Source organism: Bos indicus x Bos taurus, chromosome 8, assembly GCF_003369695.1.
Source record: "Bos indicus x Bos taurus breed Angus x Brahman F1 hybrid chromosome 8, Bos_hybrid_MaternalHap_v2.0, whole genome shotgun sequence".
Classification (NCBI taxonomy): domain Eukaryota; kingdom Metazoa; phylum Chordata; class Mammalia; order Artiodactyla; family Bovidae; genus Bos; species Bos indicus x Bos taurus.
The window spans coordinates 101,271,744-101,343,832 of NC_040083.1; the positions used below are offsets into that span (position 1 = coordinate 101,271,744).

The 72,089-nt window shown below is 39.7% G+C and overlaps 1 protein-coding gene across 1 annotated transcript; it reads left to right on the plus strand.

Annotated features, from left to right (window-relative positions):
* The first annotated feature begins 13,010 nt into the window (after positions 1 to 13,010).
* On the plus strand, positions 13,011 to 52,185 carry UGCG (UDP-glucose ceramide glucosyltransferase). The gene is made up of 9 exons (XM_027550508.1): positions 13,011 to 13,229; positions 30,757 to 30,898; positions 39,607 to 39,709; positions 40,409 to 40,510; positions 42,041 to 42,153; positions 45,509 to 45,687; positions 48,056 to 48,142; positions 48,634 to 48,823; positions 49,629 to 52,185. Exons 1-9 carry the CDS (start codon positions 13,132 to 13,134, stop codon positions 49,797 to 49,799), a joined length of 1,185 nt encoding a protein of 394 aa, XP_027406309.1. The 5' UTR covers positions 13,011 to 13,131; the 3' UTR covers positions 49,800 to 52,185.
* Positions 52,186 to 72,089: the final 19,904 nt, after the last annotated feature.

Genomic DNA, 72,089 nt, shown 5'->3' on the forward strand with positions numbered 1-72,089 from the left:
GGACAGCCAGAGAAATCCCTATAGGATCTATTTTATAAGAGCACTAACTGCATTTATGAGAGCTCCACCCTCACAACCAATTCACCTCTCAATGAGCCCCACTTAATAATATCACACACTTTTAGGAGTTAGGATTTCAACATATGAGGTTTGGCAAGTTATATTCATACCATGGCAACATTATTAGCCATTAAGAAAATACTATCAAAACCATAATGAAATACCCTTCACACAGACTAAGATGCTGGAACATCCTAGTTACGGTGAGGGAGTGGTGAAATGGGAACCCACATTGAGTGCTGGTGGGATTGTACATTGATGCAGCCACTTCAGAAAACATTTCGCTGGTTCCTCAAAAGATTAAAGTTCCCATTTAGCTCAGTACTTGTAGACTTAGAGCCAAGAGAAATAAAAATATAAGGAGATGTGGGGTTTGATCTCTGGGTCGGGAAGATCCCTTGGAGAAGGAAATAGCAACCCACTCCAGTATTCTTGCCTGGGAAATCCCATGGACAGAGGAGCCTGCTGGGCTATATAGTCCATGGGGCTGCAAAGAGTTGAACATGACTTAGCAACTAAACAACAATAAACACAAAAGTCTGTACCTGGCTATTCATGACAGCATAATTCATAATAATCCAAGAATGAAACCAACCTAAGTCCAACTCAGCTGATGAACAGGTAAACGAAATGCAGTATATTCATACGATGGAACATCATCCAGCTATAAAAAAGTGATGAGGTACTGATACATGCTATGACAGGAAGGAACTTTGAAAACATTACACTGTGAAAGAAGGTAGTAACCAAAGGCTACATATTGTATAATTCCATTTTTATTAAATGTCAGTGTAGGCAAATCTATAGACAGAAATTCCCTGAGTGGTTGCAATGAGCTAGAGGGAAGGGGAGCTGGGGAATGACTGCTAATGGGTATGAGGTTTATTTCTGCAGTGATGAAAATGTTCTGAAGTTAGGTTGGTGATGGTTGTACAACTTTGTGAATATACATCAAGTCACTGAATTGAATACTTTAAAAGAGTGAATTTTACTAAGGGACTTTTCCTCTGGTGGTCCAGTGGCTAAGACTCTGCACTCCCAATGCAGGGAGCCTGGGTTTGATCCGGGAACTAGATCCCATGTGCTGCAACTAGGAGTTCACATGCCACATGTAAGAGTTTGCATGCCAAAACTAAGACTCAGTGCAGCCAAATAAATAAATAAAAATTTTAAAAGCTGTTATTAAAAACAAAAAACTGAAAGAGTTTAACTAGGATCTTTCATATTTAAAACGTCCTAGAAGTTTCTCATTATTTTGTGAAAACTCAGTTACTTCTTAGTTCTACTTTTCCCCATCCATTACATAGCTGCCACGCAGTCTGAGTGTGACTATCATTACTACCAGCTTCAGTTCAGTTCAGTTCATTCAGTCGCTCAGTCATGTCCAACTCTTTGCAACCCCATGAATCGCAGCACGCCAGGCCTCCCTGTCTATCACCAACTCCTGGAGTTCACTCAGACTCACGTCCATTGAATCAGTGATGCCATCCAGCCATCTCATCCTTTGTCGTCCCCTTCTCCCCCTGCCCCCAATCCCTCCCAGCATCAGAGTCTTTTCCAATGAGTCAACTCTTCGCAGGAGGTGGCCAAAGTACTGGAGTTTCAGCTTCAGTATCATTCCTTCCAAAGAAATCCCAGGGCTGATCTCCTTCAGAATGGACTGGTTGGATCTCCTTGCAGTCCAAGGGACTCTCAAGAGTCTTCTCCAACACCACAGTTCAAAAGCATCAATTCTTTGGCGCTCAGCCTTCTTCACAGTCCAACTCTCACATCCATACATGACCACAGGAAAAACCATAGCCTTGACTAGACGGACCTTTGTTGGCAAAGTAGTGTCTCTGCTTTTCAATATGCTATCTAGGTTGGTCATAACTTTCCTTCCAAGGAGTAAGCGTCTTTTAATTTCATGGCTGCAGTCACCATCTGCAGTGATTTTGGAGCCCAGAAAAATAAAGTCTGACACTGTTTCCCCATCTATTTCCCATGAAGTGATGGGACCGGGTGCCATGATCTTCGTTTTTTGAATGTTGAGCTGTAAGCCAGCTTTTTCACTCTCCTCTTTCACTTTCATCAAGAGGCTTTTGAGTTCCTCTTCACTTTCTGCCATAAGGGTGGTGTCATCTGCATATCTGAGGTTATTGATATTTCTCCCAGCAATCTTGATTCCAGCTCGTGTTTCTTCCAGTCCAGTGTTTCTCATGATGTACTCTGCATATAAGTTAAATAAGCAGGGTGACAATATACAGCCTTGACGTACTCCGTTTCCTATTTGGAACCAGTCTGTTCCATGTCCAGTTCTAACTGTTGCTTCCTGACCTGCATACATATTTCTCAAGAGGCAGGTCAGGTGGTCTGGTATTCCCATCTCTTTCAGAATTTCCCACAGTTTATTATGATCCACACAGTCAAAGGCTTTGGCATAGTCAATAAAGCAGAAATAGATGTTTTTCTGGAACTCTCTTGCTTTTTCCATGATCCAGCAGATGTTGGCAATTTGATCTCTGGTTCCTCTGCCTTTTCTAAAACCAGCTTGACACATAGTAACGCATTTAAATGGAATTTAGAAAGATGGTAACAATAACCCTGTATACGAGACAGCAAAAGAGACACTGATGTATAGAACGGTCTTTTGGACTCTGTGGGAGAGAGAGAGGGTGGGATGATTTGGGAGAATGGCATTGAAACATGTATAATATCATATATGAAACGAGTCGCCAGTCCAGGTTTGATGCACGATACTGGATGCTTGGGGCTGGTGCACTGGGACGACCCAGAGGGATGGTATGGGGAGGGAGGAGGGAGGAGGGTTCAGGATGGGAACACGTGTATACCTGTGGAGGATTCATTTTGATATATGGCAAAACCAATACAATATTGTAAAGTCAAAAAAAAAAAACAAAACCAGCTCGAACATCAGGAAGGTCACGGTTCACATATTGCTGAAGCCTGGCTTGGAGAATTTTGAGCATTACTTTACTAGCATGCAATTGTGCGGTAGTTTGAGCTTTCTTTCGCATTGCCTTTCTTTGGGATCCGAATGAAAACTAAAAGCACTAAAGCGCGGGCGGCTGCGACCGGCGCACTAAAGCGCGGCCGAGAGGAGCTACCCAACGTCCGAGGTCATGGGCAGAAACCGGGAGGACCCCATGCCCGAAGGGCGGCGGCGAAGAGGAGCTGCCCCGCGTCCGAGGTCAGGGGCAGCGGCCGAGAGTGCCAGGCTGCGACGGCGCAGGAACGGCCGAGAAGAGCTACCGAAGTCCGAAGTCCGAAGTCAGGGGCGGCGGCCGAGAGGAGCTACTACCAGCTTCAGTGGGTCCTAATTTAACCATTCTGGTCTTCCTTGCCATAATATAGGCCAATATGCAAGTGGCGTCAAGGGTATTTCAATTGTGGGGAGGTTGGGGCGAGGGGAGGCCAGATTTTTTTTAGGTAGGTTGTGAATAACTAACACATTTTCTCTTTTCCTGCCTGTGAAGGAAAAACCATGGGGTACAGGTTAGCAGCCATCTTCCAACCATGAGAGAAGTCAGCTTGAAGACCGAAGTGACACATAAAGGAGGAGAGCCAAGAGTATCTCAAAAGAGAAAAAAACAAAAACAAAAAACCCAGCAACAGTGGAGTCAGAGCCCCGACTGAGCCTTGCTGGACCTTCAGTGTGACCAGATGGCCAGTGTGCCTGAGACAGCCTCAGTTTACACCAGCTTTTCTAGCTTGATAGTTTTCTTCCTCCAAAGTGTCCCGGTGTGGACAATCACTTCTATGGTCACCCTCAATATAAATGGATTTTCAATCACATATCAATTAACTTAGCAGTTAACCAAGGTGAACTGTTTTTCGAGCTGTGTTCATCTGGACTGTTTTCTAACTGCCTCCCAGCATCCTCCCAGAGGCTGTTCAGTTGTCTAGATTTTAAAAAAGTAACCACATGAGACATTCTGCTTTCTTCTTACTCTTCCTTCAGGATCCAGGACCTCTCCATGCAATCTTGCTAGACTTTTCTAAATAAAAGTAATTATTCCCAACTCCCACACAATTCTCCTTGTCCCTCTTCATCCACACTTGTAACATTGCATTACCATGAGCTGTTCTTGTGTTTATCTTCCATAACCAACTGTGAAAGTCCCCTCAAAAAAGGATTTTATCATTTTTAACTTTGTATCCAAAGCATGAGAACAAGGTACTCAGTGGAACATAGTTTCTTTTGATATTTGCTGCTGAATAAATGGACAGAGAAGGCAATGGCACCCCACTCCAGTACTCTTGCCTGGAAAATCCCATGGACGGAGGAGCCTGGTGGGCTGCAGTCCATGGGGTCACACGGAGTTGGACACGACTGAAGCGACTTAGCAGCAGCAGCAGCAGCTGAATAAATGGAAGGAAAGCCATTCATTTGTTTGACATTTTTAACAGTCTGTTCAAATAATTTTGCTCAATATTTTACATTGTATAGCAAATAACCATTAACAATGTCTCCCAAGCCCAAATGATCTCAAAATAATTAAACTTGGGTAATTGAATTTAGGGATGAGCTTAATATAATAGGACCCCCAGAAGTTGTTTCTGTTTCTTTGAATTGCACAATGAACTGTTTCATGCTTCTCGTATTTGAGATAATACCTCAAATATATCCACAATGAAATGAAACCTTAAAAATAATATGATATGATTTCTGAACAATTAAATTACCAAAATGAGTGGAGGGCTCATCTTCTTCACAAATTCATTGGTCTCATTCATACAGAATATTACTTTAAAAAAAAATTTAGAGCTTAAAAAAAATTGTCATGTAAACTAGACTCTGAAAACTGCTTTCTGTTAATCCTGATATCCTGACGCATTTTATTCTATTTTAAAGATATTTATTAGTGAAAATAATATTAATGCTTATTCAGTATCATTTCATACATGTTAGAAGACCCCATGTGTATCTAGTGAAAAGTGAAGTCGCTCAGTCGTGTCCGACTCTTTGTGACCCCATGGACTGTAGCCTCCCAGGGTCCTCTGTCCATGGGATTTTCCAGGCAAGAATACTGGAGTGGGTTGCCATTTCCTTCTCCAGGGGATCTTCCCAACCCAGGGATCAAACCCGGGTCTCCCTCATTGCAGGCAGACGCTTTACCATCTGAGCCACCAGGGAAACCCCCATGTGTATCTAAATACCTTTTAAATCTTATTCTTTGCTTGTAAGAATATTTCAAGGCCTGAAATTGATTTTTCTCATGGGATAAAAGTACCTTTGTTTGCTCTCTACTATGTAATATTATTCCTATTCTATACAATTATCTATTTACATTTGTTTCTGACTAAGTCATTTATGTTAGGGAAAAGATGAGATCTCTAGAACATCCTGGTTTGTGTAATAAACAAAACTTGGGGGTTGTTGAATGCTTCTGCTTACAGAGAGACCAATTTGCTTCAAAAAGAAAATCCTTTTTAAGTGTTGTTAATTTTATTTTTCATGGGTAAAAACAGTAAAGGAAGAAATTGAGAAAATAAAAAATTAGTGATCTAGATGAAATTAGAATGAATGAATGTTTTCTATTAAGGAATAATAATAAAACTTCCATGAAATGTACATGCACCTGCGACCATTCTGAATATTTTATATATGTTAATTTCATCCCTCACAACTCAGGTCATGTAGCTGGTAAATGGTAGAATTGGAATTTAAACCCAGCCAATTTGACAACATACGTATGTATGTGCTTAACCAATAGTCTTCACTGTATCCTCAAACAAAGCATTTTGTAGAGATTCTGAACTCAAAAGATATAGGTTATCTTGACAGCCTTTGTTCATTAGTAACAGTTAAACTCACACTTAAGTTATATTCCCATTAATACTATGAAATAATAAAACAAGAAACAGGTTTTATTGGCCTTTTCCTGATCTTTTAAATTTATCTACTTGTTGTTTACTCTCTTAGATGAATTTTCTGAAATGACAATGTATTTCATGAAATTCCTCTTAACCGAAGAAAAAGATGTGGTTAAAGAGTAAGATGTTTAAATTGTCAGTGCAATTTAGCATGAAATATATGATCTATTCTTAATACACTTTCCCAGGTCTCAGATGTTGAAAGTGACATCTACAGAATATTGGTTAGCAAACTAAATAATGCTAAACCAAAATCTATCAATACTTTGCTATCTAAACTTGAGGACTGATCATCTACTATACTTTGTTTAAATTAACTTAATTTTGTACTTTTTTTTTTAAATATAAAGAGCATTGGCTTTGAAGTCTGACAGACCTGGGTCCAAACTCCAGCTCCCTCACTTATCAGATGTGTCACTCAGTAGTTACCTTTATCTTTATGGCTTCCAATTTCGTGACATTTGTGAAAATTAAGTTAATATTTTCAAATTTGCCTGGCACATAACTTATGTTTTTGTGTTCAATAAATATAGTTGCCTTCCATACCCATAGGTTCTGAATTCATGGATTCAACCAACGGGAATTCAAACCTAGAATAGAAGATAATTGGGAAAAAATTCCAGAAAGTTTCAAAAAGCAAAATGAATTTGCTGTATGTCTTGGCAACTGTTTACAGAGCATTTTATATTGCATTAGGTAGTATAAGTAATAGATAATTTAAAGTATACAGGAGTATGCTGCTGCTACTCCGTCGCTTTAGTCGTGTCCGACTCTTTGCAACCCTATGGAGTGTAACCTGCCAGGCTCCTCCGTCCACGGGATTCTCCAGGCAAGAATACAGGAGTGGGTTGCATGTCCTCCTCCAGGGGATCTTCCTGATCAGAGGGTTGAACCTCTGGTCAATGAATCTCTTGCACTGCAGGTGGATTCTTTACCAACTGAGCCACCTGGGAAGCCCATACAAAAGTATATGCTTATATAATACATACCTGTAGTGCTTTGGTTATATACAAACATTATGTCATTTTATATAAGGGACTTGAGCATTTGTGGATTTTGGTGTCTGGGGGGTCCTAGAAATAATCACCCACTGATACCAAGGGAGGAGTAGATTTCAGTCTTAGTGTCTGTCTCTCTCTCATTCTCCAATAAATCTACCAAGTTGATTTACACACACACACACAGATGCACACACATGAAGCCTAGGTGAAGGTTTTTGACATTGTACATTTAAATAAATAATTGAATGGAGTCATGAATCTCTATCTTAAAAAAGCAAATTTAAAAACATTTTGAAAAAATAATTGATATTTACATAGGATACATTTGGAAATCTTTAGAATTTAGCTTCCTTTAGGAATGAACATTGGTGCTTCAACCTAGCTCACTATCGATTAAAACAAAATCAAGTATGACATTTTAAAGGAAATGAGTATAATTAACATTTTAATTAGTCATTTGGGTACCAGTTAGCAGAACAGATGAGAATGAAATGAACTCTAGTAAACTCTTGGCTCTACCCTGGACCACACCTGTAACATACAAACACACTATACCAGTGGTTTATCAAGATGAGGCCCTGAACTGACAATCTGCCCAGAACCTTTGTACATTTGAAGTCTATTCATAGTGATACAGTATCTTAGGATGTGAAGGCCTTTACAAAGTTACCATTTAATGGGTAACAAAATGACTGTAGATTAAGCACCTGAGCTGATAAGTAGATAAGGCATTTTTTCTACTAATTTCAAACAGGCTTAGGGGAGGGGGGGAAGGCCAAGAATTAAATTGTTTCTTTGGGCATTAGCACCACAAATTTGTAGAATCAATTGGTTCTAACTTTGTTTTTGAAACTTCAAATTTACCCAATTTTTGGAGGATCACTTTTTACTTTTTAAAGAAGTTTTTTTTTTTTTTAAATAGGGCTGAAGATTTACAGTAAACCTATCTTTTAAAAATAACACATTAACCACATTCAAACAACATCAGATCATGTAGCACTATAGTAGTATTTACTGAAAAAAGAAATCTGTGTCTAAGTGGACCCCTGTTGTTCAATATTGAATGTCCAATATTGACATAAAAATGATGCTGTTGACTCTGCCAAGTAGAGCATGGGCTTTGGGGCAGATCTTCAGATTGCGATTAGGTGAACTAATATGTAGTTACTCTCACCCTAACTCTGTGGTCAAACTTTGTAATCTGAAGGAAGAGCATGGGTAGGTAATGTGTATTTCTTTTCCACAAAGAGGAAAAAAAAAAAAAAAAACACGTTTAAAGCATTTGCAAACACAGGAGAAAGTTGAGCAACATTTCTAGTGATTTCTCTCAATGCAGATCCCTTTAAATAAACTAATTCACTTGTTCAACAAATATTTGACTGCCTAGAAGATGGGAAGCCCTGGGATGTGATGACTAACTAGTTTATTTCATGAATTCAGACACTTGGAATGTTTCCAATACTTTTGTGTGTGTGTGTGTGTAGCATTCACTAATTTTTTTTAATAGACTTTATTTTTTAAAGCAGTTTTAGGTACACAGTAAAACTGAGCAGAAAATACAGAGTTCCCTTATACTTCCTGCCCAACACATACACAGTTCCCCACTGACAACACCTTGCCCCAGATTGGTATATTTGTTGTAGCTGATGAACCTGTATTGACGCATCACAGTCACCCAAAGTCCATAGTTTACATTAGGGTTCACTCTTGGTGTTGCACATTCTATGGTTTTTTGACAAATGTGTAATACATGTATCCACCATTATACAGAATAGTTTCACTGCCGTAAAAATCCTCTGTGACTTGCCTCTGTTGCAGGAAGGGGGAACCCCCCCGACTCACTCCCTTCTGGCAATCACTGACATTTTTACTGTCTCCATAATTTTGCTTTTTCCAGAATGTTATATAGTTGTAATTCTACAGTATGTAGCCTTTTCAGACTGGCTTATTTTATTATACTTAATAAAATGCATTTAAATTTCTCCATGTCTTTTCATGACTTGATAATTAATTTCTTCTTAGCACTTAAAAATATTCCACTGTATGGATGGACCAGACAATAGATTTATACATTCATCTACAGATAGACATCTTGGTTGTTTCCAACTTTTGGCTTGCATGCATTTGTGCTAAGTCATCTCAGTCATGTCCAGCTCTTTGCAACCCTATGGACTATAGCCTACCAGGCTCCTCTGTCAATGGGATTCTCTAGGCAAGAATACTCGAGTGGGTTGCCATGCTCTCCTCCATGGGATTTTCCCAACCCAGAGATCAAACCCACATCTCTTATGTCTCCTGCATTGGCAGGTGGGTTCTTTACCTGAGAAGTTTTGGCAATTAGGAATAAAGCTGCTATGAACATCTGAGTGCAGGTTTTTGTATGAGTATGTTTTCAGTTCATTTGACTAAACAACAAGGAGTGTGACTGCTGGATTGTATGGTTAAGAGTATGTTTAGTTTTGTAAGTAAATGTCAAACTGTATTCCAAAGTGATTGTATCACTCATAATTTTTATTTTAAAAATTTTCAAATTTTATGTGATGTTTTTCACCATTGATTAACTCATTTATAAAATAGAAAATGGTCATTTTTCTCTGTGGAAATAATAATGCTCAATATAGAAAGTCAACAACATAAAAAGGTAGATTTTTAAAAGTCAACACATTTCATTTCTCAAAGACAAGTAGTTATAACTGATTGCTTGATGTACTATCTTTTAGTCTTTTTTCTGTAGGCATAGCTTTTGTGTCACATTTTAAACATGATTTTTTTTTAGAAATTTCACTAAATATGATTTTTTTCTTAGACACAATCCAAATTAAGAATCCTGATTATTGAAAATATTACAACTTTTAAAAATGTAAATGCACTTTTAAATATAGGCATTTGGGGCACAGTGTAACAATCAACTTGCCAAAGTTTGTTTCATTGCTCTAACTTAAGTACCTATGTTCTCCCAGCCTCTGTTCTTGTCTTTTCTGGGACATAGAACTAGAACTAATATAATTCCATTTCAGTTGGAATCAGCTACAGTTATTTTGGTCTGGATTTGGTTCAAACAAAATGTGTTCCAACTACGTGGTTGAACTAGACATTTTAAATCCTTTTCTTGTTAAGGTTTTAAAACTAAACTATCCATGGCCATTAAATGACAGTCAAATTTGGGTTTTGTTTATCTCTAAAAACACTGCTCCTTAAAAATGTATGTATTTAAATCACTAGTGCTACTAAATTGCCACTGAAAAAAACCAGAGGCCCTGAACTTGGTGGAATTGGTGTTCAAAGAGACAGGAGAGCCCTTTAGACAAGCGACCAAAACAGTGTAAACCACCAAAAGTAAGATCAGCGGGCAGGGTTTTACTAAACTTCTATGCTGCTATGCTACATGGAAGAAATGTCCACTTTTACCATATCTAAAGAATGTTGAAAGTGAAATAAAAGTCTTAGTCACTCCGTTGTGTCCAACTCTTTGTGACCCCATTGACTGTAGCCAGCCAGGTTCCTCTGTCCCTGGAATTCTCAAGGCAAGAATACTGGAGTGGGTTGCCATGCCCTTCTCCAGGGGGTCTTCCCCACTCTGGGACTGAACCTGGGTCTCATGTCTCCTGCGTTGGCAGGCGGGTTCTTTACCACTAGCGCCACCTAGGAAGCCTATATAACCTTAAGATTACACATTCTAACGCTACTCCTTTAAAATCATCAACCAGGCTTGGACAGACTAAGTTTAAATAGGCTAAAGTACAACACAGCAAATCTTCTATCTACTAGTTATACCCAATTAGAGGAGTTCTGTTAACTCTTAAGAATATTTGATTCTTTCACTTTTCTTTGGCTTCATTTTCCATGTCATTGATTATAAAATCCTTCGTTGTAAGGTTCCAAAAACAATTTGGATAAATGCAGAATAACACAAAATGCTTAAACTGACCAATTGATATAGTTCATCATATCTTAACAGTACATTAATGGTAAGATGCAGCATTATTTTACATACAACTAAGAAAAAAACACCAATTAATTGTAAGATGCCATTGACTGTGAGATCCATTTCCATTTCAGAAATGTTAAAATGTATTCAAATGTTTCTTTTTAAGTCAGACTTGATTAACTAAAATAGTGACATTTTAGAATTTCACTTGTAGTGTTATTTCCATGCTAGTACACTATCGGGCTATAACTTTATCAACCAGTAACTCTCAACAATGAAGTCTGGTTTCTAAGCCTTGTTCTTTCTTACTGACTTTACCCAGGTTAAACAAAGGATACAGCAAATCCAGGATTGGTTCTCAACATAGACGTTAATTCAAACTCTTTTCTAAAGGTGTGTGTACACTCAGTTGCTAAGTCGTATACAAGTCTTCTCTATCCCATGGATTGTAGCCTGCCAAAATCCTCTGTCCATGAGGTTTTCCAGGTAAGAATACTGGAGTAGATTGCCATTTCCTTCTCCAGGGGATCTTTCTGACACAGGGTAACCCCTGTGTTCTGCATGCAGGTGGATTCTTTATAACTGAGCCACCTGGGAAGCCCCTTTCTGATTGTAGTTTATCATTTAATTGTAGATTGAGGTAGTTCATTCGATCAATATCAACTATGTAAATAACAATGATAAACAACTTCTTTCCAAAATTGAATTCTATTCTGAAATCTCTCTAGGGAGTCACGGATTATGTAAAAAGAAATCATTTGAAATAATAAACATAAACAAAGAAGAAACTATATAAACTCATCTAGGCTAAAGAAACAAACAGAAACATTTAGTACTAGATTAAAACATCTCCTGGACTGATTTAAAATTAAGATAAACACTAGGTTACCTTACTATCCAAAATGCTACATCTTTCCATTTTAGAGTGCTATCCTCCTGGGTAACTTAAAATCTTCTAATAGCTAGCAGAATTTAAAAAACAACAGCAAAGACAGTGAAACAATTTTAATAAATTAACTCAATGTATAAAAAATATTCTTAGAATTTGTAGTCAATATGAAAGTAATGATATCAAGTGTATCACTTCATATCAGGGGTATGAATTATATTCGTAACACAACTCTCTCAGTTCCTACTATCCACATTTCAAGCGCGCAATAGCCCCCTATGGCTATCATATTGGGCAGGAGTCTTAGAGGACTTCAGAATCATCTAATCCTTAAACATCCTGAGTTTGAGAATTTCTTGTATGTTACATGCTGCTTCTAAGGTGCTTAGAGATCTGTGAAGCAGATTTCACTTTCGGTACTTTGTGATCCAAGGCTCGACAGTATCGAAAGTAGCAAGGGAGAAAGGCAATGGGACATACCCGGACGCCCAGGAACATGCCTTGGAAGATTTGGGCCGCTCCGGGCAATGCCCGGCGCAGAGACTGCGGACACAGCTTTGGAAGTTGCACTGGGAGACAACTCGGGGCTGCCTGGAACTGCGGGTCTTTTCCTATGACGCCCTGGCACACCAGAGCCGGACAAAGGGAAAGTGTCCTCCAAGCTGGACACAGGGTCGCGCTCCGCCGACAGAGGCGGGCCCAGGGGTGCAGAGCTGGCTGCCCGGGTCGCATTCGCCGGTCACCGAGAGGTGGGCGGCGGCCGGAGCCTCGAGAGGAACACCCAGATTAACCCTCCCAGGGGCGCGCTCACGACAGTGACGCCACCAGCGCGAGGGCGGCAGGGTGGGCGGAGAGGAGCGGCGCGCACCGCCCCTCGGAGGGCGGGACCGCGGTTTCGGAGGGCCGGGGCGGGGCGGGGTGCGCCGGGGAGTCGGGGCGCCAGGTGGTGGTTTCGATTAGTGCGCGGAGCTGCGGCGGCAGAGCAGGGCGCGGAGCTGCGCTGCCCGGAGCCCGGCGCCGAGGCTGCGGGAAGGCGGCGGGGCGGCGACGGAGACGGCGGCGCAGGCGCGCGGGGTCCGGCAGGCGGCCGCGAGGGGGTGGAGAGGCGAGCGGGAGCGCGGGGCCACGGCCGACCTGACCACTGAGTCCGGCCACTGCAGCGCCTGCATCAGCGAGCGCGCCCGGGCCAGCGCGCGAGGGAGCGCGCGCGGGCGGGGGCGCGCAGGCCCTGCCCGCCCCTTCCGCCCCCACCCCCTCCGCCCCTTCCTCTCCCCACCTTTCTCTCCTCTTCTGCGCCCCCGCGCCGGGCGCCCACCCAGTCCTCCTCCTGCGGGAGCGCTGTCCGCTGCGGCGGCCGGAGCGGGCCGGGCCGGGGGATGGCGCTGCTGGACCTGGCCCTGGAGGGAATGGCGGTCTTCGGGTTCGTCCTCTTCTTGGTGCTGTGGCTGATGCATTTCATGGCCATCATCTACACGTGAGTGAGGGGCAGCTGGAGGAGCCCGTGGAGGGGTCCAGGCCTCGGGGACAGGCGAGGGTAGGAGGAATTTCGCTTTGGAGGAGATTGGGCTTGGATGGGGGTGGAGACAGCCAATTTTCAGACTCTTCCTCCCAGTCTCTCTAGCCTTGGATCAGCTGGGCCGGGGGGCTCATTGGAAGAGAGAAGTGACCAGTGAGGGGGTGGCTGGGCGGCAGGCGACTTCACAGCCAGGGGAAAGAGACTGTACTCTTTTTATGTGTAGGGCGGAAGGTTGCTTGCTTGGTTTGATTGTGCTATGGATTCGTGTGGTTTTTCATCTGGGCCAAGATGTATGGTGTATTGTGGGTTTTTTTTCCCTCTCTCGACGGGGGCCACATTTCTATTATGATGATCGTTTCCACTCTTCTGGGAGCTGCACGCTGCCACCTGGAGACCTCCCTGTGGATTTTCTTCTTCCTGGATGAGCTTTCTGCCCTTAGATAGATGTGAAGCACCTGTCCATCTTGAAAAACGTCCACCAAACCTCTGAACTGGTGTTGTAACCTTAAGTCATGTCAGCTTGTACATTTCAGTGTGGCTCCCCCCACCCCCCAATTCCTTATATTTTGTCTTGTTTAGATTGGGTCCCCCGCCCCCAGGCACATACCGTTTCATTAGATACCATTCACTGAAAACACAGTAGTAAGCACGACAGAATTCCTGTCCTCATAGAGCTTACATTCCAGAAGGGAGAGACATAATTAAAATCCGAATAAGGTTATATCAGATAGTGATAAAGACTATGAAATAAAATAAAATCGGGTAATGGGATGAGTATGACATAGGGTGTGTAGCTACTTTTGATATTTCAATTATTCGAATGTCTTTAAAATGGAAAAAGTCTTTGTAAGGAAATGAAAGAATTGACACAGCCCATTACTCTTGGATTCACTAGACTTTTAGCTGGAAGAAAAAAAAAGATTGTGCATAGTGATCTTTACCACCATTTAGAATAGGGTATATGTTAGTAGAGAGGGGAGGACTTTAAGAAATTAATTGCTTTCAGTTTTTCTTTCCCTTTTCACTGCGGAAAAAGTGTACTTCTTCCTTTTAGAAATGCCGCATTTTATTAGTGTGGTGTGGCATTTCCTGGTAGTGGAGAAAGATGCTACTGATACATTGTAAAGGCATGCTGGTATTTCTTTGAAGATGAACGAAAAATGCTTCTTGAAGACTGTTGATTTTAGGTTTTGGAGTTTGTGAGCTGTAGGCAGTGAACATTCTGGACTTCATTTCAAATATATGAGTTCTTAAAAAGCAATTTTGTTACTTTATCTGGTCATAGAAATAAAACAGGCTTACTGTATAGGGAATTAGACTACAGAGAAGAAAGAACAAAGTTAAACAGACACACCAAAACTCCATTGCCTGTCAACCTTTTGTACTATCCTTCCAGTTATATTTCTGTAGGGGGAGGGAAAGGAAGAGAGGGAGGTCCGGAAGGAACGAGGAAGGGACCATACCATGATTGTTCTGTAACCAGCTTTAAAATTCATCTATTTAATAAATACTTTCTAGGAAGCTCTTTTGTACAAGGCACTGTTCTAGGTGCTGGAAATAAGATTGAGGAACAATATCTCCAAGGCCCCTGCTCTCATGGAGCTTCCATGTAAAATGTCATGAGTAATTTTTTCGTCAGTAAATGTATGATCTCTCCATCGTTTTTAATAGATGCATGACATTTTTATTTATGAGGCACTAATCTGTGTTCATTATTATTATTGGTAGGCATTTAGGCTACTTTCAGTTTGTCACGATTACAAAGAACACTGTGATGAATGGCTTCCATCTTTAAGAGATGATTGGCAACCCACTCCAGTGTTCCTGCCTGGAGAATCCCAGGGACGGGGGAGCCTGGTGGGCTGCCGTCTATGGGGTCGCACAGAGTCGGACACGACTGAAGCGACTTAGCAGCAGCAGCAGCAGCTGCTTAGTTTACATTTTGAAAGAGGAATTATTGGACCAGAAGTGGTGCAGGTTTTAAACTTGGATACATATTGCCCTACGGAAATGTTGTATCTATTCATAGTCCTGGTAACATTGTAGGATGGTCCCCATTTCCCCTTACTAAGTATTAGGGTTTTTACTGTTCTCTGTTTTTTGTTTTCATTCCTTTAATTACTGGTTTCATCAAATGTTTTTCATCTATTTAATGCCAGTTACAGCTAGTTGTAAATTTCATATTAATAAATCTTTTGCTTGTGCAATCTATTGCTGTGCTAATCTTTTTCATAGGAAGATTGTTCTGTGATATGCTGCAGTTTTTGCCCAACTTGTTTTTTGTCTTTCAACTTTGTACATATATTTCACATGTAGAAAAGTGTGTGTGCCTGTGTGTTTTAGGTAGTCTTGTCTTTCCCCCCGCCGCCCCCCACTGGCCCCTGCCCCAACTGGTAAAATTTTTTATCTTTTCCATTTCCCCTAACTATTACATAATATCTCTTTTAGTATTTTGAGTTTTCTTTTTTTTTTTTTTAACACTTTACCCCTTATAAAGTGTACCAGTATCCACTGTTTTAGTGAAATATTATTACCTTAATTACAGTGTAATTTAGAGGCTGGCCCCTCCTTATTCTTTTGTAAATTTTTATGACTTTTTATACATTTTTACTTGAACTTTAGAACCTTTTCCCCTCCAGACTCTAAGTAATCTTGTATTTAAATTGGAATTGTTAAATTCATAGCCCAATTAGAAGAAAGTTGCCTTCTTTCAACATAGAGCTATGATGGAACACCTTCCTTCTGTGATGTGTGTGTGTATTTGTGCATGCTCAGTCCTGTCCGACTGTTTGTGACAGTTATGGACTGTAGCCCACCAGGCTCCTCTGTCCATGGAATTTTCCAGATGAGAATACTGGAGTGGGTTGCCAGTTCCTACTCGAGGGGAACCGCCTGACCCAGGGATCAAACCCGTGTGTCTTGCGTCTCCTGCATTGACAGGCGGATTCTTTACCACTGCACCATCTAAAAGTCACACATTTAACACTAGTAAAGTAGCTTAATACTTCAAGTAACCATCTGAGAGTGTTTATACTCTTAGACTCTGACAACTCCAGAATTATTTTAAGTTATTTTGTATTTAATAATAAACTGAAAAAAAATTTTAAATACCTTTTTGTTTAAAACACTTTCAGTTTTTGAGAATAGCACAAACTTTAGTTACGATACGGTAGAGTCTTTGTATTTCTTTTTTAATGCTCCTCAAAGTTACCTTTTATATTGACAGTAGCAGGATCCAGAAAAGTCAAATGAAAATAGAACAAAGAAAATGCAATTAGTTTATAACAGATTGGTAGGAATCTTCAGAATATTTTTCTGAAATAGGTAAAAGAACATGAAGTAAACAATCAACAGCTTAATTCATGTATAAATTATATGCTGCCTTTTAGTTCCTTTCATCTTATCCCACCTTCAAAATTATTTACTGTTTGATTTGATTCCTTTCTTACTGAAGTGAAGATGCTTCCCAGTTTGAGTTGTTTTCAAGCAGAGCACTAAGGGTTTGTCCTCTCCTCTTTCTACTGTGTTTAGTAAATTAGCAGGTTTGATAATCTCAACATTTTGATATTCTTAACTTTTTGACAAGCAAGGCTAAAGAATATTGGCAGTGATATTTTGGTTAAAATTTTATGCTAAGCATTCTATATTTTATTGAAGAATATATTTCCTGAACATGTGTCTGTATCCTCTCAAATTCCTTTTTGAATATGGTAAAGTATAAATAAATTAAAATAGCCAGATTTAATCAATGCCCCTCCTAAAACCTTGTGCCTGAAACTGGTGGAAATGGAGCCTATTATCAAACCTTATATGGTTCCATATCTGGTTGTCAGATTAAGGAGCGTAATCTGTGAGCTACTAATGTTTAAAAATATTTAAGTAATACAAACATTGCAGTGAAATTGCTAAAAAACAATAGAACATTAAAAAAAAAGCCCATGGTTATTTTTTTACAATTAAATACAGTGTATAATGGTATCTAGTTAATTTGGATCCAATGTTCTATTGTACTGTAGCTTATTAAAATGAGATTAAAAAGCTAAGTATTGGCCTGTATTTTTAAAATGGAGCAGAATATAATTAATACAGTGAACAATTGTTCAATGACATTTTTTGCTCTGATTTCATAAATATCTTATAAATTGTATAAGCTTACAGTTTTAAAAATTGAAGTGGTTTATAACTAGAGAACCATTATTTTCAATATTTTGAAACGTTCTCTGCTCACTGGTATCTTTAGCTACTGCTTTGCTCTTTTCCAGAATTAATATTGACTGATGCCTCATCATTTCACAACATATTTTAGATGGCAGACATTTGCGGAATTTTGCCTAAAATGTCTCTGCACACACTCCCACTCCCCCCGCCCACCCCCCCAACACACACATAACTTGTGGGATCCTAGTTTCCTGCCTAGGGATTGAACCCCAGGCCCATAACAGTAAAGGCTCTGGACCACCAGTGAATTCCCCTTAAAAGTTTAAAGAAAACATTTAGATTAGAGCATCTGAAATTCAAGAATTCAAAATTCTTATTTTGAAGATTGTTTCCTTTTTTTTAAAAAAAAAAGAAACTAATGATTATATCCTCTGTAGGCATAGTTAAGTGATTTTTTATGGAATTTTTTGTCTTTTGTGGAGAGCTCGTGTGGTTTGATAACTGGAGGACAGTGGCTAATTCATACAAAAGTCTGGAACCAATGTTTTTTCTTCCCTCTTTAGCTATTAGGAACCATTCTGCTAGATAAGAGTTTCTAAGCAAGATACCTTGCTTTTTTCTCCTCTCATCTCCCCATCCTTCTTGCTCCTTGGACTTAATCATTTTTTCCCCTTTATGTGTGGTATCCTAATGTTTAGTTTAATTGACTGGAGGTGCCGTGGTACCGTGGCAATACTGCTTGTATCCATCCAATATTAACTGCCCTCTACTAAACGTTCTTTTCTTGAAGATTCTTTTTTCTCAAGTTAATTCTGCCTTTCCTAATTTTTCTAGTATAACAACTTTTAAACCTGCTGCACAATTTTTGAGAAGAGTTTAAGTACTCACTGTATCAGGATAACTGTGCTAAACTGCCTGTCAGAAAGTAATTATGTTTTTAATGTAAATTTTAGCATTTCAGATATTATTGTTAGATAATATGATTTTTTTTTCAAAATTTGGACTTAAATGTATGGTGTTCTGAGCCTTAGTAGAGTGTAAATCGAGGGGAGCTTATTTTCTGGGTTTAGTCCGGAGGGTGCAGTTGGACTTTGAACAGATTTTGCTCAGTCAGGGCCATTGTTGCCCAAACCACTTTTGGGTGCATGAATCAAGTAGTTCAGGCCCTTGAACCTGAGCCTTGGGGAGATATGGAATTGGATGATATTGTGATAGCTTTAAAAAGCAAAATGGACATTAAAAAAAAAGCAAAATGGAAATTTACTATTTAGTGGCGGTTCTCTTAATTCATCATTCCTCCCTTTTCCTACCTACATCATTAGTTCAGTATATATTATCTCTACCCTAGATTATTGAACTATCTCTACTTGCTGGTATTTTTACCTAATGCTCTGCTTTTTATCGGAGAAGGCAATGGCACCCCACTCCAGTACTCTTGCCTGGAAAACCCCATGGATGGAGGAGCCTGGTGGGCTGCAGTCCATGGGGTCGCAAAGAGTCGGACACGACTGAGCGACTTCCCTTTAACTTTTCACTTTCACGCATTGGAGAAAGAAATGGCAACCCACTCCAGTGTTCTTGCCTGGAGAATCCCGGGGACAGGGGAGCCTGGTGGGCTGCCGTCTCTGGGGTCTCACAGAGTAGGACACGACCGAAGCAACTTAGCAGCAGCAGTAGCTGCTGCTCTTTATCTACTTTGTATTTCTTATTGTAGCCTAATCTTTCTGGAGCAGCAATCTTGGATCATGTGCTTAAAATCTTACCAAGGTTCCCCACTGCCTTCAGGTTAAAATTCAAACTCCTTAACAAGACGTAATTCTTGGGGAGGTGAGCCATCTCCTGTGCCTGTTTCTCCAGCCACATTGAATTACTGGCATTTCTCTGAATGGGCAATGTAATTTTTTTAGAATTCTCTTTCTTTCCTTTTTTCCGTTTCTCTCCCTTCTTCCTTCCCTCCCTTCCTTTTTGTTTTACTAACTCCTCCTCGTTCAGCTTTAGCTCCTTACTGGGTTAGGCACCCCCTCTTATGTCCTTCCATAGTATCTTGAATTTACCTGTCTAAAAAACTGTGTGTTCTGTTGTCTCTTTCCCCACTTAAGATTATAAACTTTGGGGAGTGGGGAGATGTCTTATTTACTATTGTATCTTCAGTGCTACTTGGCAGCTGATCATTGCATGTCGAATGAATAATCTTTGATTTTTTTCCCCAGTAGTAATGGTGGGATTTTTGATCACTCAGTAACTTAGTGTTATTTGGCTGTTGTGATTTCAGGTAGATGGACAGAACTTGGGATGGATTCAGTGGTGGTGGCTTTTCATGAAATGAGTTGGACCAAATGGAATCTTTGTCTCACTATTTCCGATTGTGGGTTAAAATAGAAACAGTGCCTTATCAGTCACATGATCCTGATTGTGCTTAGTCGTATCCAACTCTTTGGGACCCCATGGACTGTAGCGCATCAGTCCTCTCTGTCCATGGGATTCCCCAGGCAAGAAAAACAGAGTGGGTTGTCATTCCCTTCTCCAGGAGATCCTCTCAACCCAGGGATCAAACCCAGGTCTCTTGCATTACAGGCTGATTCTTTACCATCTGAGTCACCAGGGAAGCCCAATCACATGTTCACCTACAAATTACTTGTTAGATCTGAATATCCCCCCAGGGTTTTCCAAAGGGAATACCTGTCATGCCTTCAATAATCTGTACACTGGGATCTACCCTTCGGGAAATGCAAAGCTACTTGTTTCTGTTAGCAAAATACGTTGCTGGGTTAGTGGGTTGTTTTGGGCGGGAGGGAGAGGGAACAAAATTAACAAAGGTCTCCTCGTTTTTTCCAGTGAGGGAATATTTTGTGTTCTGTAGTGTACAAGTCTGTTGTCCAATGGAAATAGTTTGTGTTTTCCTGTAAAGGTAACTCACTGACGGGTTGTTCTGTGTTCTCTGGGGGATCTTCTGTCTGCAGAATTAATGTTGAACCAGAAGGTGTGTTTTGTGATGTGGTGTGCTTTGCTAATGAAGCCCATTTTGCTGCAGTACCATTTTTGAAGATAAATGCTATATGGAGGTAACATTAATCATGACACTTACTGATCATAGACATGGTAACAACCTTCTAGAGCACATTCATAGCTAAAAACAGCAACAAAAGAAGCCTTTTATCATTTGGAATTGCTGGGATGGACTATATGAAGTATAGGATCTGCTGATCAAGCAATCACCTTAATTTTACATGATATATTAACAAGCTTGATGGCATGGAGCAAAGGAGAAAATTCCCAGTGTCAGATAAATCGCTTCAACTGATTCGCACAGCAGAGCTATAAAAACAGCACAGTCTGGGGCTGTTAAGCAAGGTGAACTTTGCCCTCAAGGAATCTATCTTCCCCTTAGAAGCTTTGAGGGAAATTCTTGTGCCTCACGTCTGCTGTAGCGCTGTCTTAAGGTTGCTGCACAGGAGACGCAGGTTCTATCCCTGGGTGGGGAAGATCCCCTGGAGGAGGAAATGGCAACCCACTCCAGTATTCTTGCCTGGGAAATCCCATGGGCAGCAGCAGCCAGGGGCTGATAATAGGGGATGAGCACAGCCCAGCCTTTCTCCCAGAAGTCTCCCTTCATCCCAGGTCCCTCTCCTGCTCAAAACTCAATTTGAATACAAAATCGTAAAATAAATTATTTTTAAATGATACCAACCATTAAACAAACTGTTGAGGAGGGGCCGAAAGGGGACTAAAAGATTCAAAGGATAAAACAGTAAGCTAAAATGATGGAAAGGACAGTAACAATTTTAGAGACTGAGATGTTAGGGAATGAAAATCAACGAGGAAAAGCACGGCCATCCCATCAGTTCACAAGTCTTGTGCAGAGAGGCGATTAAGATTCATCAAGCCAAAGCATCCATAAAGTCCGGAAGAATGTTCCCGAATACTCCTTACCATCTGTTGGAGTTCTTTGAAGTGTTCTCTGAAGAGATGTCCTTTTAGCTCACAATAGAAAGCAAGACCCTGCGGGCCTCTCTCTGCCTGTGATTCATCTCCCCTGACCTTTTAGACTGAAGTAACTGGTACTCTGAGAGGCACCCCAGATGGTACCTGCCCTTCTGTTCCCTGGCCTTGCAGCTGCTGCTCTGCAGCAGCTTGCTGTGAGTACCCCACTCCCTGACCTTGACAGTGACAGGCCCTAATTACATGAATTCAATTTTTTTTTTTTCTTTTTGACAGAGGAGTGACTCCAGCTCTCAATTTAAAATGTCACTTAGAAATAAAGCCTTGGGAAAATGACACGTGTTGAAAATTTACCATACTTTCCTGTCTTCCCCCGTGGCTCCCTTAGTTTTGAGATTATTTTGTTCTTCAAAAAGAAGCCATTCAAACCATTGACTAGCATATTCATGGTCTATCCCTTTCTCTTTCTTAATGTGTTCCTGAAAATGTAATAAAATCAGATGTCTAACAATTAAATGGACAGGTGTTAGGAGGGGAGTTAGGAGGGGTGTTAGGAGAGAGTTTCTCTTGAAACTCTCTCTGTTTCAAGAGAACTTAAGACTAGTATTAAAATTCCAGATTCTGGATCTGGTGCCTAGGATCTGCTGCCACTGATGAGAACTTTCCAGGTATTAGAAGCTGTGGGGAGGGGCATTTTCTCCCCAGGAGGAAGGCTGCATTGTCATCTTTGTTTTGGGGACTGTGTTAGGTGTAGAGATTGACTGGCCAGCCAAACAGAATAGACTCCTTTGGAATGCCTCAAAATATCTCCATGATAGAAGGTGGTATTGATTGGATTATATCGGAGAAGGCAATGGCACCCCACTCCAGTACTCTTGCCTGGAAAATCCTTGGACGGAGGAGCCTGGTAGGCTGCAGTCCATGGGGTCACTAAGAGTCGGACACAACTGAGCGACTTCACTTTCACTTTTCACTTTCATGCATTGGAGAAGGAAATGGTAACCCACTCCAGTGTTCTTGCTTGGAGAATCCCAGGGATGGGGGAGCCTGGTGGGCTGCCGTCTATGGGGTCGCACAGAGTCGGACACGACTGAAGCAACTTAGCAGCAGCAGCAGCAGCAGCAGCAGTCACTTTGTGCCTTGTACCTGCTGCACTGTGGAAAAATTATCATGCCTCCGCCTCTCAGTTCTGAGGGTGACAGTCTCTTCATCCAGCAGAGCCAAGGGAAGGGGGATTCTTGTGACTGTAGAATCCAAATTCTGAGCCAGGCTCTGAGTGCAGAGAAATTTCGAGAAGCCAGCACCTCTGCCCAGCTGAGAACCCTTTTAATAGTCTTAAAGGGGAGCTCGGCTAAGAAAACAGTAACAGGTAATTTTTAGGCAATAATAATACGTGTCACGTAAAGTCTCTCAATCTCACACTTGCATTGTTTCTACACTTTTGGATTATACCCATAGAACTTTAAATTCGTTCCTAAATTTTGAGTGTAATTTTAACCTTGAATATAATTTTAACTTAAATATGGTATATATTAATACTTTGCACTAAATGTTTTATCCCATGTTTTGATTTATTCTGTTTTAACCATGATTTGAGACTTTTAATGATTCCCTTTCCCCCTTTTAGTGATTCCCTGGTGGCTCAGATGGTAAAGCTTCTGCCTGCTGTGTGGGAGACCTGGGTTCAATCCCTGGGTTGGGAAGATCCCCTGGAGAAGGAAATGGCAACCCACTCCAGTACTCTTGCTTGGAAAATTCCGTGGACTGAGGAGCCTGGTAGGCTACAGTCCATGAGGTCGCAAAGAGTTGGACATGACTAAGCGACTTCACTTTCCCCCTTTAGTCTTTTTTTTTTTTTTTTTTTTTTGCATTTTAAAAAATATTTTTACACTTAAAAAAAATCATTAATTTATTTTTAGCTGTGCCAGGTCTTCATTCCTACACAGGGTTTTCTCTAGTTGTCACAAGTGGGGGCTGCCCTCCAGTCACGGTCTGGGCTTCTTCTTGTGGTGGTCTCTCTTGTTGCAGAGCATGGGCTCTAGAGCGCTCGGGCTTCAGTAGTTGTGGCTCCTGGACTCTAGTTGCAGCTTCCAGGCTCTAAGCGTAGGCTCCATAGTTGTGGTGCGTGCATGGACTTAGTTGCTCTGTAGCCCGTGGGATCTTCCCAAATTAGGGATCAAACCCGTGTCTCCTACATCGGCAGGTGGATTTTTTACCACTGAGGTGCCAGGGAAGCCCCCGCCCCCTACCTTTTAATTTTCCTTGGTACGTAAGAGTTGACTTTATCTCTAAAAAGAAAAATCAACATAATGGATTACTCCTTAAACATATATGAAATAACTTTTAAGTCTATGAATTTCCAGTCCTTCCTCTTTGGTTATATACATTGCATCAATGTTTGATCTCTCAAAATCTCTAATCAGAACTATGAAATTTCAGAGGAGTTACATTTAGTGGAAAAATGTTCTTTTTGAAAAGTTGCTAGTAATAGCTATCACTGAATGTTTACTTTGTGGCTTTATCTCATCTATTTCTCATAACTGCTTTGTGAAATAAGTGAGTACTCTTACCCACACTTTAAAAAACAAGAGCAACTTGAGATAAAGAAATGCCTTGCCCAGGGATACACAGTTAGTTAGCTGTGAAGCTGGTACAGAAATCGAGACAGCCTCCCTCCAGCCACGGCTCTTAAACTTCACTGTGACCTGCCTAGTGGACTCAGTGGTAAAGAATCTGCCTGCCAGTGCAGGAGATGCGGGTTTGATCTGTGGGTCAGGGGAAGATCCCCTGGAGAAGGGAATGGCCACCACTCCAGTATTCTTGCCTGGAAAATTCCATGGAGGGAGGAGCCTAGTGGGCTACAGTCCACAGGGTCGAAAAGAGTCAGACAGGATTAAGTACACATGCACTCACTACTTAAACCAATATGCTGTATATACTGCGGGTGGTAACCTAAAAAGTAACCCCGGAAGTAATCCATTGGGATAGAATGTCTGTATGGAAATTTCTCCAGTTGCTCTGAATCTTAAGTTTTTGATAACTAGCAACATTTAGATCACTATGGAGACAGCCCCATTCTTTCTCTCTTTTCCAGCCCTTCTCCAACTTGTACGGCTCCTTGGAGCCTTCTTGTTTTTCACTGTCCTGTAATAGCTGATCTTTCTGAGAGTTTCCATCTCTGCCATCTTCTGTTCTTACAGTAATCAGACTTCCTAGGCCCATGGGTCTCAACTTTGCACATTGGAGTCACTGGGGAAGATTTAAAAAAACAAAACAAAAAACACATGCTGCTGCCTGGGCCTCAACTCAAGCTTACATACACACACACACCCCCCCCAGGTGATTTTCTTCTACAGTCAAGGCTGAGAACAGTTGCCCTAGGCTGTTCACCCTTGTGCTACTTGGCTTCACTGAATTCTCCACTCCAATTCACTTCCTCATCTTGCCCTTGCCTTCCCTTGGATCAGTCTGCCCAGTTATCCCGAATCTATCTCAATTTATAGCTTCTCCATTTTCAGAATCCTGAAAATGGATATAAGCATGCAGTCAAATGGACTGAACTACTACACATTCATGGGCTCAGATCTCACCCTGGAGCCGGTGCTGGCATCTGACAATACTTTGTTTCCATTTTTAGCTCTGACACCGGTGACTGGCAGCACCTCTTCTAAATCTTCACCATCTTACCCTCATCCTTGCTACATTACCTTGACTCCTGCTTCACACTGTGGATCTTCTCAGGCCATTCCTTAGTTTTTATTTCCTCTCTGTTTACCTTTTGACTAGCTCTTTCCGCTAACCGTTTATACTCAAGTTTTAAAAATTAAAAATAAGTAAAAATTAAACTGAAAAACTCTCCTCCACCTGGTTGCTAACTTTGGCCTTTTTTCACTGTCAGATTTCAGGAGAAACTAGTGTTTATTCACTGTTATCACCACTCACCTCTCATTCATTTGCTTCTCAGCCGTTTTTATTGATCTGCCCCTTGCCCAGAGGACTCTGAGGTCACCAGTGTTCACACATTCTAGTGACATTTCAGTTCGTACCTTGTCCTCTCTGCAGCGTTCAATGTTATTCTTTCTTGAACCCATTCAAAAAGAAAACAGCCTAGCCTAACAAACCCTTCTGTGGCTTCACTTTCTTCTTGGCTCTTTCCACTCTTGGTCTTCTTCAGGCATTACCAGTTATGTAAATATTAATTATATTGATATGCAACCAACTGCTAATGGCATGCCCCACCTAGGAGAGCATACTAAACCGTGGATGGCTCGCATGTTTTTCTCTCTAGACTAACTATTTCTTCCAACTGTATTTAGCCAGTCACTTTTCACTCTTGATTTATTTAACTTAAAAAAATGCATAGAATGTCAATTTGTCTATAACTGAGTCACTTTGCTATAAAGCAGAGATTGGTACAACATTGTAAATCAACTATACTTCAATTAAAACATAAAATTGAAAAATTTTGAGAACACACTATGTATCATTGTTTTGTTGGATCCTGGAGACTTAACAGCCTACTATAGTGTCTTCAGGTGCCAGATTCAGAAGAGTGCATCCTACGGGACTCCATTTAGATAGATTTTGAAGCCAGCAAAATTAGTCTCTGGTACTTGAAGTCAGAATAGTGGTTACCTTGAGGAGAGGGTAGTTAGTAGAAGGGGACATGCACAGGTTTCTGGGGTTCTGGTAAGACTCTGTTTCTTGATCTGGCTACTGTTTCCATGGGTGTTTCACTTTGAGAAAATTCAGTGAGCTGTGTACTTTTATGTAACTTTATGTGTTATGTAGCAAAAAAAATAGTACTCCCTGCCTCCCCTACAAAAGCATCAAGGTTGCAAGCCAAATGCATGAGGGGAAGGTAGAAGTGGATTCCCAGGATGACAGCTGAAACTGAAAAAGGATCCCAGGATCCTGGAAGGAAGCAAATCACTTGATCAGGCTAAGGGTGGAAACCCGCACCCACAGGAAATCTTGTGCAGGGTATGGGGGCTGTAAGCTCACGTTCATGCCGTCTAGGTAACGCAGAAACCCTGGCCTGAGATCCTTAAAAACTGCTTTGAAACCAGGAAACCTTGCAGGGCTCTGTCAAAGCCACTTGTGAAACTGGCCCCCTTGGGGGATTCCACCATTCAGGCCACTTTTGAGACTCCAGGTAAATGGGCTGTTGTTTATAATTTGAAAAGCACAGGTTGGCTTCCAACACACCGGCCATGGCCAAGGCTAAGGTACCCATCAGCATCATTTCTGTGAGTAGAAGAGGCTTCTGTATGTGGGCACCTCCCCCATTAAATCCCAGTTCCTTGACAGTATGGAGTGTGCCTTAGGCTTTCCTGGTGGATCAGAGGGTTAAGAATCTGCCTGCAGTGCAGGATACCTGGGTTTGATCCCTGGGTCAGGAAGATCCCCTGGAGAAGGGAATGGCTACCCACTCCAGTGTTCTTGCCTGGAGAATTCCGTGGACAGAGGAGCCTGGTGGGCTACAGTCCATGGGGTCTCAAAGAGTCGGACACAACTCAGCGACTAACACTTCTTTTCTCATCATGTTATATCACCAGTGCATAGGATAATGCCTGGAGTCAAAAGAGATTATTCAGTAAGGGAATGCTTAGTAGTCACAGAGCACCACTGTGCGCACAGCAGAGCTATGTGATTGCATGTGTGTGTTGAATTACCTAAGTCAAAACAGTGCTCTCCAGAGTAGTAGTCTGGTATCCTAGCTGGCATACTGCAAGATGATCCCTTAGGGTGGGGAAAGAAAATTGTGAGGAGGGGAGAAGGGAGGGAGAGGGCTAGATACATACATAGATATTGGGAGGAGGCACAAATTAGAATTTTTTAAAGGCCCTGTAATATAGTTGGACTTATAATAATCTTGAGTAGAAATTTCAGACATGGTACTTATCAGCAATTCACTTCACCATAAACCTAGAGAAAGCTTCATGGTGGTTTGGCAGGTCAGTCTATCTTTGATAAAATGCAGCATTCTTGATATGAAAGGATAGGAGGTATATCTATATTAGCATTATGTAAATATATTAGCATTAGGAAGATGTCTTAATGAAGACAAAGAGGAAAAAGGGAAAAATAGAGTCAACACTAGACTATTTAGCAGTTTAAATTATTGTTGTTTTTAATCTAAAGCCTCCCCAAATGCAGTGTGTTAGTGGGCTAGGTTTCTCTGTAATTTGCCATCACATTATATGGAGGTTTTGTTAGTTTAATAGCACTTAGTGATCATACTTTCCTGGTGGCTCGGATGGTAAAGCGTCTACCTATAATGCGAGAGACCCAGGTTCAATCCCTGGGTTGGGAAGATCCTCTGGAGAAGGAAATGGCAACCCACTCCAGTACTCTTGCCTGGAAAATCCCATGGACAGGAGCGTGGTGGGCTACAGTTCATGGGGTCGCAAAGAGTCAGCACGACTGAGTGACTTCACTTTCACTTTCAATGATCATACAGTATAATGAATAGATAGCAGCTACTGGGATTTTAGACTTCTTACTCTATCATCCATGTCTCAGACCCTTTCATGATTTCATTTTCTTGGCCTCTTATTCTCTCTGTGTGGTAATCTGGATAATGTCTTCAAATCTGATTCCAGTTCTCCAGTTGCTTTTTGAACTGTGTATGTGCAACTTCTACATGACCTATCTATCGAGTTTTTGGTGTCAGTGACCACCATTTTCATTTCTAGACGTTATGTGGTTCTTTTCATGTATTCATGGTCACATATGATGGTCTCTCATTCCATCTCTTGGGTTTTGTTCAAGCAACACCTGCAGTTTGTGTTCTGGGTTCTGGGTCCCAAGATCCACATAGTTAGGTGTTTTCCAGAAAGACTTTTTGTTTTTATTCCATTTTATTTTGGACTGAATCCAATGTAGGCAGCATCCCTATCTTTCCTCTGTGGGCCAGGGTTTTCTACTTTGCCTTTCAAAGATTCCATATTTCTACAAGATTCTTGGAACAGATTTCAGTCATTCCTGTTTCAGGCTTGTCATCGTCTCTAGGTAACTAGAGACCAGCAGATGGTCCCAGCACTCATTTACTCAGAGGTTTCTCTTCATTTCTGACCTGAGACGTTTTCCTTTTTATCATAACAGGATATCTAAAAACATGCTTTTGCATGTGTGCTAAGTCATGCTAAGTTGCTTCAGCCGTGCCTGACTCTCTGCGACGCTATGGACCATACGTAGCCTGACATGGGGTTTTCCAGGCAAGAATACTGGAGTGGGTTGCCATGCCCTCCTCCAGGGGATCTTCCTGACCCAGGGATCTAACTGGCGTCTCTTACATCTCCTGCATTGGCAGGGGACTTCTTTACCACTAGCACCACCTGGGAAGCCCCTAAAACATGCTTTTAGGGTTCTTATTTTAAGAAAGCATAGAGAAAATTATAAATACTATATAAGATTTTCATCTGTGTATATTTTGGCTTAGTATGCATTTTTGAAAAATCTCTGAGAAGATAAGAAACTAATAATGCTGTGGAGGTAGTGATGAGAACAAGACTGATGGGGAACAGAGATGACAGGGAGACTTCTTTATATGAATGTCTTAATGTTTTTAGTGATTTGAACCATGTGGATATATTACTGTTTCAACCAATTAAACATAAACTTTTCCCCCTGGCCATCTAGATATTCTCTACAGGGTGGGTTTCTCCAGACATCTAGTCTACTATTTTGTTAGCAACGGAATAGTGATCATATTTGTGGTTATATAAATTTTAGATCATCCAGCCCTCTGGCTGAACTCTATAGATCAATATTTGCCAAACTGGTCTGTGGCAAAGGATCAGTTCTTTTCAAGTTTTCCAATCTGTCATGGACTGAAACTTTGGTAAACTACAGTAAAAATAAATGACTGATCATAGGCTTGGATGGCATGGCAATGTCAAACTGCTAGAAAAGTTTCTAAATACTTTCTCTCCATTTCATCACCAGCCAGTATAAAGCAACTTGTGGACTGCTGCCATGCAGAGCATCACTGCTGTGGATGGTTCTTGTTACTTTCTGGCATTCGGCGTTGTGGATCAGAAACCAAGACCACGCTGCTCTTTAAAATTTTTTGTGTTGCTTTATTTTCCATTGTAGGTAGTAGCCTGCTTTTCTTTCCACAAAGATACATTATGGTCTTATCTGAAACGTGAGATATTTGCTGCAGCACATCTCTGCCTTAATTGGGGGAGTGAGCCTGTGACTCACTGCTATAGACTGTTGGTACTAGTGAACGTCCAGAAATCACCCATAGATGAATAGTATATTTCATCTAACCTGAGATGCATTGATATGGGCATCTTCTTGATCTTCCAGAAGGGATGGTTTCCATGCTGCTAAGTCTGGGCTGCCATCTGGCTGCCAGCGATTGTAAGATGCCGTTGATTTCAGAGATGTTAAAATGTGGAAGAATGTGTCTTAAAATACCCTGCAGATGGCCCTGTGATTGTTCCAGTGTCTAATTACTGTTGAGTGCTTGGAGACTTGCATAGGAGAAGGAGGGCAGACACCTTTGGTGACTTCCTTTAGAAACTTCCAACACTCTGCTGAAACACTCTTCATTGTGACACACACCTGACCTGAACTGGGACACAGTCTCTCTTCCCTAATTAGCAAAGCTTCCCTCTTAGGAGTGCTGTGCTACGCCACCCTTTGGGCTGGAGCAGCTCTGAGAACCTTGGTCAGCTTATCTGGGAATCAGTGGCACTGGTTTATCTTTCAGTGTCTTAACAGACATTTCCCTCATCATTGAGGTTTCCCCCCGCCTTACCTTCAGCTTCCCTCCATTCCATCACTGCCGTTCTGAGCTTGTGAACATTGGGGGTTCTGCTAGGTATCCCATCTCCTTGTTTCCCATGCACGCTGGCTTGGTAGTTCTTTCAGTTAGTTGTCGTGTGGGCTGTTACAGAAATTTCTCAAATTTTTCTGGTTACACTTCCATGTTTTTCTGGTGAAGATAGGGATTTTTCCTTCTGCTCTTTTTATAGTTCTTTGGCCACCTTGATGGTGATTTGGGAGGAAAGGCAGTTAATGTGTGGGCTAATAACACCGTCATTCATTCCTTCACTGAGTATTTACTGAGTGCTTGCTCCAGGGCTGGCATAGTTCTGGCATCTGAGAATACAGCAAAAAGCAGCAGTCTTAAGTTCTAGCCTTCATTGGGACATTTACTCTGCTTCCTTCAGGTTTTCCTCACTGGAACCTTACCTTGTTCTATTGATACTTTCTTTCATTTCCAGAGACCCCTTTAAAAAGCTGCCAGTGAATTTTTTTTTTAATTTAGAATTCAGTAATTTATTGGTAGCTTGATACATATTTTATATAGATTTGGCACTAAGATATTCTCTAGAAATGTATGTTAATATATGTATCATTTGCTTTTTAGCCGATTACACCTCAACAAGAAGGCGACAGACAAACAGCCATATAGCAAGCTGCCAGGGGTGTCTCTTCTGAAACCGCTGAAAGGGGTAGATCCTAACCTCATCAACAACTTGGAAACATTCTTTGAATTGGATTATCCCAAGGTAAGTACAGTGTTGTACTCACAGGAATGGACTGAACCATACCTTTTTTTTTTTTAACGTATAGTAAACACAGAGGAATTTTGACATGGTATCAGGTGGAGTTATTAAAAATTTATAAGGTATTGGCTTCATCAAATTTATGCTTTAGCAGTATTAATAGTAGTGGTAATAGTAATAAAAGTAGTAGTTGTCACAGGACAGAAATGGGATTGAGGAAGGGGTATTAATTCCTTTTCTAACTACCCATATGTCGATCTGAATTGAAAGTGAAAGTGTTAGTTGCTCAATCTTGTCCGACTCTTTGCGGCCCCATGGGCTGTAGCCCACCAGGCTCCTCTGTCCATGGAATTCTCCAGGCAAGAATGCTGGGGTGGGTTGCTATTCCCTTCTCCAGGAGACCTTCCCAACCCAAGGATCAAACCTGAGTCTCCTGCATTGCAGGCAGAGTCTTTACCATCTGAGCCACAGGGAATCCCCCTGATCTGAAGAATTAGAAATCCCTGAGTAAAGCTCCTGGAACTCAGGCATTGTTAAGTGCCTAGTAGTTTGAGTGTAAAAATCTTACTTCATGAGAGTTGCAGTGAAAATGAAAAAGGATATGCATTTATCCTTGTGGAACGTAATCTCACATTTCAATTTTTTAACTGTCATCCAACCCTTTCCCCTTTCTGTATTCAACCACTCTTGAAACTTAGTTACGAAATTTTTATGTTGCCACTCTTGTAAGATAATAGTCATGACATTTAAATAGTTTCCGAAGTTAGCTGTGGGTTTAAAGAGTTTCTTAGAATAACCCCAGGAACATATGTATCCATTAATTATGAACATGTGGGATGAATCAATAATCAATTTATTCTTCTGAATGAGGTTTTTGGTTTTTTTTAGATACAATTTGGAGTTATCTCCAGAGCTCGAGTTTTTCACTTTTCCACTTAGTTATGTCATTAAGGCATTTATGTGGTTAAGGAGAAAATTGTTTGGACACATTACAAAAATGCATAATATTATATGCAAGAGATTGTTTTTATTCTTTTTTGGTTCACAATTTATTTTCTAACTATAAAAGAATTGTTGTGTAAGTAGAACATTTAGAAAACAGAGCAAAAGTGCAGAGTACCTGCACTCTAAAGGAAAATGTTGATCTCACAGCATTTTATTTGCTTTTAAAAGACCAAGCGCAGTGGCAAATATTCTACAAGAGACAAATTAAACCACTGAAATTGCACAAATCTGAGTGTGAAGCATGAGTTGTTTGTGTCATCAAGGAGGCATATAGTCATGAAATGAACATTTGTGTAACTGCCAAGCCCAGCAGACTTTAATATTCTCTATTTGTCAAATGTAAACATTGTTTTCCAAAAGTACAGAAATATTTTTGTTCTAGATATGACTCTTTTTCTCTGTTAGTTTGATGTGGAACCTTCTAGGCCGTTTGGAAATATATGTGTGGCTTCCCAGGTGGCACTAGTGATAAAAACCCACTTGCCAATGCAGGAGAGGCAAGAAATGCAGGTTCGATTCCTGGGTGGGGAAGATCCCCTGGAGGAGGGCATGGCAACCCAGTCTAGTATTCTTGCCTGGAGAATCCCATGGACAGAAGAGCCTGGTGGGCTACAGTCCATGGGGTCACAAAGAGTTGGACACGACTGAAGCCACTGAGCACACACGCACACACACACACACACACACACACACACACACACACAAGCTTATATATAAAACATGAAATTCTAAAATTTTGTTTAGTTTTAGACATATGCAAAAAGGTTAATTACTGATACTTGTTCTGAATTTCTAGGTTTAAAGTTTGGTGAGACTGTTATTATACTAAGTGTCCTAAAAGATATCTGTGCTTTAAATATCTTATAACTCCACCTTATATTGATATTTATTCCTTGGGAAAATTTTTCTTAGAAAAATATAATAATAAATAATAAATAAAACTCATTTTTCACAAAATCGATTACTTATTTGGCATCAGTATAAAAGAAGGCATTTAGAGAGAAGTTCGGCCATATCAGGAAGATGCAATAATCTGCATCTCAAGTGGCCTCATGGCTTTATTTTAGTAAATTCTGGCCATATGAAGAATTTTAAAATTAATGATCAGAGTTATTAACAGATTGAGGTTATGGTAATTGTGATTTTCATTTCTTTTTTGCAAATAGGAGATGGGTTTACAGTGTTGAAAGTCTGGTGCCATACTTGGATTCTTTATTGTCAATGATGACAATAAAAAATTTTAAAAGATTGAGAATAGGTTCAATTATTGAAAGATCAGCATAATATGTGTGATAAAACTATTAAATCTGAATTTATTTTACCAGATAAATTTGAAAAATTGTATAAACTATATAGTCTTTGAAAGTAAGTAAGTTGTAATAATAACTTGTCAAAACTTTGAATTCAGAGCAATTTACTTACAAGGAATCTTCCCTTCACTCAAAGGAAGCATCTATCTTTCACTCAAAACTTACCCTAGGACAAATGTTTTAACAAATAGTTCATTATTTATTCAGTGGCAGAGACTGTTCTAGACATTTGTGGTCTAAGTCCATCCTGTAACAGAACTTATATTCTGCTGTAATCTAAGTATCATCATAACATTTTTCTTTAAGCATGTGTAGTTATTTATAAATGGTTCAAGATATTCCTACTTGATATGCAATATAATTGATTAATATGTGTTAAAATATTTTTCTACTTTAAGAAAATATTTTATGTGGTTTACTACAGTACAGAGTTTTTAGTCCTAATATCTACAGGACTGACTCAATGAGGAGACTTTTCTAATATTCATTTATGTATCTAAATTGAGTATCATTTATACATCTAAATTTATTCATGGGGGTAACATTTATGATTATTGCAGTTTCAGATATTTCATTCTTAAATACCAAAGGACCAAATTGCAGTTTACAGATTGTCTATACCTCTTTTGGACTTAACCTTTCAGTCATTTCACTGTTTGAAAAGCAAAAGGGAAATTTAGTTTTGCTATTTGTATAGAAAGCGTACTAAGATGAGGCCAACCTCATCTACAATATTCTGGGAATATTTCTAGATTTTACATATTTATTACTGTGCCCATTTATAGTGGAATTTACTATACCTTGTATTTCTTTCAGATTTATAAAATAAATGTTTTCTTAAAATATTTTTAAATATTTTAAATATTTATAATTTATAAATGTAAAATAATATAAAATATTATTATATATTATATTATATTATATTTAAATATTTAATTTATATATATTTATATATATATTATATATATATATTATATATATATATTTTTTAAATATTTATAATTTATAAATATAAAATAATATAAAATATTATATATTATATTATATTATATTTAAATATTTAATTTATATATATTTATATATTTTAAATATTTATCATTTATAAATATAAAATAATATAAAATATTATTTATATTATATTATATTATATTTAAATATTTAATATATATATAATATATATATAATATATATATTATATTATATTATATTATATTTAAATATTTAATATATATATATATATTATATATATATTATATATAAATATTTTAAATATTTATAATTTATAAATATAAAATAATATAAAATATTATTATATATATATTATTATATATAATATATTAATAATAATAGTATAATATATTATATTATATTATATTTAAATATTTAATTTATATATATTATATATATATTATATATATATATTATATTATTATATTATATTTAAATATTTAATTTATATATATTATATATAATATATATTTATATATATATTATATATATATTATATATATTATATATAAATATTTTAAATATTTATAATTTATAAATATAAAATAATATAAAATATTATTATATATTATTATATTATATTTAAATATTTAATTTATATATATATAATATATATATTATATATTATATATAATTAATATATAATTAAATATTTAAATATTTTAAATATTTATAATTTATAAATATAAAATAATATAAAATATTATTATATATTATATTATATTATATATTATATTATTATATATTATAATAATATTATATATTATAATATATAATAAAAAATATAAAAATAAATAATATTTTCAATAAAAGCTTTATTTTTGACCATGCGTTTATGTTCTTTTGATAGTATAAACATATCTGAAAAATTATTCTTGTGTCAGTTAAGAAAACTTTTAACCAACTTACTATCTTGTGTTTACCAGTTGCAGTGTAGTTGGCATGATTTAACTATTCAAATACAGAGATTCCTAGCAAATTACATGTTTGGGCTGTGTCAAACCCAGAGCTCAAACACAGAGCTGAAAATGAAAGTTCCTGGTTAAAATCTAACACTTCAGAGAAAACTTGAAATACTACCTCCAATTTGGTTTAAGTTTCGATATCAGAAACAACAAAGCAAAAGTTATTTAATAAGAGTCTGAACATTTTTTAGATGATGTAAATTGAATTTCATTTTTTGGCTAATAAGGTGGTATTTATTTTTCATTTGAAGTTAAGTTTAAAATGTATAATCAATAAAAACAAAAATTCTAAATCTTGCATTTGAATTCGGGAAGATTCCCTGGAGAAGGAAGTAGCTACTCACTCCAGTATTCTTGCCTGGAGAATTCCAAGGACAGAGGAGCCTAGTGGGCTGCAGTCCATAGGGTAACAAAGAGTTGGACCTGCCTAAATGGCTGATAGACACACACACCTCCCTTACTTATACTAACACTATATACTTCTGAAAAAGTTTTGCTGCAACCTAGTATAGCTCTTATCTTTCCATCAAGTAGATATCTGGTGCTATATTACAGGGTTTTCTTTTGCTGGGGAAATAGCTGAGAGTAGATTTTTAATAATATTTTATGGAATTGTATTACTTGTAAACATTTTCTTTCACTATATTCACTTAAACCTGTAAAACAGCATAAACTCTAAAAGCATAAAACTATGCAATGTTTGAAAAAACAATGAGCTCTTTAGAGCAAGTGTGACTGAGAGGCTCACTGTATTAGGAAAGCGAATCGTTATTTACACCCTTTGAAAAGTCACTTGCGTGTGTGCATGTGTGTTCAGTTGTGTCCAATTCTTTGTGCCCTTTTGAACTGTAACCCGCCAGGCTCCTCTGTCCATGGGATTTCCCAGGCAAGAAAACTGGAGTAGGTTGCCATTTTCTCCTCTGAGGGATCTTCCTGACCCAGGGATCAAACTCGCATCTCCTTTGTCTCCTGCATTGCAGGTGGATTCTTTACCTTCTGAGCCATCAGGGAAGCCACTTAACCTTTCTAATCTTCATCATTAAGGTCACTGCCTCTTGGTGGTTCAAGCAAAAATTTTGGTTGGGAAGATGGCTGACGTATTATGGGACTTAGAGTCAACCTTTGAAGAAATTTTAGGGTGTGGCAGGAATGGTGCTCATCCTGTTCTCAGATTTTTATCTGATTTCTGGAGACCAGTGGCTGTAAAATTGCTTAGTTATTTCAGTACCTCTCAGATGGTAATTTTGGTCAGTCATCATGAAGGTAGAAATTGGATGGAATGTGTAGTAACTATAGATAGAAAGTATGAGGAAAGTGTACATTGCTTTCCCCTCTACTTAAATTATTAAGAAAACTTTTTTTTTTCACTTGAAAAAAAATCTTACCTCGTTAGCTAAACTTTCATTTACCTTCGTCCTGGTCCTTAAGTGCTCAACTATTAAATTCTACGCTGCCACTTTTTGCTGAGATAATGTATATTAGGCGAATAGTAATTAATTATTGCACTCAAGTGCCGGGGTCCAGCCCCAGCTGATCCAGGGTATTCGAAGGGGAGATGGCGTCGGCGACTTAATTTAAATATTCATCAAAGATATAAAGAGTAATAGAATGAGGATAGCTCAGTAGGAAAATTCAGTGGAGAAAAGAGGCTGAGTAGCTTGGTTTACGCGGAAAATCAATATAACCTGTGACACCAGGTTAGCTCTGACCACGGAGGCTGCAGGCGCCCTCTCCAATAGCGGAAGGTGCCCCACCTTAGACACCTTCTCAAGTGGGTCTTAGAAGCCCAGGCAAATAAATGGTCGCAGAGGACCTCTGTGCTCCAGATGGAGACTCAGCTGAAAATTGAAAAAAAGAATGACATGGGGAGACCAAGCTTTGGTGAGCAAGGCCCGTAGCTTTATTTTCAACAGGGGCTTTTACACCCTAAGTTACACATAGAGGATAATAGGGGATGCAAAGTCAGCAGTCTTTGATCCTTATCAAAAACTAGGGTTTCTTTCCTGCAAATTTATCATATACAAATGGTTTAGGTGATTTACATAATCTTCTGGCCAGAAGGCCTATTAACATTTTATGACTCTTGACAAAGGTTTGTCAACCATAAGGCTTATTTTCTCTAAGAGTAATTATTTTAAGGTTTGGCGCCATCTTCCAAAGGTGTTAGATAAAATTGCATTCCTATAGGGCAGAGGTGCAGTGGGTTTACAACAAAGGAAAGAATTTATTACCTTAAGGGTCTAAAGTTGCTAACACCAAGGCCACTACTTATTTTTTCTACATACCAACTATATTAATTAATACACATTCAAGGATACAATACAGGGGATGTGGAAACTTGGCAGCAAGTATTGGCTCATCAATGAAATCTTTTACTAGTTTTATTCTGACAGTTTCTAACTCTCTGAGAGGCTCTAAGCTATTTGACTATCTTAAGCTTCCCGTGCCTCTCGAGGGTGGGAGACTGTAAACAATCGTATGTATAGCTGTAGGAGTCCGGGTAAACTTGTCAGGCGAGTTAGAGAGCTATCTGAGGGGTTTGGATTTAAACACTCCTAATGCCCAGGAACTTTATTAATTGGAGCTGTAAGTTAACTCTTTATCAGAGAGAGCAAGATGAGGTGGGGGACAGCCCCCAGTAAAGTCAGAGGTGAGAGCACAAAGCAATAAAGTAGGAAGACTCTGGTTTTTTGGGGATAGATGCTCGAGAATATCCGGGGGGACTGCTGAGGCTCGATCCTGCCTTTGTGTATGCCGAGCCTCCTTTCTCATGATCTTTGCCATGAGTGGAGTGCCTCTCGCCGGCTCCCAGCACTCAAGGCACTGTATGCATTTTTTCCACACTTTTTGCTTGTGTATGCTCATCAGTGGAACTAAAGCAAACAAGCCTCCCCATTACCTTCTTCCTTGTATGTTGCTGTTTGTCTAGTCATTCAGTCGTGTCCGACTCTTTGTGACCCCACGGACTGTAGCCTACCAGGCTCCCCTGTCCATGGGATTTCCCAGGCAAGAATAGCGGAGTGGGTTACCATTTCCTTCTCTAGGGATCTCACCCACCCAGGGGCTGAACCTGCATCTCCTGCATTGCAAATGGATTCTTTACCACTGAGCCACCTTTGTATTTTTTAGATCATATAACTTTGTTATCTTTTTTTCGTGGACATAATTAACTTTCCTCCTCTGCTTAAAAATGTTCAATCTATCTTAGAAAGAGAGTTTGCTAGGAAATTTGCTTTCGAGTCAGCAAATTTCAAGTCAGTAGTGAATTTATCACCACTTTTGAAAAAACTTACTGCTTAGAGTACATAGCCCACACACTAATACAGGAACATCTTTATGTGTGAAAGCAAACACTTTTGAAAAAATTTAGTAGTTTACAAAATCGTAACTTAGAGCTCAGGATTTTATAAACCTGGTTATGTGTCAGAATCACCTCAGAGATTCTGATTCAAAAGTTTAAGGATGGGGCCCAGTATTCTCTTTTTGGAAAAAAACTGTCCCAGGATGATTTTGACACAGCCAGCCAAGTGCTAAGGAATGACTTCCGTAATTTACTGTCAGAGTAAACATAGCTCTGAGCAAAATTAAATCCTGGGTGTTTTCATAGTTAAAAGGCTAAGCATGCTCTTTAGGAGGATATGTGCATACTTGTGTGTGTGTGTGCACACGTGTGCGCTTTCAGTCGCTTCCAACTCTGCAAACCCCCCAGGCTCCTCTGTTTTGGGGATTTCCCAGGCAAGAATCCTGGAGTGGGTCACCATTTCCTCCTCCAGAGGATCTTCCCGAATCAGGGATGGAACTTGTGTCCCCTGTGTCTCTTGCTTTGGAAGGTAGATTCTTTACCACTGAGCCACCTGGGAATCCCTGCATTTTTAATCAAGTCAGATTCTCTTTTACTTCAAAAAATTATTATTCAACAGAAAATCTAATCTCACTTTGTCTTGAGAGAGTTTGGGAAAGCCCTTTAAATGTATCGTAATGGTCTTTGATGTATAATTTTTAGCACCTTGATGAAATAATAGTAAGTTCAGAGACAAGGCTTCTAGACAACAAAGGGTGTGTTCATTTCTCTGGCTTTCTGTGTTGCTTTTGCACTGCTGGCCACCCTGTGAGCATTTGGTAAATTTTCAGTGATGAAGGCATGGAGAAGCTGGGAATCCAGCCACGCTTCAGCTGTGGGCCCTGCCAATCTCTTCATTCTCTCTTTGGCTGGCAAACAGGCCCTTCTGGAGAAGTTGCTCTCAGTTAAAGCAACACTTGATAATCCCTTAAGTGTTTGCATCCATTATGAATACTCTCTTAACTTCTAAACTTTGTGTGTACAATTGCTTTTCTTAATGCTTTTTGATCCACCAGTAAATGCTAATAATAAGTGATTATCTTTGTAAGAGGTTAATTTACATAAAATATGTTCTTTGACTAGTATGAAGTACTCCTCTGTGTCCAAGACCATGATGATCCAGCCATTGATGTGTGTAAGAAGCTTCTTGGGAAATATCCAAATGTTGATGCAAGATTGTTTATAGGTAAGTAACAAATTTTACAATAACCTTTTTGCTTTAATATATTAAGTATCAGTAATCTTCTTTGCATTAAACTATAGATTAGGGTCCTAGGCACCATTGAAGTTATTAACATGTTTGCTTTATGCATATTTGTTAGATATAGTGAAAGGTGTTTCTATCCTTTAGAGAAGACAAGTTATAAATACAGATTCTGTTTTTCATATCAGGGATTAACAAAATTATTCCAGATTATGTTTTACTCATCAGCCACACATGAGAATCAGTTATTTTTTTCTTTAATAATTTCAATCTATGGCTTTTTCTATATCTCATTGATTATAATTGAGATTGAGTGGTAGAATTCATTTTTGTAATATTGCAAAAAGAATATTTTCCCCAAAACCTACAGACTTATTCTAAACACTCGTTAGAGATATACTTGCTATTTAATGTTTATTAATGTTTACCATTAATACAAGCTCTTAATTAGAAAACTGAAACTAATGAATTTTCAAAGATAAATGATGTATTTTTCTTTTTAAGAATGAATAACTTTTTTCTAAATATGTTATTATGAATAATAAGCATGATGTTAAAGTATATTTGTTTTAATTATTAAATATGCAAGTACTTTTCACTTCGCTATACTAAGTATATGTATAATAGAAAATATTTTCAATATGGCATGAATTGTTCACTGCTATACTTTTAAAATTTTAGGTGGCAAAAAGGTTGGCATTAATCCTAAGATTAATAATTTAATGCCGGGATATGAAGTTGCAAAGTATGATCTTATATGGATTTGTGATAGTGGAATAAGAGGTAAGGTTTTTTCTTACTTATTTTATAAAATTATTCATTCAGTAATAAAATTCCAAGAGCAACCTGAAAATACATTTATCAATCATATTTGTTTACCTAATAAAGTAAGTTATTTTATCATTATTTCATGGTAGTATGTCGTTATACTTACTAAAATTTTGAAGTTTTTTTATGCTAAACTAGAATGTTACACATATGCAAATGCTTTCATTTTGAAGAGAAAATTCCAACCATTAAAAAAAAAAACAGTTGTGGTACATTATGCCACAACTGTGGTGTAATGAGCTTTCTCATAGGTCTAAGTTTCCCTGATTCAAGTGATATTTATCTTTTACTTTAATCTGTTTGTGGCATGTGCAATATACTATCTCATGCAAAGGGACAGAAGTTAATTGATACATATTTTACTGAAATTACATGCATTTTTAGAACACATTCATGGCTTTTTACTTAGCAGATTTTTGCAGGACACCTTTTCTATATTGAAATTATAATTTGTATTTTTGCATTTTTAAAACATTTATACTTATAATTTCAGTGTACCGTATGATTCCATTATATTCTAATACCTCAGTTTTCTCAACCTCAGCACCTCGGGGCTGGGTACGTCTCTGTAGTCAGGACCATCCTGCAGATGTTTAGCAGCATCCCTGGCCCCTGCCAGGAGCACATCTCTGTTGGTTGTGACGATCAGAACTGTCCCTGGACACGCCACCTGTCACCTGCAGGGCAGCAGTTGAGAAGCACTTCCCAGACAACATGTATAAATAAGGCCCAAATGCACTTTTATACAGTAAATTGAGTTCTTAAACACTTGAAGGAAATAAAAATGAAGTCATGTAAAATCATATGAGATTTTTGCTCTTTAAAAATGGGACAATGATTTGAATTTTATCAGCTTAAAATTTGAAAATTAGTAGTAAATGTGGCACTTCGACTTAATTAGATCATTACAGGACTAACAGTTCTTGGTCAGAGATTAGGTTCATTTTTCACATTTGCTGTCTTAAATTGTTTACTGTCATATATTTGTTATGTTTTCAGTGTACGAACCTCCATCAGGTATATTCTCATTCAGTTCTAATTAGCAGTTTTAAGAGAAAGAACATGTCCTGCTCTCAGAAAGAGGAGGCTCGTTTCCTATGAATGCGATGCAGGAGCCAGGATGAACACTAGGTCCTTGGACTTTTGCTCCTGTCCCTTTTCCACTAGGACACATTGTCCCTTACTCCAGTCTGGAGGTTCAGAAACAGGGACTGCTAACATTTCCAAGATACATCCCACCTCTGGTACATATTAGGCATTTAACAGCCTGCAAAGGTCCAGAATAAATTCCCTACCATATATTACCCTTTTTGAAATTTTCTATTCTACTCGGAAAAGTGATTGAGATTCATTTTATTAGACCTATATTCAAAGAAAACATTTATTAAGAATTTAGTAACACACAGAATATATTACATTCATGGGCATTTTACTAAAAGAAAAGTTTTTCCCCTCTCCCTCTGTACCTTTTCTTTTGCATCATAGTGATTCCAGACACACTCACGGACATGGTTAACCAAATGACGGAAAAAGTAGGGCTGGTTCACGGGCTGCCATATGTAGCAGACAGACAGGGCTTTGCTGCTACGTTAGAACAGGTAAGTACAATGCTTATAGATAATACGCTTGTTATCAGATCCCTAATCTCCCAGAAGCTTGAGGCTATGCTGAGAGCTGGGCTGAGGTGCCTGAAGTTAACTGTATTGTCTGCTTTAACCTGCTGAGTGAGCGCCTCAGGTGGCGCTGGTGGTAAAGAACCCGCCTGCCAGTGCAGGAGCCGTAAGAGATGCAGGTTCAATCCCTGGGTTGGAAAGATCCCCTGGAGAAGGGCATGGCCACCCGCTCCAGTATTCTTGCTTGGGGAATCCCATGAACAGAGGAGCCTGGCGGGTTACAGTCTATAGGGTTGCAGCGAGTTGGACACGACGGAAGTGACTTAGCACACACACAACCTGCTGAGTACTAGCAGCCTCAAGTTGAGAGTAGCTGTTTTCATTAGTGAAGAAATGCTCGGGGCCCCGGAATCCCTCCCGGCTGAACCTCCTGTGCTCTGGCAGGAGCAGATGTGCCCAGGAAACACCTCGTGGTCTTATTACCAGCTTAGCACAGTATATTCTTTTTCCTTGTGGTCCTTACTTTCAATTCTTGAGTTCAGTAACAGATTACTGACTTACATAAAAGTATGTGTTATATAGTTCTTTCAAAGATCCGGTCTGCAAAGAATGCATCTTAAGTATCATGAAGTATTTCAATATATACAAAAAAAGGAAAATTGCTCATGTGAATCATTGTAAAATCCACTTGATTTCCTTCTACAACAGATTTCTAAAAATTATCTGAACAACTCATGTTTTCCATTTTTACTCCACACCTTTTAACAATGTACAGACTTAACGTGTAGGAAACTGTAAGTTAGGAGGAAGTATAATGAGCAGAATAAATCAAAACGCAAACCACTCCCAGAACCCGACCAGTTAGAGGAAGTTTCTATTTTTAAAAATTAGTTTATTTTAGCATTAAGACTTTTTTTCTCTGTGTACTTTCTAAAAAGCAAAGTTGAGATTATACGAAAAATAATTTGTATCTTATTTTAGTTACTTCATAAACTGTTCCCCATATCATTAATATTATTTTATAAAAGTAATTTTTATTGGCTTGATCATAGTTTGTTATGTAAGTGTATCCTATACTTCACCATTCCTGTACTGTTAAACATTAGGAGAAAAGACTTGTCTTAATGTTATAACAGAAGGGTATACAGTTTCAAGCTCCAAATATACCAACTTGAAGCATATCTGTATTTATATTCTTTTGAATTGCAGTCATCTGAGGGTAAAGGGTACAGTGTAGAAACTCACATTCAGCCTTCGGCAGTGTGAATCATACATGTATGCACACTCAGTTGCTTCCATTCTGTCCCATTCTTTTGTGACTCCGTGGACTATAGCCTGCTAGGCTCCTCTGTCCATGGGATTTTCCCGGCAAGAATACTGGAATGGGTTACTTACCACGCCCTCCTCCCAGGGATCTTCCTGACCCAGGGATCCAACCGAGTCTCCTGCATCTCCTGCACTGCAAACAGAGCTTACCACTGAGCCACTGGGGAAGCCCAGATACCACAATTTTTGTTGGGTAAAGAAACTCTAGGTAGTTACTTTAAAATTAGATCCTTTTTATTCTTATGCTCCATGTTATATTTTTGTTTTGGAAATATCCAACTTTATATGTATGTCAATAATAGATATCTCCAGATATACTCGCTCCCTTAGTTTAGGTTTAATCCCTAAAAGTCACCATTACTTAAAGTGAATGGAGGTAGGCCTGAGGAATTAGTCCAGTCTGTAAAGAAATCATGGGAGCCTTCATCACAGTGCCTGGTCCCACCTCATTCCTAAAACCTCACTTAGTAACTGCTTCAGGAATTAAGATAGGTGCTTTTAGTTTTAGAAGTTTGGTTCAGTTCTATCCCACAAATATTAGGGCTTCATTCCAGTCTGGGCATAGGTTAGGTAGGAAGAATCGCATTCTTAATCATCTGTGATGATTAGCTTATTCTGTGCCGTGTATCAGAGAAGGCAGTGGCACCCCACTCCAGTACTCTTGCCTGGAAAATCCCATGGACAGAGGAGCCTGGTAGGCTGCGTTCCATGGGGTCGCTAAGAGTCGGACCCGACTGAGCGACATCACTTTCACTTTTCACTTTCATGCATTGGAGAAGGAAATCGCAACCCACTCCAGTGTTCTTGCCTGGAGAATCCCAGGGACAGAGGAGCCTGGTGGGCTGCCGTCTATGGGGTTGCAGAGTCGGACACGACTGAAGTGACTTGCAGCAGTAGCAGCATGTCATGTATGTGATTTCTGCCATTAAGAAAGATCACTTCTCTCCATTTCAAGGTGCTATTGCCCTTCACATCTGTGAGTTCTACATCTGTGGCTTCAACCAATTATAGCCTCAAAGTATTTGAAAAAAAAGTTACAAAAGCAAAATGTGAATTTGCCTTGAGCCAGCAACTATTTACATAGCATTTACATTGTATTAGGTATGGTAAGTAATCTGACAGGTGTAGATAATACACAAAAAGTATTGGTGGATTTTTGGTCCAGGACTTCTAGAACTAATCACCCTAGGATACAGAGGTGACTAAGTAGAAAAGGCAACATATTTAAGATATAAATAATAAATAGGTTTTATATCTGGTAAGTTGGGTAAGTTTGGATGACCATTTTATTCTACCATTAGTTTAGCAGTTTGCATTTGTGATGACTCCAAAGCACAGTATCAAAGGCGCAGTAAAATGGGAGACAGACTATTAGTGTCCACGCTGTTTATGAAAAATACACTGAAAATGGGGAATTTGAGCTTAGTGACTTGGGCAGGAAACAGCTAACTACAAAAATATACAGGAAGAGGAATTAAGAAATAGGATTGTTCTTTTGGTTGATGGACCTGTGAGTGTTGGGTGTGTATTGCCACATGCATACATATACACATACACAGATGTACATGTACCTATGTATGTAGATGTGTGTATATTTATGTGAACAGTATGAAAAGAGGACACATTAAACATTAATATCGTGTATCAGTAAGTGATATTTTCACCTCTCTTATTTAAATCCAAATTGTTTGACTTAAATAAATCTTTAAATCTTGGAGTTTTAGGAAAGACAGTATTTATTTGAGAATAAAGTATACTTTTCCCTCCAAGAAGTACATACTACTTCTTTGTAAAAGTGATAATAACAAGAGTAGTCAATCAAATTAGAAATTACTGACTGCTTGCTATATGTAAACATTATTTTGTACCACTGTTTATTCAGGTAGTTTATGTAAGAATAATAGACTGCCCACCCAATCATTCTTAAGTTCATTAGGAAAAGGAATTTATAAACATCATACTTCTAACATAAACTTCTAATTGTACACGTATATTTTTGGTTTTGTCTTGGCAGGTGTATTTTGGAACCTCTCATCCAAGGTCCTATATCTCTGCCAATGTCACTGGTTTCAAATGTGTGACAGGAATGTCTTGTTTAATGAGAAAGGATGTGTTAGATCAAGCAGGAGGGCTTATAGCTTTTGCTCAGTATATTGCTGAAGATTACTTTATGGCCAAAGCAATAGCTGACCGGTAAGAAAACTAAATTAAATTAGGTTGTTGTATTTTTTATTTCCAAACTTCTGTTGGCTTTTTCTGTTTGTTAAACCCATGGATTAAGCGCTATTTTATTTTCTGCTAGTAAGTACAAAATAGTTTAATACTTTGTATTCCTACTAATGTAATATAATTCCTACTAATTATTCAGGTACACACTAATGAAGCAAATAAATGTTCTAATTTCTCTACATTCTTCAAATTAATCTGGTTTCAAAACAGTATGGAATTTACTTAAAAAACTAAAAATAGAGTTATTATATGATCCTGCAGTCTCACTCCTGGGTATATTTCTGAAGAAAAGTCTTAATCTGAAATAGATTCACCCCAGTGTTCATAGCAGCAGTATTTGCAATAGTCAAGACATGGAAGCAACTCACATGCCTATCGACAGATGAATGGATGAAGATGTGATCTGAATATATAATGGAATATTACTCAGTCATAAAAAAGAATGAAATACTGTCTTTTGCAGCAACATGGACGGACCTAAAGGTTATCATATTGAGTGAAGTAAGTCAGACAGAGAAAGACAAATATCAAACTCACAGACATAGAAAACAAACTTAATGTTTACCAAAGGGGATAGTGGAGGACAGGAGGAGGAGATAAATTAGGAGTTTGGGGTTAACATATATACACTACTGTATATAAAATAAGGGACTTCCTGGTGGCTCAGTGGTAAAGAATCTGCCTGCAATGCAGATATGATCCCTGGTAGGAAAGATCCACTGGAGAAGGAAATGGCAACCCATTCCAATATTCTTCCCTGGGAAATCCCATGGACAGAGAACACTGGTGGGCTACAGTCCATGGAGCCACATGAATCGAACAAGACCTGGTGACTAAACCACCACCATCATTTATAAAACAAGTAAACAAAGACCTACTGTATAGCACAATATATATAGTAAGATTTTATGGGAAAACCAACCCAGCAAATACTGAATCACTTTGCTGTACACTTGAAAACTACAATTGTAAATTAACTGTACTTCAATTTAAAAAATAAATACATTTAAACTCTTAAAAAATTTATGTGATGTGAAGTGGTTAAATTGAAGCTTCTCTGTAACTGTAAATTTTCATTATTATGAATGTAAATGTTTATGTGTTTTAGAAGAATTAAAAGTATCAGTGCAGTCATAAAGCCAATAGGTGAAAATTTAAAGAATGAGATTTCAAATTTTGAAATTTCTCAGTAGATTATTTGATACTTTGCTAAGACGCTACCTAATGATTTACGATTGGCTTAATCACACTTTTCTATCACAAAATGACCCTCATTTGCTTTTTTTAAGGGGGTTGTTTCCTTGTGTGATAATTTACTGAAGGTATGATCTTAAAAGTTGAAGTATGTTTTCGACCTTATCTTCTGGTGGTGTTAGTATGGTCCGTGGTTTCGTATTGTTTCTCATGAGATATGAAATGCCACTCTTGGTTCATATTTCTTCTTGAATATTCACATACATATCCCCCACTACTCCTTTTTTTGGTTAATAGTGTTCAGAGACTGTTAAATACAGGCCCCACTCCATTTAGTACTTTCAGAATGTCTGTATTTTAAGTTTATCAAACTGTGAACTGAGGGGTTGTAATTCCTTCTAGTTCTTAGGTGGTACTGTCATGGGCTTCTGTAATGACTGAAATGTGCTTAAGTATGATACACTCTATGTAGGGTGCTATCCTGGGACGAGGCTCACCCTAAACACTCGCAGTTGCTCACTTTAAAAGAAAAAAAGAAAAGAAAAGCTGATTTACAGTATTATAAAGTTTTAGATGTACAACATAGTGATTCAGTATTTTTATATATTATACTCCATTTAAAGTTATAGCAAAATTATGACTATTTCCCTGTTCTATACAATATACCCTTGTTGCCTATTTATTTTATACATAGTAGTCTGTATATCTTCATCCTTTTCCTCTATCTTGCCCCTCCCTCCTTCCCTCTCCCCACTGGTAACCAGTAGTTCTCTAACTCTGTGAGTCTCTTTTTGGTTTAGTCCCTCATTTATTTTTTAAATTCCACATATAAGCGGTAACAGAATATTTATCTTTCGATGTCTCACTTATTTCACTAAGCATAATTCCCTCTATGTCCATCCACATTGTTGTAAATGACAGGATTTCATTCTTTTTCATGGCTAAGCAATATTCCATTGTATGTATGGACTACATCTTCTTTATCCATTCATCTGTTGATTGACAGGTTGCTTCCATATCTTGGCTACTGTAAATAAAGCTGCTTACTCTTTACAGTAATGAGTAAATACATAACCTGTCATCCTTGCACGTATGTGTTCATGATCATAGCTCATTTTATAACTGTCTTAATTTTCAGAGGTTGGAGGTTTGCAATGTCCACTCAAGTTGCAATGCAAAACTCTGGCTCATATTCAATTTCTCAATTTCAATCCAGAATGATCAGGTAAGTCAGCTGGGTTTCTTCTTTTTATACTTTATTAAAAGAAAAAGGGAATGGGGAGTATATTTTTACATGGTCTTAACTTGGTTTAAAAAAAAAAAAACAAAAAGTCAGATTTTGTTTTCTTCCAGAAAAGAGAAGTTAACTTCTTCATTAAAATAAAGTTAATGTCTCAGTATATTTTCTTTCCATTGTAAGCTTTCAAAAAACAGATGTTGAGACTTTGGGGTTTTTTATGCTGACCTCTATTTTCTAACTTTTTTACCCCTGGAATTTTATGATCTTTACTCATCAGAATATAGGCCATGCAAATAAATTTATAGACATTTTTCTTTGAAACACTAAATAAAAATAGAAAAGAGATTCATTAAATACTCTTTAAAGCTTATGTAAAAGGCCTTTAATGGGATATAATGTTGATCATTTTGAGAAAAATTGATTAGTCTTGTAATCAGGCTGTTGTTTAAAGAAAATCCTTTTTTTTTTTTCCCAAGGTGGACCAAATTGCGAATTAACATGCTTCCTGCTACAATAATTTGCGAGCCAATTTCAGAATGCTTTGTTGCCAGTTTAATTATTGGATGGGCAGCCCACCATGTATTCAGATGGGATATTATGGTATTTTTCATGTGTCATTGCCTGGCATGGTTTATATTTGACTACATTCAACTCAGGGGTGTCCAGGTATGTGGATAGGTGTGCAAAGGTTGGAGGTCATTTGGTGGAACTAAAATAGTTTTGATTTAGAAAAAGTTGAAAATATGTCTGAGCCATTTTTAGCCCCCCAGTGAAGATGAAAATCAAATTAAGCATTAGTTTCCTTAGTGGAATGTGGACACAAAATGGAACTTGATTTTCAACTTTCAGCTGGTTATACAGTCACTTTTATTAAGACTCCAAAAAAAATGATGTTAAAGCAAATTGACAAGTCTTCAAACTTAAAATATGTTAGGATAGCAGTTTATTTTAATACTGCTTCTATTCCTAATGAACATTTTTCTTAACCAATATAACACGACTGTTACATTATCTAAAGAAACAAATTGGTGTTTTTTAGATAGTTTTTATTTATTTATTTTATATTTGGCTGTGCTGGGTCTTGCTGCGTGGGGTTTTCTGTAGTTGTGGCAAGCAGGGGCTGCTCTCTAATTGTGGTGCGTGGGTTTCTCATTGCAGTACCGTCTCTTGTTGTGGAACACGGGTTTCAGGGTATACAGGCTTCAGCAGTTGCGGTTCCCGGGCTCTAGAGCACAGGCTCAGTAGCTGTGGCACACGGGCTTAATCGCTCCACAGCATGTGGGATCCCCCCAGAATAAGGAGTCGAACCCACGTCTCCTGCACTGGCAGGCAGAGTCTTTACCACTGAGCCAACCAGGGAAGCCCCAAACTTGATTTTATGTGATGTATTCAATAGAGTTAAATGGAAGTACCTCACTTGTTAGCTGAGTCTGTAATCAAGCAGTGAATTATTTACGTTTCTACTTCCCAGGGCGGAACACTGTGTTTTTCAAAGCTTGATTATGCAGTAGCCTGGTTCATCCGTGAATCCATGACAATATACATTTTTTTGTCGGCATTATGGGACCCAACGATAAGCTGGAGAACTGGTCGCTACAGACTGCGCTGTGGAGGCACAGCTGAGGAAATTCTAGATGTATAACTACAGCTTTGTGACTGTACATAAAGGAAAAAAGAGAAGTATTATAAATTATCTTTATATAAATACTTTAAAAAAATCTACCTTCAGTAGTTTTATCACATGTATGTTTTGGTATCTGTTCTTTAATTTATTTTTGCATGGCGCTTGCATCTGTGAAAAGAAAAAAAAAGGAAGAAAAAAAAAAAAAAAACACATCTGTAGTCTTGGCCAAACGGTTATATTTTATTTTGTGGAAGTAGAGAATCAAGAGAATTGGTTCTAGGAACCTGGGTTCGGTTTTTGTTGTTGTCATTTATTTTTTAAAAGTATATAAATAAATCTATATATAAATGAATGTTCTGCAACAAACACTATGACAGTATCCTTCAGTAGAGAAAGTTTCTTACTGGTGAGTACACTCTTTTAGAACATGTGTGAGATGGCAGCAGCTTTGCTGGGGTGCTTAGAAGAGACGAAAAGGGGTAATCCCTCTTCATGTCTAAAGCGAAAGGTATTACGCAGTGAAGCGCCCGCAACGAGGTACTAACTGAGAAACTTTTTCATGCTTCATGCCTACCTCTTGTAGTCGTTGCAGAGCAAATATAAATTGTAATACAATAGCTAGGCCTTGCAAAAACAAACGGAAAAAAACTTTAAAAGTAATAATAACAAGAGAGCTGGAGTCTAGTATTTATATTGAATCTGTGAGAAATATTTTTTCGGTCTCACCGCAATGAACCAAAAGTGGTTGAGTTTGGTTTTTAATTGTAGCCATGTCTCGAAGGCATCTTTTTGACCAACTCTTGTTGGTTCTGTCTTGAACCATTGTTAATCACTGTGCTGGTGAATCTTTCCTTCCCTGCTCCTCACCTGACCCGCCCCGTCTTTCCTTAACTTTGTGTCGGGGGTGGGGGGAGGGGGGTTTGTTTTAGTGTGAGTGGATGTTTTGATAGTTGTGAGGAAAAATGCATTTCAGACACATTTCACACATGAGCTATTTTCTTACACAGTCTGTCTTATTGTTGAAAAGAATGTAATTTCATGATACAGGTATTTAATATCTTTTTTAAGTAAATATTCTAGCCATCAAGAAATAAATTGCAGTAGAGTATTAAGAGGGGACAGAATGAGTTTTACTCTTAAAATTAATCAGTATCAAACTAAGTCTACTGTGTGTGTGTTTTTTTTTTTTTTTTTTATTCCTGTTAGTCTAGTCTTATTTAAATTGGATTTTTGTATTCCAGTTTGTATGACAAATAGACTAGAACAATTCCGGTTGTAAATGCATGCTCTGTTTCACTGTTCTCTCCCCTTCATGCCACTAAACTCGCTTGTCAGGTTGTGCTTAACTTGTGGTGAACTGGACTTGTTTTTGTTTTTTTTTTTTTTAAAAAGGTGAAAATGTAAGGGACAGTGCATAAGCCTTTCTCTCTTTTTTTATTGTAGTGGAATTTTTTTGCTTTTTCTTCAGGAACGGATGGCATGTTGTCCGTATGAATGCCTGCTACGGGGCTGACACTGGCAATATGGCAGCTTCAAACTCTTTTTTTCCTGCAGTTTCCATGTCAGAGCATAATGTGTCACTTATTAGCAATAACTACATATTTATATGAATACTTTTTCACTTCACTGAGCCAGTTTCCTTTAATTGTGTCATGAGTATATACATGGTTTAAACTGCAGTGTATCGATAAACCTGTATATACTGTGCGTACACATTATATGCAAGCTTTCTCTGGGCCAAACTGCTTCATTCTTTTTTTTGCCTTATGATGAATTTGTTTGAAGGGCATTTTCTTCATGAACAAAGGCTTTGATGCATATTCCTATCTATGTGAAATGGGGGGGTAGTATTGTTCCCTGAGGGAAGTTGCACAGTGCAAACCAGTCTAGTTGTGACCCACTCTGTTTATTTAAGTCGTTGTCATACAAGCTGAATTTTGCTGACCATGTTTGTGATTTGTTGGTTTTGTTTAATGAAGTTTGGTTGATGCCATCTTTTGCACTGCTGAAATGAAATCTTGCTTATTCCTTAGTTTTTCGCTGATCTCAGTATGGGCAGTGTAACAGCAAAACCAAAATGGCTGGACAAACTTCTTGTGTTTGTAAATATTGAAAAAATGACTGTTCTGTATATGTGTTTTTTATGTGATAGTGGAGTATTTCCTTCCAATGAAGTTTCACTTAAGCAGACAGAGCGATTGTTTGTTTATTAGCAAGTTTGAAGTGATGATAAAATGATAAGAAATTATATACATGTTGAAGAAAGCATCACAGCAGAACTGTAGGAGTCCAAATTTAATGAACTGTCTAAAAAAAAGTGTCTATAATATACCATGTTTATTATTTAAAATCACTGTCTTAAGTTTTTCAAAAAATAAAAAATTTGAATACAATCAAAACATTAGCAATAATGTATTTTTGTCTCGTGTCTTTTATATTTTTATAAATAACATGTTCTACCATTCACAGCAGAATTTTTCAAAGAAAATTTACCTGTGCTACAGATGAGATGAGAGAGAGTGAAAGTTGCTCAGTAGTGTCCAACTCTTTGTGACCCCATGGACTGTACAGTCCATGGAAATCTCCAGGCCAGAATACCAGAGTGGGTAGCCTTTCCCTTCTCCAGGGGATCTTTCCGACCCAGGAATTGAACTGGGATCTCCTACGTTGCAGGTGGATTCTTTACCAACTGAGCTATCAGGCAGTCGGGGTTTCTGTATTGGCCTAATGTTAAAATCACCTAAAGAATCTTTTTTAAAGACTACAGATGCCTGGGCCCTGCCTCTGAAGTCTGGTTTAATTATTCTGGGTGAAGCCTGAGCACTGCTCTTTGCTCTGTGCAGGCAGATTTGAGAATTCCTGGCCCATTAAAACATTTAGAAAATACTCGGTGGTCCTTGAGTCTCTTCTCACCTGCACTTACAACCTGATCTCAGCCTTTGAGATCTTACCACCCAATGGCTAGGAGAGGTAGATCCAGGCAAATGAATGGAGTGGCTTTGCTGCTGGAGACCTCAGAGAGAAATAGACTACGTGCCACCCCGCACACTATCCATAACCAGGCTCCTCCCGAGCTTGGAGGCATCCCTGGGCCTGTTTTACCACCAGCCCTCAGAGAAGAATGCTTTTAACTGGAGAGCCAATCCCAAGGCAGAAAGACTGTAGAAGGGGTTTGGCTGTGACCTGCCAGAGGCCCCACACCTAACACCTTGACCCAGTCAACAAGCTCATTCCTCTTGGTCTGTAAAGTAGACTCCTAATTCTAATGTTTCAGAAATGATCAACAAAATTTGTGTGTAGGTCTTAGAGTTTTTATAGCTAGGCAAACTTTGAAGAGCCCTTGCCCTTATTTTAGAGTAAAAAGCTGAGACGTCCACTGTGAAAGCTATGATCACAGGGGGTTAGATATACAGTTGTTGGCAGAACTGGGAGTGGCCCCACCTACGTCTTTCAGGTCCCTTTAGTAGATCCTGTTGTTTAAAGTTCTGCCTACAAAGCTTTAAAACTCATTGTATAAACCTTAAATTAAAAAAAAAAAAAATCTGTTAACTTCAATAACCATCCATATTGCAACTCTTAAGTTGTTCTAGAGAACTAAACTCAAACCTGCCAAACAACAATATAATTATAAAGCTAGTTTAAATGCTTTACATGTATCATTTGATAGAAGAGATTACTACATACCACAGAACTATGTTCGTGTACATGAAAATAGACATTTCCCTCTCATGTTTATTAGGGTATAATGTTTGGATTATTTATTCTTTTCAAGTTATAGTTCATGACTAAACTTCTTTTGGTTGGAAGGGAGACCAACATTACAAAATGGTGGGCAATTATCTGTGCAGAACTGCAGGGAATGCATTTGAGTAATTTGTCTTAAAAATACGAACCTCTGTGAGATAGCTTAGAATCACTAGCTCCACATTTTTTTTAAACAAATAAAAATATGTAACTGTGTGCTAAATTGCTTCAGTCGTGTCCAACTCTTTGTGACCCTATGAACTGTAGCCCGCCAGGCTCCTCTGTCCATGGGTTTCTCCAGGCATCCCATGCGTTGCCATGCTCTCCTCCAGGGGATCTTCCTGACCCAGGGATGGAACCCATGTCTCTTATGTCTACTGCATTGGTAGGTGGGTTCTTTGCCACTAGTGCCAGCTGGGAAGCCTGTATATAACTTTGTTTCTTAAGCAGCTAGTTGCCTAAGAACCAGAATGTGCTAAACACTTTGCACAACCCTGCCCTGTCCCGGGAAAGGTTGCCAGAGACTCTGGGTGGCTCCATGGGCTTTGTTGTTTGGTCTATTAGTCATGAAGACATCTGTGCTAACACTATGGACTTGTAATGAAACAATATAAGGATATCATTTCTTATACCAGGACTGAAAGTATCTGTTAATGCCCTCCCCTGCTGCCTCCACAGCTCCCATTTTGACCTTGTTTTTGCTGTTTTCCTTACCCTTGACATCAACCCTGGGACTTGTGTCATCTTCCAACACCTGACCAATACCAGGCCAGTGGAAGGAACACAGGCAGGAGGTTAGAGAATTCCGCAGACCATTGATGGGCTGCTGTGGAGCGTGGAGGCTTCCCAGGTGGCCCAGTGGTAAAGAATCCGCCTGACAGGGCAAGGGACACAGGGTCGATCCTGGGTCGGGAAGCTCTCCTAGAGTAGGAAATGGCAACCCACTCCAGTATTCTTACTGGGAAAATTTGCATGGACAGAGGAGCCTGGCAGGCTACATTCCAGGGGGTTGCAAAGCATGGCAAGGAGTGAGTTTGGAAGTGGAGACTTGGGGTCATTTCCATAGAGATGATAGCTGAGAACCACTGAAAGCAATAACCAAAGACAGTGTCAACGGACAAGAACTAAGGACAGGATCCTGGTCGCCTATTTAGACATTCAGTGGGAGAAAAGCACCCAGGAAAAGAGGTTGCCAATGTGGCAGACAGCCTTTTGGTAGCTATGGAGTTTGAGGCAGTTACCTTTCTGAATCTATGTTTGTTAACCATGTGAAATGGGGAGGTAATTATATATATATATATATATATATATATATATATGTATATGTATATGTATATGTATATGTATATATGCTGCTAAGTCGCTTCAGTCGTGTCCGACTCTGTGCGACCCCATAGACGGCAGCCCACCAAGCTCCCCCATCCCTGGGATTCTCCAGGCAAGAACACTAGAGTGGGTTGCCATTTCCTTCTCCAATGCGTGAAAGTGAAAAGTGAAAGTGAAGCCGCTCAGTCATGTCTGACTCTTATCGACCCCATGGACTGCAGCCCACCAGGCTCTTCCATCCATGGGATTTTCCAGGCAAGAGTACTGGAGTGGGTTGCCATTGCCTTCTCCATATATATATATATATGTATGTATATGTATATATATATGTATGTGTGTATATATATATACACATACAGTGATGGCTAGTTCCTCTCTCCTTTCAAAGAAGAAAAGTAGTGCAAGGAATATCACAGGTGCCTTAGATTTCAAGAAGAAAATAGTGGGGTCATGGACAAAAAGGAATGAAGGCTGGTGAGTTCAGGAGCAGACATACTTCCTGCAGTGTCAGCATGTGAGAACAGCAAGGAGATCAAACCAGTCAATCCTAAAGGAAATCAACCCTGAATATTCACTGGAAGGACTGACACTGAAGCTGAAGCTCCAGTTCATTGGCCACCTGATGTGAAGAGTCAACTCATTACCCCTGATGCTGGGAAAGATTGAAGGCAGGAGGAGAAGAGGGTGACAGGATGAAATGGTTGGATGGCATCACCAACTCAGTGGACATGAGTTTGAGCAAACTCGGGGAGATAGTGAAGGACAGAGGAGCCTGGCATGCTGCAGTCCACGGGGTCGCAAAGAGTCAGGCACGACTTAGCAACTGAACAACAATGTGAGAACTTAACTTCTTTATGGATGGTCTGTCTTGTTTTACATTGTATTTCCTTCAGGGAAAGAGAAAAGGGAGAGGTGTCCTGATAGAGCTAGAAATGGCTCCTGACCCTGAGAGTAACAAAGTTTTAAGAATGGCTGCTCTGGGAATTCTCTAGCTGTCCAGTGTTTAGAACTCTGCTTTCATTGTTGTGGGACCGGGCTCAATCTCTGGTTGGGTTGGGGAACTCAGGTTCCTCAAGCTGCGCAGCAGGGCCAGAACCCCCCCAAAAATGAGTGGCTGGCTGCTCCTCACATTCAATAGAGTGGAAAGAACCAAAATCAGATTATTAGGACTTAAGGAGCGTGCCAGGAATTAATGAAAGTTTCGACTACAGATACTTGGAAATTGCAACAGTGATGCATTTTTCATCCAAGGTCCCAGTAATCCTAGGCTAAAAAGAATTCTGACTTGAATTCCTTACACAGGCAATGAAGCATCCCTTCCAATCTTCCAGCCCGGTGACTATTTGAGACGGTTCACTTAATTTGAGGCAGTACAGATGCTGTCTATACCATGATCAGCATTCAACAAACATTTTTGACTTCCCAGCTCTGCCCATCTGCCCCTAGTCTGCACCTTTTAATTTTGCTCTTATTTTGCTTTTTATTTTTCTCCTTGTTTTGCTCTCTGCTCTGTTTCTATATTAACCTACAGCTTAACCTCTCACTGACTTAGGCTTCTCTTTCTGACCCCATGTTCCTCAGCATCACTCAAGAGTCCTTCCTTTTTTCACTTCATCCCACCTTCTCTCCCACCACCCCACCTCCACCCCTGTTCTTCAAATTGAGCCAGTACTTCCTTTTTCTCATGCTGTTTCTGTGGTCTGAAAGTTCCTCTCTCTCCCTCCAACTTCATTTTCTCTATTAGGATCCTCTGCCCTTTAACCCTCAACTTGCATTCAGTCCACCACCTCTCCAGAGCGCTGTGTGCTCACATTATTGTCTGTTATGTTTGGTCGGGCATTTAATTTTGTGTCCTTGAGTTATTTCCAGCGTTTTAATGACCTGAACTTGGCATGTCTTCCTAGTCATTTTTGTGTCCATTTCTCTCTCACCTTCCCTTCCCTCCAGTACTTTCACAAATGGTTCTCATTGGTAATGGAGGAGAAACTCCTTAATACTAGTTCAAATATCACTTAACATCTTTTCACCTGCTTGTGCTAGCAGTGCATTTGCTGTTTCCTCCCCGCCCCTTCTGCTTGACAAAAGGATTTCTCTGCATGGGAGTAAAACACTAAAATTTTGTTTCACTCTTCTGGAATTGTCTAGTTCTGTTTTCTTGTTTTGTTTTTATTTGGTTTTAAATTTGAGAAGCCAGTGGTTATTGGAAGAAATCAGAGGTGACCGTGTCACCAACACCCCATAAGCCTATTGGTTCTTGTGTTTTCAGTTTTTTTAAGGTAACATTGCTTTTCAAATTATAAAAATAGTACACATTTACTATAGAAGAATGGATGCATAGGTAAATAAAAGCTCTCCTAGATATACACCCAAGGGAATTGAAAACAAGGAGTCTATGTGCCCACAAAAAACTTGAACATGAATATTCATAGCAACATTGTTCATAATAACCAAAAAGTGGACAACAACCCAAATGTCCATCACCTGACACATGGATAAACAAAATTTAATATATCCATACCATAGAATAGTATTCAGTCCCAAAAAGGAATGAAGTACTGATACATGCCACAACACAACCTTGGAAACTTTATGCTACATAGAACAAGTTAGATACAAAAGGGTACATAGTATATGACTCCATCTGTATGAAATGTCCAGAGTCAGCAAATCTGTGGGGACAGGAAGTAGATCAGTAGCTGCCAGGGGCGGGAGGATGGTAGGAAAGAGGAGTGACTCCAGCAGATACAGGGTTTCTCTTTGAAGTGGTGGAAATATTTTGCAGTTAGATAGTGGTGAACAGTCACACAACGTTGTGAATATACTTACACACACACACACACACACAACACCTCTGAATGGCACACTTTAAAAGGCAAACTTTATGGTATGGGAATTACATCTCAATTTTTTAAATAAAGAAAAAATAAAAAAATGTTAATGCATAATTTCTTTCCAGTTTCGTTCTGACACATACTGCTGAAATGTTTCAAGAGAGGAGGTTTGTAACTGCTCATTACTTGGCATGGTGGCTAGAACTCAGAATTGCCTTTTTGTAAATTGTTTTAAATTTGACAGATGAAAGTATTGTAGATTTTGTATAAGCAATACTCTCATTGCTTATAGATTTTTTAAATGACTGATTGAGGTTGAGCGTTTTTGTATGTGTGATTTTTAGTCACTGAAGTTTCTTCCATTTCTGTTTTGGGGGCTGTGCTGGGCCTCTGTTGCTGCACGGGCTTTCCTGCAGTTGTGGTGTGAGGGCTTCTCGTTGTGCTTGTTTCCTTGTTGTGGGGTACAGGCTCTAGGACACTTGGGCTTCAGTAATTGCGGCTTCTGGGCACTAGAGCACAGGATCAATACTTGTGGCGCACAAGCTTAGTTGCTTCACAATATGTAGGATCTTCCCAGACCAGGGATTGAACTCATGTCTCCTGCATTAGCATGTGGATTCTTTACCACTGAGCCACCAGGGAAGCCCGTCTTCCATTTCTTAGTCTTATTTACATGAGAGTCTTAAGGCTTTCTTATTGTTTATTGCACACCTTTTTTTTTTTTTTTTAACCTTTTAAACAATATAAAATAATTTGCAAGGCCAACCGGAACACACTGTTAAAATCTTGCCTTTAGGATATTTCCCAAGGAAAGATGGGGTAGGCATGGAAATAATTGATTAGCATATGCGTAACTAATCACTCCTCTTTTCCACCGTCCTCCAGCCAGAGCCCTGGCAGCTACTGAACTACTTACTTCCTATCCCCACAGATTTGCTGACTCTGGACATTTCACACAGATGGAATCGTATACTATGTAGCCTTTTGTATCTAACTTGTTTTATGTAGCATAATGTTTCCAAGGTTGTGTTGTGGCATGTATCAGTACGTCATTCCTCTTGGAGGCTGAATACTAGTCCATGATATGGCTATACTAAATTTTGTTTATCCATTTGTCAGCCACACAGGTGTCTAGATCAAAGTTTGATTTTTCCCAAATATTATTTTTCTTCTTCTTTTAAAAGAAAACCATTTTTGACTCTAAAGTAACATTATTTTCAAAGTCTACATATATTCACATTTCTGAAATAAAGTTTACTTAGAGCTTTGGCATACTGGTTTTTCAATACATTTCTGAACTTTATTTGCTGGTATTTTATGAAATGGGCTTCCTAAGTGGCAGTGGCAAAGGATCTGCCTGCCAATGCAGGAGACATAGGAGATATGAGTTTGATCCCTGCATCAGGAAGATTCCCTGGAGGAGGAAATGTATTCTTGCTTGTGTTCTTGTATTCCCAGTATTCTTGCTGGGGAAATCCCATGAACAGAGGAGCCTGGTGGGCTACACTCCATGGGATCTCAAAGAGTCCGACACGACTGAGTGACTGAGCATACACGCACATTTTATGAAATATTATCAAGGCTATAGAGTGAGGTTATGCTGACTACAAAGTCAATTTGTTGTTGTTCAGTCATTCAGTCCCTCAGTTGTATCTGACTCTTTGTGACCCCTTGAACTGCAGCACACCAAGCTTCCCTGTCCTTCACCATCTCCTGGAGTTTACTCAAACTTATGTCCATTGAGTCAGTGATGCCATCCAACCATCTCATTCTCTGTCATCCCCTTCTCCTCCTGCCTTCAATCTTTCCCAGCATCAGGGTCTTTTCTAATGAGTCTGCTTTAACATCAGGTGGCCAAAGTATTGGAGCTTCAGCTTCAACATCAGTTCTTCCAATGAATATTCAGGATTGATTTCCTTTAGGATTGATTGGTTTGATCTCCTTGCAGTCCAAGGGGCTCTCAAGAGTTCAAAATCATCAATTCTTCACACTTAGCTTTCTTTATGGTCCAACTCTCACATGCATACATGACAACTGGAAAAACCATAGCTTTGACTAGATGGGCTTTTGTCAGCAAAATAATGTCTCTGCTTTTTAATACACTGTCTAGGTTGGTCATAGCTTTCTTCCAAGGAGCAATCGTCTTAATTTCATGGCTGCAGTCACCATCCGCAGTGATTTTGGAGCCCAAGAAAATAGTCTGTCACTGTTTCCATTGTTTCCCCATCTATTTCCATGAAGTGATGGGGAAACAAAACCTATGCTCTAGAAAAAAATTTTTATTTAGCTAGGAATTATCTGTTGCTTGAAAGCTTAAAACAGTTTACCCATAAAACTTCAGGAATGTGGCACTTGAGTGCATTTTGAGTTTATTTCATTGGTAATAGTTCATATTTTGTACATTATTTTAAAAAGTCAGTTTTAGTGGTTTACACCATAGAGATGCGCATAGCATTTTCATAATTCTTTACAAACTCTGGTCAAATTTGCTGTTGTCCAGGAGCTTTGCAGCCCCTGTGCTGATTGAACTTGGGCCTCTGGGATCTGAGAGGTGAGTGACATGTGAGGCCGCCCTTCCTGTGGCACCAGTATCCTCTTAATATACAGAAAAGTTGACCCTCTTACCCTTATAGTACTTGAATGGCTTCATGTTACCTTTGGGTTAAAGCCCAACTTTTCTCATTCAGAGGCCATTTAAGCCCCTGCCAACCCCTCCAGGGGCTTCCCCTGTGGCTCACTGATAAGTAATTCTCCTGCAATGCAGGAGACTTGGGCTTGATCCCTGGGTTGGGAAGATCCCTTGGAGGAGGAAATGACAACCTACTCCAGTATTCTTGCCTGGGAAATCCCATGGACAGAGGAGCCTGGTGGGCCATAGTTCATGGGGTCACAAAAGAGTTGGATACAACTGAGTGACTAAACAACAGCAACCCCTCCAACCTCGTCCCCTGCCACTTGCCCTAACCCACTCAGAGAAACTCTCCTGGTAGTAAACTTCCTGCAGCTCCCCTGACATGTGCCCTTTCCTCCTCTGAGCCTTCATTCTGTTTTGCTTCCTCTAATTGGGTCCCCCAATTCCTCTAACTAACCCCCACCTTGACCCTGGGACTCTACTCAGAAGCCAACTCCTCCAAGATTTATGTAACTATGGGTTATGTGCCCCCATGTCTGTAGCTTTATAACTTCACCCCTCACTTAACATTCATTATTTTAATTGCCTGTTTAGCTGTTTGTGGTCATCCTTAGATTGGAAATGTCATGGGCAGAGAGAGTCAGTAGTACCCAGCTTTTATCCTAAGAACCTAGGTTAGGACCTGACACAAAGTCCATGGTATTGAAGGAATTAATGAACAAATCCAGATAAGCAAGTCTTGATCATGACTCTTATGCCTATAGCTAATCACTCAATAGCTAGGAATGCAGACAGTGGAGCCAGCCTTCTTGGGTTCACTCGCCAGCATCACCACTTGCTCTGTGTACCTCTCTGTGCCTCCAGTGGAAACCAGTGTTACTTCCTTTTCAGATGGATCTGAAAATTAGAGATAATGCATATGCAAAGCCACATTCTCGGTAAAAGCATTGTGTTACTATGATAAGGATCTCCAGTGCCAGGCAGTGGTCACTAAGTGAGAATGAAAACTTGGTTACTCAAGTCCACAAAGTAGCTCTTCAAGGCTTGAGGAAAAGAATGGTTCCGAATCTAATGGAGGCCGGTAGCATGATCTTCTCTATACAATATGCCCTCAGCACTTGATGGTTCAGAGTCCATATTCTGGTGTTCAAGGAGAAAAATCTATCAGATTAACTAGAATTATTATAAACAGTGCTATTGTAAGCCTATATAGTACTGTCCAGAATGTTAACACCAACGGACTGAGCTGCAAGGCACGCCAGGCAGTTACAAGAGTTCAGGACATAGGCCTACATTCTTGCAAGAACAATCCATGAAGCCACAAAGCTGAGAGAACTTGGTGTTTATGGTAGGGCATTGCACATGCTCTGTGAAATGAGATGTACCCCAAGATGGGCAGCACTCAAGGAATTTTATCTGACTGGAATGTTCCCAGCTATCATTCTTTAAAAAGACAACTGATGTTGTATAATTCAAAGGCAGTTTCCCAGGTGTTCTTGGACTTGGGGCACTGAGAGCAGTGTGTGTGGTGGGGGTTGAGGGGGGGATGGGGTGGGAGTGGGTGTGGGAAACTGAGATCTTTCTAGAACTAGGAGCTTTCTTCTGCAAGGCTTTATAGCTTCTAAGGTTCCCAAACTGTCATATGAGTAAGACTTATTTTAAATGCCAACCACAAGTTGAGAATGCTCAGCCTCGATAAGCTCTCCTGAGATTCTGATGCAGGCACCTCCCAGTACATTTTGAGGAGCATTTCAGTGGAGTTCTATCACCGAGGGATGTACTTTAAAGATGTCAAGGACATTGGAGCAGAGGTGGTGGCCTTGGGCTCAGGAGGGTTGAGACTCCACTCTTAGGACATCGTTTTGTTGATCTCTAGGTGAAGTGGCCATGATATTGTGATTTATAATAAGAATATGACAATGAAAACCATATATTCAGTCTTCATCCCCATCCCTGGCACAGAGCTCCTAAAGCATTCCTTAAGGGATGAGAGTCATGAAAGTGTCTTTTGTTATATGAATGAGGTGACTTTTGGACCACCTCTAAATTGGGGGCTGGTTGTCAGGAGAACCTGTGATGAGAGAGCTGTCACTCATAGGCCCACCGCCATGACCTGGGGAAAGGGAGAGAGGCTGGAAGTTGAATCAGTTACCAATAGATGATGATGTAATCAATCATGTCTTTTTATTGAAGCCTCCATAAAAAGTCAAAAGGACAGAGCTCAAAGGCCTTCCTAGTTGATGAACACACGAGATCTAGGGAGAACAGCAGGCTCTGAGAGGGCATGGGAGCTCCATTGTTGCTGTTCAGTTGCTAAATGGACTGTGGCCCACCAGGCTTCTCTGTCCACGGGATTCTCCAGGCAAGAACACTGGAGTGGGTTGCCATGCCCTCCTCCTGGGGGAATCTTCCCAACCCAGGGATTGAACCTAGGTCTCTCACATTGCAGGCAGATTCTTTACAGTCTGAGCCACCAGGGAAGCCTAAGAATTCTGAAGTGGATAGCCCATCCCTTCTCCAGGGGATCTTCTTGACCCCGGAATTGAACTGGGGTCTCCTGCATTTCAGGCAGATTCTTTATCAGCTGAGCTACCAAGAAAGCCTCCAGAGAAAGCTAGAAAGAAAGTGAAAGTGAAAGCCACTCAGTCGTGTCCCAATTCTTTGCGACCCTATGGACTTAAACAGTCCACAGAATTCTCCAGGCCAGAGTACTGAAGTGGGTAGCCTTTCCTTTCTCTAGAAGATTTTCCCAACCCAGGGATCGAACCCAGGTCTCCTGCATTGCAGGCAGCTTCTTTACCAACGGAGCTATCAGGGAAGCCCAGAACTATCAGAAAGAGCTAAAAGTTCCTTATTTAACATCTAGGGGTAAGGATCCAGATCTGTCTGCCTTACCTCCTCTTCCCTGCTGTGATCACCTCTGGGGAGAACTGAGACCAAGGACTAGAAAGCAGGTCTAGCTTTTTGTGGCTGAGAACAATGATCTCACCTCAAGCCACAACCTACTCAACTGAAGACTTCCGACTTCCTGTCCCAGTACTGCTGGCCCATGTTACAGTGGCAATCAATCCACTCTGCTTGAGAGATTCCAACAGCTGAGTTGCCAAATTATCAAGCGAGAGAGATTACAGACAAAGGGAACATGTCATTTTTAGGAAAGAGTCCAAACTGAATGGCCAGGAGATGGGGACAAGTAGAGGCAAAATTCATGGGTGACACAGAAGCAAAATTCAATTAGAACATAATGAGGGAAGAATCATAATGAGAACTTTTAAGAAGATAGAATTAGAGCATAAAAAAATGAAATTATGCAACTAAACAGCATGATTGCCAAATTGAGAACTTCAATGTAGATGTTAAAGAGAGTGATAACTTACGAAAACTAAATTAGTATTTGGTGTTGGGGGGAGGGGAGGGGGTTGTCCCAATAACCCAATACAAAAGAAAATAAAGCATACTAACTACTAAGAAAAATGCACAGATACAAGACATAAAGGACCAATCAGGTGGAGACTTAGTAGTCTAATAAGAGTTCCAGAAGGAGAAGATAGAAGAAAATTAAAGGAAAACTTGATTTTATTTATTGATTTATTTTTATTGGAGTATAGTTGCTTTTTTGGAGAAGGAAATGGCAACCCACTCCAGTGTTCTTGCCAGGAGAATCCCAGGGACAGGGGAGCCTGGTGGGCTCCCATCTATGGGGTTGCACAGAGTCGGACACGACTGAAGTGACTTAGCAGCAGCAGTAGCAGCAGTTGCTTTACAATTTTGTATTACTTTCTGTTGTACAGAAAAATGAGTCAGCTATGTGTTTACACATATTCCCTCTTTTGTGGATTTCCTTCCCATTTAGGTCACTCCAGGGAACTGAGTAGAGTTCCCTGTGCTATGCAGCATGTTCTCATTATTACTACAGGGAACTGAGTAGAGTTCCCTGTGCTATGCAGCATGTTCTCATTATTACTACAGGGAACTGAGTAGAGTTCCCTGTGCTATGCAGCATGTTCTCATTATTTATGTGTTTTATACATAGTATCAGTAGGGTGTATATGTCAATCCCAACCTCCCAGTTCACCCTACCACCTCTTCCCCCTTGATATCCATGCATTTGTTCTCTATGTCTGTGTCTCTATTTCTGCTTTGCACATAAGATTATCTATATCAAGAGCCAGCTCACTGAAAAAGACCCTGATGCTGGGAAAGACTGAAGGCAAAAGGAGAAGAGGGCAAGAGAGAATAAGATGGTTGGATGGCATCACCGACTTAATGGACATGAACTTGAGCAAACTCTGGGAGACAATGAAGGACAGGAAAGCCTGGTATGCTACAGTCCATGGGGTCACAAAGAGTCAGACATGACTTAGCAACTGAACAACAACAATACCATTTTTCTAGATTGCACATATATGCATTAATATACAATATTTGTTTTCCAAGAAAGCTTGATTGTTTAGATTTAACAATGAAATGAAACATTGTTTAGTGTTTAATGAAACGACACACTCCAGTGCTCAACTTTAAGGATTAATTTAACTCTGATCAACTGGAAAGAGCAAATTATTAGGGGAAAAAAAGAGAGACAGAGGACGTCGTTGGACTATCAACAATACTGGAGGCTCTTGAGAGACAAAAGGATGATATCAATAGGCTATTAGGGGGATAATGGATTATGATCTGAAAATCTTATATCCAGTCAAAATATTATTATATAAGGACAAAAAGAAGGCATTTTGGAATTGCATAGTGGCTTAGAAAGTCTGCACCCATGTACTCTGAGGAAAGTAGTTAACAAAGTTCCAAAGAAAACAATCCCAAACAAAAATCTCTGCGTGGAAAATGACAAAGAATACCAAAAAGAAAAAGAAAAAAAGATGGTGATTAATGAACCTTGTATTGGTTATAATCTGAATGGACATTGCTAGCATGATGTTGAATACTACAAATTTTTTAATCAGATAAGAGCTACTTTACGAGAAATTACAATAGCCTTAGCTAAAATTCTAAGTTATCTCAAAACCTTGCAGTAGGAGCGTGAAAGGAGAAATTGGGGAAGTAAAAGCTGTTCCAAGCTTTGATGAGGTTTTTGAGTCTTGAAGGAGGGGCTGCAGCGACAAAAAAATAACCTGAACTTGCTCCTTAGGCATGAAAAGCCCTTTGTTCTTTTACCTAGGATTTCTTACTGGCAGTAGTCTCTCTCTCTCTCTCTCTCTTTTCTGTCTTTAATCTAGCTGTCTCCTTTCTTTACCTTCTGAGCTCTTCATCATTTTTTGTCCCTTCCCATCTTCATCCCAGTCTTTACATAGGCCAAATTAACTATAGATTTCAAACTTAGCTCCACACTCACCTCTGCCCATCCAAAGTCCACCAGGATAGCTGAACAAAAGGAACAATTTATCCTTTAGTCATAAAAAAGCCTAGCAGAAAATTTGTGATTATGATCTTCCTTTGGACAGCATCCACCCTCATTAGAAGGCTGTGCCTTTTTGAAGAACATTTCTCCCCATCAGCTCCAGAGTCCTGTAAGAAGTTGTATCAGGGACTTCCCTGGTTGTACAGTGGATAAGCATCCGCCTGCCACTGTAGGGGACATGGGTTTGATCCCTGGTCGGGGAAGATTCCACACGTCAACGGGCAACTAAGCCAGTGTACCACAACTACTGAAGCCCGTGGACCTAATAGAGTCTGTGATCCACAGCAAGAGAAGTCACTGCAATGAGAAACCTATGCATCGCAATGAAGAGTAGCCCCATCTCTTTGCAGCTAGAGAAAGCCTGCACACAGCAACAAAGACCCCAAAATCAATTAATTAATTAATTAAGGAAACAAAGAACGTGTGTCATCTTTCAGTGAAAAGCTATAGGGTTGAGAATAGGGATAAGCATGGAGGTGGGGACAATGAGATGATGCTGGAGATGTCAGCAGAGCAGAGCGTGCAGAGGTTTGAGAGCCTGGTTAAAGAGCTTGGGCTTTATTCTGAAGGCAGTGGGGAGCTGTTTCATGTGTTTGAAAGATATCCCTGGCTGCTGTCTGGAGATGAATGAGCTTGTAGACAGGATGAACTTGAAGGCAGAGAAGCTAGCAGGGAAGTTGCTTCTCTAATCCCAGTGAGGAATTCTATTTATTTACAGAAACCCTATACAGCCCTGTGACCCAAGTGTGGATAGAAGCTTTTCTTTTTTTCCTTTTGTACGGGTCAGATGGGAATGTATCACTTATAAGCTGCTAACTTTCTACAATGAGAATGCTTTTTTGTACCATGAAAACCCAGTCTCCCTTTTTTTTTTTTTTGCTCTTTATTTTACTTCTTTGGCTGCATTTGGTCTTCCTGTGTCACGTGGTATCTTTCGTAGTGGTGCTTGGGCTCCATAGACCCACAGCACGTGGGGTCTTAGTCCCCCATTCAGGGATTGAACCTGTGTCCCCTGCATTGCAAAGGAAATTCTTAACCATTGAACCACCAGGGAAGTCCCCCCAAGTCTGCCTTTAGAGGGTCTGACCCCCTAAGATCCCAGAAGGCTGACAGCCAAGAAAAGTCCATGTCAGGATCACAGCCACTTCATCTGACTCCCCAGCTTTACCAGAGTAATCCAGGGCATCACTCTCTAGTTGCTTCCATTGTATGGCTGGCTGCTCTCAGTGCTACTGACTTACTCTTCCTGTCTGGTCTCCTTCACACTCATGCATGTGATGGCCAGCTTGCATTCCCTGATGCTTCCTAACATTCAAAGTTTGATTCTGAAGCATATTAAATTCAAACCTTAGTTAAATTCAGAGCTTCATCAAGTCTATTGCAAAAGTTATGGCATTGACCAGAAAGAAGCTGGTGCCAAGAACTGACTTCGGGGAATTCATGTGACTCAGAGTATCCCAAATCCCCACTGAGCCTCTCTTGGCAGCTGATTCAGCTCCTCCTTTCCCCTAATACCTTCCCCTCCCTTCTCCCTCCTCCCCTTCCTCTTTCTCCTCCTCTCCTGTCGGGGAACCTACAGTGATCTTGCTATAGATATTTACTTTGCAAGAGGGAGCCAATTCTCTCCAGATCCTTATCATCTCTGATTGACTTCAGACTTATAATGAGAATTATAGCCTAGCATGTCCCCAGGGACCCAGAACCAGGAATAAGTTTAAGACATAAAAAGACTTTAAGTCTTTCCTAATTTATCAGCAAAACCTTGGAGAATGTATGTGAGATTAAGGGCTTGGCTAAGGAAAGAAAGACATAAATAAAGATTAGACTCTATTTTTCGATCTGGTATTCTTTCCAGAGATGTTGGATGAAAAGATAGCTCCAGCAGCTGGAGTGAATCTAATTGTTTTTCTCAGCTGGCAGACTGAGAACTGACTCAAAGATGGACCACATCAAATAAGCCAAGAAGTCAGAAATTCCAGGGTTTAATAGAGAGGAACAAATAGAAAGACTTAGGAAGATAGGGATTTAGGAGTGGATTTATCATAGGTGATTCAGTCTTCTTCCCAGTAGAGATCAAGAATATAGCCATTCCTCAGGATCTGCAGGGAACTGGTTTTCGGACACCCTCATCCCCACTCCTCAGGCCTTGGTGATACCAAAATCCACAGATGCTCAAATTTCTTATATAAAATGGCATAGTACACAGCTGGCCCTCTGTATCGCTGGATGTTGAACCCATATATGGAGCCCACTGTGCTCATATCACTGCAGATGGTAACTGCAGCCATGAAATTAAAAGACGCTTACTCCTTGGAAGGAAAGTTATGACCAACCTAGATAGAATATTCAAAAGCAGAGACATTACTTTGCCAATGAAGGTCCGTCTAGTCAAGGCTATGGTTTTTCCTGTCGTCATGTATGGATGTGAGAGTTGGACTGTGAAGAAAGCTGAGCGCCGAAGGAGATCCAACCAGTCCATTCTGAAGGAGATCAGCCCTGGGATTTCTTTGGAAGGAATGATGCTAAAGCTGAAACTCCAATACTTTGGCCACCTCATGTGAAGAGTTGACTCATTGGAAAAGACTCTGATGCTGGGAGGGATTGGGGGCAAGAGGAGAAGTGGACGACAGAGGATGAAATGGCTGGATGGCATCACTGACTTGATGGACGTGAGTCTGAGTGAACTCCAGGAGTTGTGATGGACAGGGAGGCCTGGCGTGCTGCGATTCATGGGGTCGCAAAGAGTCGGACACGACTGAGCAACTGATCTGATCTGATCTGATCTGTGCTCATATCACAGTACCATCCAAAAATACATCAGTTTAGAAGAGCTAGAAACTTTGAAAAGCACATACAGGCCAGGAATGCAGATGGGAGGAACTAGCTGTCCTGAAATCATCTCCTTGATTTCCAACAATGGTAATAAGAAAAGGGCAGGACAGTTAAGCAAGGCCAAGCATCAGACTTAACCCTCTGAGGCATGGTATGGATAATTATCATAATTGGCAAAAGTACTATGGTATCCAATTACCTAAACAGAAGATCCAGAAGTGAAACAAAGACAGCCAACCACAAGGTTTTACTTGATTTATGAACCACCACCATCACAAGCCCCTGGGGAAAGATAAAAGCGAACAGTCTGCTGGAAAGAGACCTTACTTGGGCTGCTACTATACAGAACGCCACTTCCTTCCTCAATCCCCAAGCCTGATTTATTTCAGAAACTCTGAACCCCTTAAATGAAAGGAAGGTTGCATACCCCTGACCAAAGACTCTGATAACGTGACAGGTTTGTACTGTGCCTCTCACTCTTCCCCTTCTCCAAAGAGACAGCTATTTATCAGGGTAAATGTACATTTAGGGAAAAAAACCCTCAACCCTTGGCTTTGAAATAAAGGTGAACTAGAATGTCACTATGGCTTACAAGTCAGTTGCAGGCTATGGTGTTTGAATTATAAATGCATTCGTTTTACTCAGCTTTACCATGGACACTACAAGATCCCAAACTCATCTTGAGGTTATGCATGTAGCTGGAATAGATAAATTCAATCACTGGCCTAATTTCCAATTTCCTCTGTCATGAAAGCTATTATGGTAAGAAAAGCAATTGAAGCCTTCAAGTAGTTGCTACATGGACATATAAAGTGAGACATAAATCTAATTTTAACTTTTCTAGTGGCCATATTTTTAAAAGACAAGAAGAAACGAGTGACATGACATTAACTTTAATAGGATATTTTATTTCACATGATATATCCAAAATACTATCATTGCAATATACATTTAATACAAAACTTCTTAATATACCTGTTTTTGTACTAAGTCTTTGTCAGGAAGCATTTAACAGGAGGCTTCCTGTGTGCTGTTTTGGATCTGTCAGGAATTCTGTTCCTTATTAATTCCTGAATATTTAGAAATTAAGAGGAGAGGCAAGCCTCTCCCGGGGGGCTGAGGAATCCAGGCATTTCCTTCATTAGTTTTTCTATACAGTGATAAGTACCCTCTTCCTTTTTATGAACCATATGGTAAAAGTGATTATTTACAACTCTCTCTCTTTCATATGGATGACCTCATGTTTCCTTGTAAGTTTTGATTTTATCTCTGCTGAAAATAGCTATCTTGTAAGACAGTATGAATACCTATACAATGTTGAATAAAACACCTTTGCTCCATCAGAGCTCTGGTCCCCGTGTCTTGCTTTCTCTCTCTCTGTCTCTGTCTCTCTTTTTCAGGCTGATCCCCTGGAGTGCAGAGGCTCTCTGAGTTCATTTTCCTGCCCAGGCTTCTAAGACACTCTCGAGAAGGTGCTCTGTGCCTTCACCCCATCAAGAGGGCGCCTGAGGCCTACGTGAACAGAGCAAGCCTCGTGCCAGGGGCTTTATTGGCTTTCTGTGTAAACAAAGGAATATCAGCCTCTTTCTCTCTCCTTGACTTTCTTATGAGTCAACTCTGGACCACCAGGTTCCGGTCCATTAAAGGACCTCAACAAGTCTTCAAAATATGATGCATATTTTTTTTTTACACTTACAGAATACTTCATTACAGACTATTACAGAATACTTCATTACAAACCACATTTCAAGTGCTCATGTGGCTAGTAGCTATGGTGTTAACACAGCATCAGAGCTTCCCCTCCCCACTGCAAGAATAACCCCAAAACAGTGCCTCATTCCTGGAAGAGTCTCAGAAATGCATGTGCAATGAAATCAAAAAAGGACTGAGAGTTGTGGGGATTATGGTTTTTATCATATCCCTTTTAACATATCTATTTTGTCTATGCAACTATCAGATAGATCTTGAAAAAATACAGGGGATTATTTTTTATTGTGACTCGTTTAAAATTGAAGTCTAGTTGATTTAAAATGTGTGAGTTTCAGGTGCACAGCAAAGTGATTCAATTATGCAAGTGCAAGTGCAAGTCACTCAGTCGTGTCCAACTCTCTGCGACCCCATGGACTGACTATACAGTCCATGGAATTCTCCAAGCAAGAATACTGGAGTGGGTAGCCTTTCCCTTCTCCAGGGGATCTTCCCAACCCAGGGATCAAACCCAGGTCTCCTGGATTGCACATGGATTCTTTACCAGCTGAGGCACTAGGGAAGCCCAAGAATACTGGAGTGGGTAGCCTATCCTTTTTCTAGCGGATCTTCCCAACCCAGGAATCGAACCAGGGTCTCCTGCATTGCAGGTGGATTCTTTGCTGACTGAGCTATCAGGGAATACATAAATATCTAGTTTTTTCAGATTCTTTCCCTTTATTGTTGTTCAGTCACTCGGTTGTGTCCAACTCTTTGCCCCGTGGACTACAGAACACCAGGCTTCCCTGTCCTTCACTATCTCCCAGAGTTTGCTCAAACTCATGTCCATTGAGTCGTTGATGCCACCCAACCCTCTCATCCTCTGTTGCCCTCTTCTTCTGACCTCAATCTTTCCCAGCATCAGGGTCTTTTCCAATGAGTTGGCTCTTCACATCAGTTAGCCAAAGTACTGGAGATTCAGCTTCAGCCCCAGTTCTTCCAGTGAATCTTCAGGGTTGATTTCCTTTAGAATTGACTGGTTTGATCTCCTTGCTGTCCAAGGGGCTCTCAAGAGTCTTCTCCAGCAGCACAACTGTTACAAAATAACCTCGGTGACAGAGGATTATTAAAACCTTAATTAGCTAGTGACTCAAATTGCACCTGCTGTCCCAGATGTGGCCTCTTTACTAGAGTAAACCAGTACAGTTCCTAACATCTGGTATGCAACTTTGGGACTTCCCTGATAGCTCAGTTGGTAAAGAATCTGCCTGCAATGCAGGAGACCCTGGTTCAATTCCTGGGTCAGGAAGATCCCCTGGAGACGGGATAAGCTACCCACTCCAATATTTTGGGCTTCCCTTGTGGCTCAGCTGGTAAAGAATCCAACCTGCAATGCAGGAGACCTGGGTTCAATCCCTGGGTTGGGAAGATCCCCTGGAGAAGGGAAAGGCTACCCTCTCCAGTATTCTGGCCTAGAGAATTCCATGGACAGTCCATGAGGTCTCAAAGAGTTGGACACGACTGAGCGACTTTCACTTTCAACTTTGGATGTAGTAACTATTCTGTCTATTCAAATAGGAAGAAAGTGTTAGTTGCAATTTGTTTTCACATGGCAGGAAAAGCTGTCCATCTCCACTGTCTTGCCTTGGGATTATGTCAACTCTGCATCTGGGCCACAATTTAGTCCATGCTTGACTTACTCCCTATTTCACATGACATCATGTTGGCTTCTTATGTTGATGACATCAAACTAACAAGACTTGGAAGCCAGCGTGTAGCAGATGCTCTAGATACTTTGACTAGTATCTAAAGTGAGAGTCTGTAGTTGTTGTTGCTTAGTCACCAAG

Coding starts and splice junctions, on each gene's coding strand:
- UGCG (XM_027550508.1), top strand. CDS start 13,132: ATGGCGCTGCTGGACCTGGCCCTGGAGGGAATGGCGGTCTTCGGGTTC. Junction 13,230..30,756: donor TTCATGGCCATCATCTACAC/GTGAGTGAGGGG, acceptor TTTGCTTTTTAG/CCGATTACACCTCAACAAGA. Junction 48,824..49,628: donor TTCAACTCAGGGGTGTCCAG/GTATGTGGATAG, acceptor TCTACTTCCCAG/GGCGGAACACTGTGTTTTTC.